The 72,089-nt window shown below is 39.3% G+C and overlaps 2 protein-coding genes and 1 long non-coding RNA gene across 3 annotated transcripts; all 3 read right to left on the reverse strand.

The window, feature by feature from the left end:
- Positions 1 to 1,043: 1,043 nt before the first annotated feature.
- Positions 1,044 to 2,923, reverse strand: LOC122029621 (putative HVA22-like protein g). The gene is made up of 7 exons (XM_042588690.1): positions 2,768 to 2,923; positions 2,631 to 2,683; positions 2,441 to 2,539; positions 2,037 to 2,093; positions 1,891 to 1,954; positions 1,606 to 1,806; positions 1,044 to 1,516 (listed from the first exon to the last, which is right to left on the reverse strand). The coding sequence occupies exons 2-7, from the start codon at positions 2,660 to 2,662 to the stop codon at positions 1,277 to 1,279; spliced, it is 693 nt and encodes a 230-aa protein (XP_042444624.1). The 5' UTR covers positions 2,663 to 2,683; positions 2,768 to 2,923; the 3' UTR covers positions 1,044 to 1,276.
- A 29,652-nt stretch (positions 2,924 to 32,575) lies between these two features.
- On the reverse strand, positions 32,576 to 48,087 carry LOC122029596 (ABC transporter B family member 29, chloroplastic-like). The gene is made up of 10 exons (XM_042588655.1): positions 47,335 to 48,087; positions 47,068 to 47,154; positions 46,876 to 46,983; positions 46,481 to 46,747; positions 45,587 to 45,670; positions 35,584 to 35,800; positions 35,358 to 35,443; positions 34,254 to 34,441; positions 33,782 to 33,911; positions 32,576 to 33,036 (listed from the first exon to the last, which is right to left on the reverse strand). Exons 1-10 carry the CDS (start codon positions 47,989 to 47,991, stop codon positions 32,899 to 32,901), a joined length of 1,962 nt encoding a protein of 653 aa, XP_042444589.1. The 5' UTR covers positions 47,992 to 48,087; the 3' UTR covers positions 32,576 to 32,898.
- A 3,623-nt stretch (positions 48,088 to 51,710) lies between these two features.
- Positions 51,711 to 53,537, reverse strand: LOC122029633. The gene is made up of 2 exons (XR_006125114.1): positions 53,351 to 53,537; positions 51,711 to 52,905 (listed from the first exon to the last, which is right to left on the reverse strand). It is a non-coding gene; the product is annotated as an uncharacterized LOC122029633 (long non-coding RNA).
- Positions 53,538 to 72,089: the final 18,552 nt, after the last annotated feature.

Genomic DNA, 72,089 nt, shown 5'->3' on the forward strand with positions numbered 1-72,089 from the left:
GCCTCCAATCGATTGGGTGATCGATTGGGAGGTTGGAAAATCGCGAGAAGCCTTGAATCGATTGGGAAACGATTCAGGCGATTTTCAGAGAGCACATAGACGCTCTAGATTGATCAACCGATCGATCCAAAGTCTCCCCAATCGATTGAGAGTCATTCAATTGATTAGGATCCGACCGTTGCGCAGGTTATAGCCGTTAACGAGCGATTCTCTCAGAAGCTCTTCGATTCCTCTTCACGCGATCACAGCGATTTCTCCACAGAGACTCACGCCAGTTCTTGAAGCATTCTTGGAGCAATGATTGTTGTCCTTCCAACATCAAGAGACGCTCAACACAAGAAGAAGAATTAGGGTTTATGCTATAAATCTTGTAAGATCTTGCTTGTATTTGCTTCCCTTTCTTTCTTCTTGTATTGAGAGTGTTGTAAGGCTTCTCCACCTTCGGTAGTTACCGTAAAGAAGTGTTTTCATAGTGGAGAGTGCTCGTGTGCGTGGATCCTTGGATTAGTCACCTCTTCTTGAGGTGGATACTAAGTAAATCCTTGTGTTAGCGTAACATTTTTTTTTCTTGTACATTCCGTTTCATATCCAAGAAGCAAGTTACGACGAGCGCGATGAGCTATTCACCCTCCCTCTAGCTACAAATCGACCCTAACACTAAGTACTCTGTACGACTTAAATTTAGCCCGTAAATTATCTGAAAAGATCAAGGGAGATTACACCGCAAATAAAAGTTCTAATCAAAATGTAAGCTTCATGTTCACCTTTGGAAAAAAAAAAGAATAGCTTCAAATAGTTTATTTTATGCTTTTGTAGACACATTTAGTTGATCTCGAAATTCACCAACAGAACTTCCAATGATGTCTTCGCAATAACAGCATAGCCAGTCAGAACACATGCACCCATGTAAGATTGTATTACATAACTTCCAAGATAAATATATTATTCTAAGAATTAATAGTCATGATTTATCTTTTTCATATTAGCATTGAAATGGATTAACAGGACGCTAAGCAAGCACAATCACCTTTTGCCAACTTGTATTACATAACTCAGTCGATCCATGAGATTGGATCCTTAGCTTTAGTTGCTTGGAAAGTGACATTGGAGACGTGTGTAGTCTCAACTCGATTGCTCAAATTTACAAGTAAACTCAAATTTTTTGGAAAGCAATTGGGAAACAATAATAATAAATAAATAAAAGGAATGCCTGATGCCGTAGTAGTGCAAGCCATCATCTATACAACACACATGATCTATATTTTTAATGTACATCTTATGTTCGCCGTTGCTTTTCATTGCTAGTGGCAAGTAGGATCTCAGCAATCTCCTCTAGTCTCTCCAATCCTTGTTTCTCCTGACTCTTCGGGATTGTCTCCTCTTTCTTCTTCATGGATATGTTCTCCTCTTTCTTCTTCATGATGGATATGTTCTCCTCTCTCTTCTTCTTGGTAGATGTTTCCTCTGTCTTGTTAGTGAATGACCAACGGCTCTTTGACGATACACTTTTATTTGCCTTCAAAAGTAAATCAATAAATTGTCTTAAATTGCAACATAAATTGGTATTTTAATTTTTACATGCTCAGACGTCGAACAATCAAGTACCTCAGTGCTGCTTGATGCCTTAGAAACGACATAGCGAAGAACTTCCATAAACAAAATCGGCCCTTTCTCGGTGAAGTTCTTGAGATAGTAGATGAGTAGCCGTCCAAATTTGAGCCTCAGGTTTCTGAACCTCTCTTCAATATCAGGCTCATACTGCATCAACAATGGCCGCATGAATGTATCATACACAGCATCAGCTCCCTGTAACCAATAGCCAATAGCCGTTTCAAGTTATGTCGTTACTTTAAGGTCAGTAGATCAATTCTCTCATCAAGTTGCATTTACCTCTGTTTTCGGATGCCATAAATAGACCAAGAATGCGAGTTTGGTTTGGTTGTACATTGGAAACCTGAACTGGTCGAGTTAGGGTATGTGCTAGGCAAAAGTGTTATAACGAAGGAAGAAAAAATTAAGGGATGTTTAGTATTTACATTGGAAGAAGAAAATCTCCAAGCATCTCGATCACAGTCAGTATCGCCACAATGATCCTGCAAAGTGTTTTAATGAGTTTATTTGGAGTAATTAATTCAAGAAATTCAATAGCTAATCATGTAGATGAAGATTAGGTTAAAGTTAGCAAACCTAATCCATAGTAGATAAGCTAAAAACTAACTAACTTCCTTTTACCAAACCAGTGTGCTTTTGTTGCTTTCTTCTTACTTTTTTCTTTCAATTTGAAGAAAAAAAATGACACGCTATCTCAAAACATGAACTGCTAGAACAAGCAACAATTGAACACAATTCTACAAGCTTTGTTCTCCAAATTGATCAATCCTTTCCTGATTATTTCCTAAAATGGAAACTAAAAACTTCCAAAATATACCGACATACTTACCAGTACTTGCACCAGAATTGAAGCTGCCTGGTGTGGCCTGGATGTTGCTCTAGCATATTGAAGCAATCAAAAGCAGGGTAAGCATATCCAAACAAGATCCTGCCATTGTTTGAGTTTCATTCAGATCAAAAACACAAAATTAAATGAAACAAGAATTGGCTTTTAAATTTAATAAAAAAAATCGACTTACACAAGGAGTCTGGTTAAGTTCTCGATCAACATCTTCAAACTCCAAAGAAACCTCTGAGATTGGAGGAAAAGCGTAAAAGTGAGATCAAACATGCAAGAATTGAAGAAGGGAATGAAAATCAAGTCTCTGATGCGAACCTTGCAATGCCTCGGGAACCGGTGGCAGCTTTGCTCTGGTCGAAGAATGGAAGAGAGAGGAAAGATGAACTCGAATGAAGAAGCCAAACGAATTCCAACAATTTATACTTGTGATCGCCTCCTATTTTGAAGTAAACTACGCGTCGGAGAAATACCTTGTTGTTCCATTTTTGGGTTGACTTCTCGGGGAAGAGAAGAAAGCGCAGCCAGTTGCTTTCACGGGACTCCTCGAGAACAAATTTTATTTGTCTAAAAGACCCTTTTATCCCTTAATTATTAACCTTTTACTAAAATGATAATGAAATTAAGAAATTTGTATTTAGTCCTTGGAATTTCATTGCTTTTTGGTATTCGGCCTTCCAAAGTTTTGCTGTAATATCTTTAATACGGATTATGCTAAACGATTGTTCCATCAGTAAGTGAAAAAAAAAAATTAATGACACTGTTCTGGTCGATTCTTCTATTTTACTTGGACTCATTTGTAACAGTTTGTTAGCTTTAGAAGAAATCTTGTAAATTAAAGGGCACTGCTGTACTTACACCTTTCTTCTGTCGTAACAAATAAGTTGGATGTGATCCAGCTCTAGATTTTGACCGAGATTTATGGCGTTCCAATCCCTTTATACCGAGTTGACCAGATCAAGTCAGATCAAGCGTTTGACCACCCTGTTTAGCTCAACTTGAGAACCAAGGAATCACGAAGCAAGAAAGAGAAGTGTTGTTGAGTTGGACAAGTAATTAAGACTTGAAGCTTCCAACTCGTTGCTCTTTATTTCCACGTATTGTTTTAGTAATGCAAACTAGCCTTCATAGAGTCGGATTTGTTTATATCAAGAACAAGGGTAGTAATATCTGACGACTGACATGCAAGATAAGGCTTTAGAGGTTGACGCAACATACTAAGTAAATTTGATTACTACTAGGGCTTAATGATCTTATCATGCTACCAAAGGGCCAATTAATTTGTCACAAGACAAAAAAAGACTATGAATAAAATTATATTTAATTCAATACGCAAGCCTCTGGAGCTTAACTGTTGTAGATCGCGACAATTTTTTCCTTTATAATTCTTCATTTTTTTTTTCTTTTTATGAAATGGCTGAAATTTAAACTCAGCCCAAGTGGCTCACGATACAAGTGAATGTCTGGTGGACTCGGTAGAGAATCGATTGGGTTCTATGTTTTGCCTAATCAAAGTCTGAGTTTTGTAACCTGAGTTTTGCCTTTAATTTTTAAAGCACGTGGCAAAAAGTGATTCACTCGCTCCTAGCATTCTTGTCAATCTATTCCTAAGTTAATATAGAGAAGATAAATCACGAATTACTATTAGCTATTAGTATAAGTGGTCAAGGCTTGAAGAAGGATATGCTGGAAAATGTCAAGTTTTGACGTCAAAATCTCATATGATAAAAAAACTCCATGCCTTAACTACCCACTACCCCTAGGGGACAAAACATACCACCTTTAATTTTCAAAGCATGCACCTTAAGATTGACTTCCTTAATCTTGTGGAAGTGTTTTGAGTCATTGACATCCAATATAAATGTCTAGGTATCAAAAGAGTTTTTCCTCAAGACATTTCCTTTTTTCTTTACACTCTTAGGCCTGTTAATTTGGCACTTGGTTATCCATAAATAGGAGTACAGGAGATATAAACCAAAAAAAAAATATTTATAAAATAACTAAAGTGAAAGAAAGTAAAATAAGATATCGTATCCAAATAAAATGTATTAAAAATGAATGTAATATTGTGGATACTAGTAATGATGGAGAATTAAAAGAACGATGAAAGAGATATTTTCATCAACTTTTTAATAAAGTTTAGATGACCAATTTAACTTAAGTAATTTATGAGTATAGAAATTTAAAGTTTTATCATATAATTCAAAATTCAGAAGTAAAACAAATTTTAAATGGGATACATAATTGAAAAAACCATTGGATTAGATGATATTCGGATAGAGGTATAAAAATATCTAGGAAAATAAGGTATAAAATAACTTATAAAATTATTTAATATGCTATTGAAAATGAAAAAAAATATTTGATTAATGGAGAATAACTACTATAATTATCTTAGATAAGAATAATGGAGACATACAAAATTGTGTAAATTATAGGAGTATTAAACTAATGAGTTATAATGTAAAATTTTGGAAAAGAGTAATAGAAAAAATATTAAGAAAACCATGATAATAGAAATTCAATTTGGATTCATGCTTAGAAGGTCGAAAATAGAAGGTATACATCTTCTTAGACAACTAATTAAAAAATATCGGGAGCAAAAACAAGATCTACACATGATATTCATTAATTTAGAAAAAACTTATGATAGAGTCCCAAGAGAAATTATATAGAGAATTCTAAAAAAAAAGGTATTAGTATAACATATATTGAACTAATTAAAAATATGTATAAGTATGTAATGACCAGAGTGAAAACTTCAGGGGAAGTAATTGAAACATTTCCAATAAATATAGAGCTACATCAAGGATTAGCTCTAAGTCCTTATCTTTTTACAGTAACTATGAATGAAGTCATTGCACATATTCAAGACACAGTACCATGATACATGTTGTTTACAGATAATATTCTTTTAGTAGATTAAACACATGAAAGAGTAAATATTAAACTAGAATCTTGGCAGAAAATACTAGAAGGGAATGATTTTAAGCTTAATAGAATAAAGACAGAATATATGAAATTTAGGTTTAGCAATATTAGACGTAATGAGATAATTATTAAAATAGGAGATGACAAGTTATCTTGAACTGTGAGCTTTAAATATTTAGAATCATTTTACAAAATGATGGAGGGATTGAAAGATATGTCTTACATAAAATCCAAGTAGAATGGTTGAAATGGAGGAGAACGTCGGGTGTTTTATGTGATCGTAAAGTACCTTTAAAACTTAAAGGAAAGTTCTACGAAACTGTAGTTAGATCTGCTATGTTATATGGAGTTGAATGTTGGACTATGACTCGAGCACATGAGTAGAAGATGAGTTGCAAAGATGAGGATGTTAAGATGGATGTGTGGACATACGAGAATGGATAGAATGCAAAATGAAAGATTAGAGAGAAAATTAGAGTTGTATCTATTAAGGAAAAACTCTAAGAGACACGTTTAACATGGTACGGATATGTACTTAGACAACCAATAAATGTTTCAGTTATGTGATGTGAAACTATGATAAACACGCACATCAAACGAGGAAAAGGAAGACAAAAAAAAACTTGGGTAGCAATAATAAAATAAGATACAATTATTTCAAGTATAGATGATAATATAGTAAGAGATAGAGCTCAATGGCGTAAAAGAATCCATATACTCAACCCCACCTAATGGAATAAGACTTGGTTATTGTTGTTTTATATATATTTGTTCAGTGGATATTGCAAGTGTTAGGACTAAAAGGAATTTATATATCTCCATAATGACATAATATTATCCACTTGGGTCTAAGCTCTCAAGTTTTTGTTTTTGGGATTTACCTAAAAGGTCTCATACCAATTGAGATATCTTTCCCTTATAAGAGTATCCACATCAATTTTCCTATTACTATATCTAAAATTTAGGATAAATGACCCACTTTATTAAATTTAGATAATCACTTTTCACTACACACTACATCAAATATCCTAAAATTTGTTGAACCCCGTGGTAGTTTTGATGTGATCAACCAAGTTGGTTAGGTCCTGCTTTGTGTTTAATCCCTATGTCTGAGTGTGCAGGAGCTTAGGAGCTAGCGCAGGAAGTCGAGCGGAAGACGTAGCTAGCGTGAAGGACGACACGGGAAGGAAGCCGACGGGCTCGGTGCGTCCGAAGGACGAGAGAGCTGCGGAAGAGTACTCCGGTGGGCGTGAAGAGCGTGCGCGGCGTTCGAAGGACGTTAAGCCGGGACGGAAGGCTGCTCGAGGAGAAGGCCGGAAATTGGGTTCGGGTGAGCCCTATTTCGGTTGGCCGAAATCACCCAAAAGAACGAAGTGTTGGAAGATGAAGAAAGCCAACGCAAAAGAAGCTGAGCTGGATAAAATAGCTCAAGGCGCCTTCAAGGCTGATGAAGGCGCCTTAAGCCTGGTCAAACAGACCGTTTGCGCAGTGGATAAAGTTTTATCCGCTGAACCCTTGGAGGCGCCTTGAACCCCTATTGGAGGCGCCTTGGACCTTCGAGATCATATTTCTAGAGGCTATTTAAAGGCCCCTGGAGCTAGGAATTCACAACAACTTCTATATTCAACTCTGTAAGCATTTCCTAACAATAGTTCTGAGCCATTAGAGTGTAAAAGGCTTCTCCGCCTTCAGCAAAGGAGAATTTTCTTAGTGTGCTTTCTTACTGTCCTGGATTAACAACCCTCTTGGTTGTAACCAAGTTAAATTCAGTTTTTGCTTTTTATTTCTGTCTTTATTTTATTTACTATTGCATTAATTGAGTTGAAAGAACGAGCAGGGTAGTTTTATTTTTGTTTACAGCAATTCACCCCCCCCTTTTGCCGGCCTCCGCTACACCTACAAAATTTTCATCATCCTTAATTTTTTTTATTATTTTCTTCTCTTTTTCCATTTTTTATTATTATATTTATGGAATGAGTAGAAGGAGAGAGATGGAAAAGATTGAGTGGAAGGAGAGAGATTAAAAAGAAATATTATTTTATTTTTAGGGTAGAGGTTTCATTCCCTAAATTTAGAAAATTACTATTCATCAAATCTAAATTTAGGGAATGGATAGAGTAACTGATGCAGAGGGATTTTAGTTACCTTATCCAAAATTTAGGGTAAAATCTTTGGATAGGGTAGCTGATGTGGATGCTCTAAATCTATGATCTTTCCCATGTATTTTTAATATGGGACTTTATTTGCAAGCTTGCAATCCAACAATCCTCCCCTCAAATGAAGGACCACAGGCTTCCCACGTCTGATTCTCGACCCACCAAGTCTTCTTGCCCCTCGGTCCACCCAACCTGTTGATACAGTCTGACCTGGCTGTTGTTTTGATGTTGACACTGATTTAAGTTTGTATCAGATGTTAATTAAACTCGGTTTGATTAATGATCAAGGTTGATCAAGTGGAAGGGAAAAGTCCAAGTTGGAAACTTGGCACGCGAAGTCGGAGAGAGCTCATTCTCCGGACTAGGTCAGAGAGGGCTCGATAGCTCGTTCTCTGGACCTGACGAAGTCGGAGAGGGCTCGGTAGCTCGTTCTCCGAACTAGGTCGGAGAGGGCTCGGTAGCTCGTTCTCCGAACCAGGTCAGAGAGGGCTCGGTAGCTCGTTCTCTGGACCGGACGAAGTCGGAGAGGGCTCGGTAGCTCGTTCTCCGGACTAGGTCAGAGAGGGCTCGGTAGCTCGTTCTCTGGACCAGACGAAGTCAGAGAGGGCTCGGCAGCTCGTTCTCCGGACTAGGTCAGAGAGGGCTCGGGAGCTCGTTCTCTGGACCGGATTAGGTCAGAGATGGCTCGGTAGCTCGTTCTCAGACCAATCCTAGTATCACATAGGCGTTGGATCGGTCAACAGACCGATCCAGTGATACTTTGGATGACTGATCGATTCACAGACCGATCTAGTGAAACTCAATTTTCTGATCGGTCTGGTGACCGATCAGGAAACACTCAGTAGCACACTGAGTGTAATATGATCGGTCTATAGACCGATCAGGAAACACTCAGTAGCACACTGAGTGCAATTTGATCGGTCTTAGAGACCGATCAGGAGATGCTATTGCGAAGAGAAGAAGGCAGGGATCGGTCGTGGAGACCGATCTAGCTGCGGCCTGATCGGTCTCCACGACCGATCAGACAAGCTATGGACCGATCAGGATATGTCCTGATCGGTCCATGGATCGGTCTGGTGACCGATCCACACCCAATCAAATTTGTTTCTGCGATTCCTCCACTGCATTTGATCTGGCTGATTCATATAACCCTCTGTGCTGTTAGCTTTTGAGTTTGTAGGATCACAGGTATCATTCCAAGCCTAATTTCAAATTAAGTCCATAAGAGGAATACGACAAATGGCCTTTCTGCTGTGATTCGCGGCGCATGGTGCATTTGAAGCATCAACGGCTACTGGTGTGATCTGGCTGCGATCCGATTGACTCCTGGTGATTGGTTCGAGCTCAGAAGACACCAGTGAAGACTGTGATTTCATTGGTGTGAGTTCAGAGAACCAGGTAAGGAGGAAGAGGGATTGGCTGCAGCGATGGTTCTGTGCAGTTTGACCACGATCCGTGACAGCAGAGAACAGGGGCTTAAGAAGCAGTAAAAAGCGAGAGGAAAGAACAAGAAAGCAAGAAAGAAAAAGAAAGTTCTGTTGATCGTTGAGGTGTGCTAAGTTCTTGAGCTCTCGGGTGTGATACTGCGATCTGGGAGTTCTCTGTTTTCACTTATCCTCGCGTGGTTGTAAGCGTTAGTTCATTATTCTTTGCCACCGAGCTCTGTAAGTCTTGTGCTTTAACATATATATTTCTTGAGACTTTGTGGAGAGGTTACTCCACCGAGAAGGAGGATCTTTAGCCGGAATTTATCCGGGGTGCGATCTACCGAAGATCAAGGGGTCGTCCACCTTACGGACACGCCGAGGAGTAGGGGCAAGTTATCCCCGAACCTCGTAAATCCGTGTGTTAGTGTGCTTGTTTCCTTTTGTTTTAGTTACTTAATTCCGCTGTGCTAACAAGTTTCTTTATAGAAAGTTGTGTTTAAGTTTTTAAGAGGCTATTCACCCCCCCTCTAGCCATCTAAGATCAAACAAGTGGTATCAGAGCCTGGTGCTCTTCATCTGGACTAACATCCAAAGGAGCAAGAAGATGGCCATGAAGGAAGGATTCAGCACCAACAGACCACCCTTCTTCAATGGAGCAGATTTTCAGTATTGGAAGAGCCGCATGGAGTATTACCTCAAGACTGATATCTCCATGTGGTTCTCGGTCAAGGAAGGATTCACACCACCGAAGGACGAAGAAGGTAAGCAACTCGATTCATCAAGGTGGTCTACTGAACAAACTCGTAAAGGGCAAGCCGATGCCAAGGCGGTAGTCACCTTACAATGTGGGATTGCCAAGGACCAACTCGTCAAGGTAGGTCCATTCTCGAGTGCAAAAGATTTATGGAACAAGCTTATCGAGCTCTAAGAAGGAACTCGAGATTCTCAGATAGCCAAGAGGGACCTATTCTTGAATCAACTACAAAATCTCATCATGAAGGAAAACGAAACGGTAAGTGAACTACATGGGAGGTTCAAGGAAATCATCAATGGTCTACATTCCGTGGATGAACGCGTGGAGAATCGCGATCTAGTAAGGTACGCTCTTAAAGCCTTTCCAAGGAATGTCTTGTGGTCATCTATGGTAGATGCCTACAAGGTTTCCAAGGATCTTTCCATTGTTAAATTAGACGAATTTTTTTGTGAAATGGAGCTTCATGAACTTGCTAACAAAGGTCAAAGAGAGAAAGGTATTGCCTTAGTTGCAGGACCAAAGAACAAGGATGGAAGAAGAAAGAGGGAAAAGAAGAAGGAGAAAGAGATTTCTTCATCTACATCCTCCTCCGAGTCTGATGATGAAGGCGGATCATCATCAAGCGAGATGGCCAACTTCATGAGGAGAATTATGAGGAGAATTATGAGAAGAAGCCGAAGATACAAAGGAAAAGGTAAACCTAATGATCAAAATATCGATAAGACTAATGTTACATGTTATGAGTGTAGCAAGAAAGGCCACTACCGGAGTGAGTGTCCAAAACTCAAGAAGGAGGAACGGGCCAAAAAGAAGGAGGAAAGAGCCAAGAAGAAGAAAGCTCTCAAGGCCACTTGGGATGAATCTTCCTCAAGCTCATCGGAGGAGGAAGAGAAGAAGGAGAAGAGTACTCGGCAATTGGTACTCATGGCAAGGGAAGAGTCCGAGTCCGAGAGTGATGACTCAAGCACTTCAACCGCGGCTTCATCATCTTCGGATGATGAAGAGGTAACCTCTTCTCACTTAGAAAAATGCTATAAGACTATTACACATTTGTCTACCTTGCTTAAAAAATCAAAAACAGAAAATAAATCATTAAAAGAATAAGTAGAGAACTTGAGAGCTCTTAGGGAAGATGAGGTTGATGACCTACATCTAGAGCTCCTTGAAGATGAAAACAAAGTCTTGAAGAGTGAAGTTGAGAAACTCAAGAAAATACTTGAGAAATTCTCAACTAGCTCTAAGACCCTAGACATGATTCTAAATGCCCAAAGGGCGGTCTACAACAAGGCTGGATTAGGATACCAACCTAAGGAGTCTAGCTTTATTTCTTTAGTGTCAAGAACCCAATTTCATAGATCGCATGTTTCTAGGGTTCATGAGACTAGGAAGAAGGTAACAAAGGCATGGGTGCCTAAGTCTTTCATTGTAGATGCATTAGGTCCCAAGATTTGGGTACCTAAAACATCTATCTTTCGTGTCTTGTAGGCATTGGTAAAGGGGGAGCGTCTATCAACTTGGTTTGTTGATAGTGGATGCTCCAAGCACATGACCGGGGACAAGTCACTATTTTCTACCATTCAAAACAAAAATAGAGGTAATGTGTCCTTTGGTAATAATGGTAGCCTTAAGGTTATAGGGGTTGGAGACATTCATATATCCGAATATCTCCAAATCAAGAATGTCCTTCTAGTCAAGGGGATGACTTTTAATCTCCTAAGTGTCAGTCAATTGTGTGATACGGGTTACACAATTGAGTTTCATTCAAGTCAATGTCTGGTCAAACACATTGACACACTTGACACGGTACTAGTAGGCACAAGGGTAGATAACATTTATCAAGTTTCTTTTAAAAGTGCTACTAATGCTCTTGCTAAGTGTTTCATGTCAAAAGAAGAAAAATCGTGGCTTTGGCATAGGAGGTTGGCTCATGTGAACATGAAGAATATCCGGAAGCTGGTCAACAAAGGGTTAGTGCGAGGCTTACCAAGCATCAAGTACCAAAAGACCAAATTGTGTGATGCATGTCAGAAGGGTAAGCAAACTAAAGCTCCTCATAAAGGTAAAAGCGCTGTAAGTACAACTACTACCTTAGACTTATTACATATGGATTTGTTTGATTGCAGTAGTGTTATCTCATTAAATAGAAGTAGATATTGTTTAGTGATTATTGATGACTTTACTAGGTATACATGGACCTTCTTTTTGAAAATTAAGGATCAAACCATAGATATTTTTATTTCCTTTTGTAGAAGAACTGAAAATGAAAAATCAACAACAATTAAAACCATTAGAAGTGATCATGGTGGGGAATTTCAAAATCATAGGTTTTTAGAATTCTGTCAAGAAAGGGGATATAGGCATGAGTTCTCTACTCCAAGGACCCCACAGCAAAATGGGGTTGTGGAGAGAAAGAACCGAGTCTTACAAGAGGCTGCACGAAGTATGCTCAATGAGTACTCACTACCGAGTTACTTATGGGCTGAAGCTGTAAATACAGCTTGCTATGTGCAAAACCGAATCCTGATACATAGGTTTTTAGGAAAGACTCCCCATGAACTTTGGTTTGGAAAATCCCCTACAATTAAATATCTTAGGGTGTTTGGTTGTAAGGTGTTTATTTTGAACACCAAGGACCATCTTGGAAAATTTTCGGCCAAGGCTGATGAAGGGATACTGGTCGGGTACTCGCTCACCAGCAAAGCCTATCGAGTCTACAACAATAGGACTAAATTGATTGAAGAGTCCTCTGATGTAGCTTTTGAAGAAATCCCTAACTTAAATGATCAATCAAGGGATGTAGGAGAAATTCAATTTGAACTTAGAAGGCTAAGTTTGAATGATCGAAACATGGAAAGAGTCGAAGTTGACTCTGATGATGATGAGCAAAGGCAACAAAGAACTCAATCTGATCATTTGCCTGATATTGAGTCCTTGCCTGTGCCTAGTGAGACCATTCATGAGGCACCACCAACACCAAGACAATCTAGGATAGCCACTAGTCATCCCCAAGACCAAATTGTGGGAGACATCCAACAAGGGGTTAGGACTAGGTCATTCTTTAGAAATGAGTCTAATGAAGTCGCATTGATTTCAGAGATTGAACCAAAATTAGTTGATGAGGCATTGCGCGATCCTGATTGGATCATAGCTATGCAAGATGAGTTAGGTCAATTTGTAAGGAGCCAAGTGTGGGACTTAGTTCCTAGACCTAAGAAGACCACCATTATTGGAACTAAATGGGCCTTCAAAAATAAGTTAAATCAAAAGGGAGAAGTTGTAAGAAACAAGGCAAGACTTGTAGCCAAGGGCTATAGTCAAGTCGAAGGTCTCGATTATAATGAGACTTATTCTCCCGTGGCCCGATTAGAGTCCATTCGTTTGATGCTAGCTTTTGCTGCACATAGAGGTTTCAAGCTCTATCAAATGGATGTTAAATCTGCCTTCTTAAATGACTTTATTAAAGAAGAAGTCTATGTTGAACAACCACCGGGGTTTGTGAATACCGAAGCTCCAAACCACGTGTACAAGCTCAAGAAAGCACTTTATGGGCTTAAACAAGCACCACGAGCTTGGTACGAAAGGTTATCGACATATTACTAGAAAAGGGTTTTGTAAGAGGTCAAATAGACCCAATACTATTTCTGCGTAGAGATGGTGAAAATATTTTTGTAGCCCAAGTGTATGTCGATAACATAATTTGTGGCTCAAATAACAAGGGCTATTTGAATGATTTTATTTCTCACATAGAAAGTGAGTTTGAGATGAGTCTAGTAGGAGAATTGACATTCTTCCTTGGACTTGAAATCAAACAGACTCGAGATGGAATTTATGTCCATCAGACGAAATACACTCAAGAGATGCTCAGAAAATTCAAAATGAGTGACTCTAAGGAAGTATCCACTCCAATGGCGACAAACACTCGTCTTGACAATGATGAGAGTGGGAAACCAGTTGATCTAACGCAATATAGAAGCATGATCGGTAGTCTTCTATATCTCACAGCTAGTCGACCGGACATACTTTTTGCTGTGGGCATGTGCGCTAGATATCAAGTTTGTGCCAAGGAATCTCATTTAACTGCAGTTAAGAGAATTCTAAGATATCTCAATGGCACAATTAGAGTAGGACTGTGGTACCCTCGTACGGAGTCTTTTGATTTGATAGGCTATACCGATTCCGATTATGCTGGATGCAAATTGGATCGGAAAAGCACTAGTGGGGGTTGCCAATTCTTAGGATCATCATTGGTTAGTTGGTCAAGTCGGAAGCAACATTGTGTTGCTCTCTCCACGACTGAGGCTGAATACATTGCCATGGGAGAGAGTGTATCACATTTGTTGTGGATGATTCACACTCTAGAAGATTATGGACTTTCATATAAAGGAGTGCAAGTGTTGTGTGACAACATTAGCACAATAAACCTAACGAAAAATCCAGTCCATCATTCAAGGACCAAACACATTGAAGTGCGTCATCACTTCATTAGAGATCACGTAGCTAGGGGAGACATTGCACTCACATATGTGAGTCAAAGTCAAACCTAGCCGATATTTTCACCAAACCCCTTCCGGAAAATGAATTTAGTCATTTATGGAGGGAATTGGGAATGTGTTTGGCTCAATAAGTCATTTTGACCACATCATGATCAATAAGGACCATTAAATTGACAAGAGAAATTGGGAAATTAATTTGGGCAACTTGGGAACATCTCACATAAACTATAAGGTTTAACAAAATATTTTTGTTTGCTAGAAATGGGGTGAGATGCCAGGATCAACCAAATTATTCAAAATGTATCATGCATCCCCTGAATAATTAGGTTGAAGAGACATAAATTGAGTATGGGAAAGGCCATTACATAATTCATGTGTATTTTGCTCCTAGATCTTACTCATATATTCTAACCAAGGAATCTTGGTTGGACCTGTGTCTAGAAATCATCTAACCTTATTGATGTGTTGATTGATACCCTTGATTGATACCTTCCTGATTTTGATTGGAAATAGGACAAGTTGGTGAAGAAACCTTGACATATTTTGACAAACTTGTAACTATTCATAGCAAGGATATATTTGAGCCGATAGCCTGAGTCAGATTTATTACCTTGGTTCACTATAGATCATAGTTTCAGCAAACAAACAAAACAAACTTCTCTGGTTTTGAAACTTTGAGATTCAACACATTTGTTATGAAGTGTCTGAAACTTTCGAGCCCTAAGTAATTCCAAATCATTAGAGCTCATCATTAGGAAATATTCATTGGTATCACTGAATATAATCTGTGGGCTCTTCAGATCCTAGGTTCTGAATTTGGAAGTTGTTGAACCAAGTTTCAGAGCTTTCGATATGCATTTCAGAGACAGAAATCACTGATTATCAGACACTGATCGGTCCAGGGACCGATCAGGATGGTATCTGATCGGTCTCTACGACCGATCAGGAGAGTTCCGGTCCTGGCACATATCAATCGACCTCTGATCGGTCCGGGGACCGATCAGGAGGTTCCCTGATCGGTCCCCACGACCGATCAGGAGGCTCTGGCACGGGACCTTACTGACCCACATCTGATCGAAGCTCCCTGATCGGTCTCCACGACCGATCGGGACACTCCCTGACCGATCAGGACGTTCCCTGATCGGTTAGGATTTCTCCTGATCGGACAGCCGTCCGATCTTTTGATCTGTTCACCCTCTTTAACTTCCCCCAATCCTTCGTCCTCTCATTTCACGCCGAAAACCCTAGCCGAACCACTCCTCAGTCCCGACTTTCTCTCCATCTTCTCCGAAAACCTCAAATGGAGCCCAGGTAATTTCCTTTCTCCCCGAAATCTATTCATTTTTGGCATTTTAATTTCTTTTCACAGTGTATCTCTGTGTGTTGTCTCAGTTCTCGACTCTGTGGCTCCCGTGGACTCCCATTTGCCCCGACCACGTCCCATTTTTGACCTATCTAGGAAGAAATTAGTCGGTGAGGGTACGTCTAAGTCCTCTGCTGAGAAATCCAAGTCCCAGGCACCCTCCCGACCTCAACCTTCTTCTTCTTCGAGATTCCCGAACCGACAGTTTGAACAAGCGTTTCAACAGAGGACATTCAAGCTACTCCCATGTCGATCTGTGGATCGAAAATACATGGATGAATTTTGTCCCTCTGTATCCGAAACCCTGGCATATTACAAACTTGACTCGTTAGTCTACCTAGAAAGGGACATCAACTATGACCTAGTATCTGAATTCTACAACAATCTTCATCAGTCCAGTGATGGTGCTTATAGAACCAGAGTCGCTAAGAGAACTATCGATTTCTCCATCGTAGAATTCTTTGGGTATCTAGGTTGCCGAAGGTGTTCAGGAGATCCTTTTCCCATTTATCCTGATTTACTAGAATCATTACCTCCTCCACTTGATGTCTCACCTGATTCCATCTATGAGTACTTCTTCGGTCATCCTAGACCGGATGGACTGGATGAGTTGGATGTCGAGTTTCCTACTTTTGCGGCTCTGAGACTATCTCCACCTGACTATATTCTTTTTAAGATAGTCACAAACTGTCTTCTTCCAATCACATCCAAACCTCTAGCAGAGATCCGACCATACCACTGCCTGATGCTTTATGGTTTGCGTCGGCGTCTCGATTTTGATATTATGTCCAGCATCTATTCTTCGATCATCTCCTATTCTCAGCCTAGCAGCTCCACTATTTATATGCCTTATGGGCATATAATTACAGATTGGCTCGAGACCCTTCAGATAGATGTGTCTAAGGGTAGGATAGTGAAGATGGTCAAACATGATTGCAGACTTGGGAAACGGGCATTTTCCAAGTCCGGTATCTTGGGACAGAATGGGACTGTTCGGTGGAAGGATGGGAGAGGTCTGGGAGAGTTACCACGGGCACTTCCTCGACAGGTTGCTGCTCCTCCTCCTGCTGCTGATGAGGCCGATCCTGATTTGCGCTTCGATCAGCACGATGAGCTGCTGGCTGCTGAGCTCCATGGTCTGCGTGTTCAGATCGACCAACGCTACGATGACTTACGCAGTCAGCAGTTGGTGACGCAGCAACTGCTTCTGGGCTGGATGGCCAACTACCCACCTCCGCAGCATTTCTTGGGTCATCCACCTTCGAGCTCCAGCATGCCGCCTCAGGGTTACGTGCCTCCCACAGATGATGATAATCCTCGTGTTGAGGATATTGATTGATACATTCTGTGTGTCACTTTGCCTGTCTGTATTTTGGATGCTATTTGTTGGATATCTTTGTCTGACCTGGATACTTATGCTACTCATATATTTTTGCTATTCATTTGTCTATTTCTTGCTTTTCCTTATGCTTCAGTTCATATTAATATGTTGTTCCTATGCCATGACTTGATTGTATTTTATCTCTTTCTTACTGTCATATAATACACTTAGAGGGAACTCTAGGTGCATTAAGAAAAAGACAGTATGGGTTAAGGGGGAGCCTTTTGAGTTTTGTCACCTCATTTGCACCTTTTCGGTGTTTGACAAAGGGGGAGAGGATACCTAAGTTTAGAGATGTATGAAGGCTTGATTTTAAGGGAAAAGATAACGGGAAGGATCTTGATTCCCGTTATTGACTTAGTGATGTATCCATCTTAGGGGGAGGATCTTGATTCCCCTAAAGATCTTGATTCCCCTAAAATTATGAAAATAAGAACATTTCTGATCTAAACTTAAATCGTGTTGTCAAACAACAAAAAGGGGGAGATTGTTGATACAGTCTGACCTGGCTGTTGTTTTGATGTTGACACTGATTTAAGTTTGTATCAGATGTTAATTAAACTCGGTTTGATTAATGATCAAGGTTGATCAAGTGGAAGGGAAAAGTCCAAGTTGGAAACTTGGCACGCGAAGTCGGAGAGAGCTCATTCTCCGGACTAGGTCAGAGAGGGCTCGGTAGCTCGTTCTCTGGACCTGACGAAGTCGGAGAGGGCTCGGTAGCTCGTTCTCCGGACTAGGTCGGAGAGGGCTCGGTAGCTCGTTCTCCGGATCAGGTCAGAGAGGGCTCGGTAGCTCGTTCTCCGGACCCGCGAAGTCGAGAGGGCTCGGTAGCTCGCCTCCTGACTAGGCCGAGAGGGCTCGGTAGCTCGCTCTCTGCACTGCACGGTTGGAGAGGGCTCGGCAGCTCCTTCTCCGGACTAGGTCAGAGGGGGCGTTGGAAACTTGGCACTCGAAGTCGGAGAGGGCTCGGTAGCTCGTTCTCGAACCAATCCTAGTATCACATAGGCGTTGGATCGGTCAACAGACCGATCCAGTGATACTTTGGATGACTGATCGGTCCGCAGACCGATCTAGTGAAACAATTCGATCGGTCCGGTGACCGATCAGGAAACACTCGGTAGCACACCGAGTAATCTAATGACACTCAGTAGCACACTGAGTGCAATCTGATCGGTCTTGGAGACCGATCAGGAGATGCTATTGCGAAGAGAAGAAGGCAGGGATCGGTCGTGGAGATCGATCCAGCTGCGGCTTGATCGGTCTCCACGACCGATCAGACAAGCTGTGGACCGATCAGGATATGTCCTGATCGGTCCATGGATCGGTCTGGTGACCGATCCACACCCAATCAAATTTGTTTCTGCGATTCCTCCACTGCATTTGATCTGGCTGATTCATATAACCCTCTGTGCTGTTAGCTTTTGATTTTGCAGGATCACAGGTATCATTCCAAGCCTAATTTCAAATTAAGTCCATAAGAGGAATACGACAAATGGCCTTTCTGCAGTGATTCGCGGCGCATGGTGCATTTGAAGCATCAACGGCTACTGGTGTGATCTGGCTGCGATCCGATTGACTCCTGGTGATTGGTTCGAGCTCAGAAGACACCAGTGAAGATTGTGATTTCATTGGTGTGAGTTCAGAGAACCAGGTAAGGAGGAAGAGGGATTGGCTGCAGCGATGGTTCTGTGCAGTTTGACCATGATCCGTGACAGCAGAGAACAGGGGCTTAAGAAGCAGTAAAAAGCGAGAGGAAAGAACAAGAAAGCAAGAAAGAAAAAGAAAGTTCTGTTGATCGTTGAGGTGTGCTAAGTTCTTGAGCTCTCGGGTGTGATACTGCGATCTGGGAGTTCTCTGTTTTCACTGATCCTCGCGTAGTTGTAAGCGTTAGTTCATTATTCTTTGCCACCGAGCTCTATAAGTCTTGTGCTTTAACATATATATTTCTTGAGACTTTGTGGAGAGATTACTCCACCGAGAAGGAGGATCTTTAGCCGGAATTTATCCGGGGTGCGATCTACCGAAGATCAAGGGGTCGTCCACCTTACGGACACGCCGAGGAGTAGGGGCAAGTTATCCCCGAACCTCGTAAATCCGTGTGTTAGTGTGTTAGTGTGCTTGTTTCCTTTTGTTTTAGTTACTTAATTCCGCTGTGCTAACAAGTTTCTTTGTAGAAAGTTGTGTTTAAGTTTTTAAGAGGCTATTCACCCCCCCCCCCCTCTAGCCATCTAAGATCAAACACAACCTACTAGGGCTTCCTTGCCTAGTCGCAACTAGGACTTCCTGCCTAGTGCATGGTCCTTTTGATTCGGACATGGGAGCTCCGCCTTCCTTTTTTGAGATCAATATTTGACTTACATTGCTCAATTAGACCATAGCTATTGTGCATAACTGACGATTAGATCTTCTGGCAGTCTGGACTCTTATACCAATTATTATGACCAAAAGAAATTTATATATCTCCACAATGTCATGATATTGTCCACTTTGGGCCTAAGCCCTCATAGTTTTGTTTTTTGATTTTACTCAAAAGACCTCATACCAATGGAAATATCTTTTCCTTATAAATCTATGACCTTTCCCATGTATTTTTAATATGGGACTTTGTTTGCAAGCTTGCAACCCAATAGTAAGTACCGAGTAGTTTTAATGTCGATCAACCGAGTTAAGTTAGGTCTTATGTGCATTTGATACATTGTGTCTAAGTATGCAAAAACTTAGGAATACAAGAAGTTGATGAGAAAATGCAATAAGCGAGAAGGATGACACGGGAAGGGAGTTGACAAGTTTGGTGAATCCGAGAGATGAGGAGTTGCGAAAGAATATATCGGTGAAGCGAGAAGGGCTCGCGTGACCCGTCCGAGGGACGAGAAGACAGGAAGGAAGTGTGCTCAAGGAAAAGGCCAGAGCTGGGTTCGGGTGAGCTCAATTCTGGATAGCTGGACCATCACATAAGCGAGCGGAGTCAAAAAATAGTCAACTCAAAAGTTGATCATTCGAGGCACCTTAGTTGATTGGAGATGCCTTGAATGAACAGTTGCAAGTGTTGGTCCCTTTGGAGGCCGACAAGAGGGGAGGGGTGAATTGCCCTACAAAAATAAATCTAACATTTCTCGGATATATCGACTAATTAACAAACACTTGTAATAATAAAGATACGAGACTAATTAAAAGAGATTAGACACAGAAGGTTTGCTTGGTTTGCAATCAGGGGATTGCTAATCCAAGGAAAAGAAGATGCAGTATCTGATGATCTCCTCTGGGCGGAATAGCCTCTTACAGCGTTGAGAGCACAGACAGAAAAGTAAAATACTAAAAAATTGATTACAAGTTGAATGAATAAGCTGTGCATATCAGTGTTATATTTATAGCACTGGTCAGGGTGCCTCGAAGGGGTTCCGGGCGCCCTTAGGGGATAAAACTTTATCCCCCAACGTTCAGATCGAGTTTGACTCGATGTCAACATCTTCGGTCCGGGAGCCCGGAAGGGGTTCCGGGCGCCCTGGGCTGTTCCGAGCGCCCTGGGCTGTTCCAGGCGCCCGGAGCCCTAAAGTCAACAGGAATTGACTTTTTTCCTTCTCCGGTTCAGCTCGTCTCGGTCCGTGTCTTTTCGCTCCGGCTTCGCTAGCTTGGGTGATCTTGGCCATCCGGAATAGGGCTCACCCGAACCCAAGTTTCGGCCTTTTCCTCGAGCAGCCTTCCTTCCCGGTTTCTTGTCCCTTGAACATCGCGTACATTCTTCTCGTCCACCGGTGTACTCTTCCGTGGTCACCTCGTCTCTCGGACGCACCGAGCCCATCGGCTCTCTCCCCGTGTCGTCCTTCTCCTTAGTCGTGTCTTCCACTCGACTTCTTGTGTTCCTAAGCTCCTGTACACTTAGACACAAGGGTTAAACAAAACAGGACCTAACTTAACTTGTTTGATCACATCAAAACACCTTGAGGTTCCAATAATCTCCCTCTTTTTGATGTGAGCAACCCAAGTTAAGCTAGGGTAAACATATGCAATAAAAATAGTTAATATGCAAATAAGTCCAAAGATTTTTCAATATTTAAAAGATATACCTCCCCCTAGACTTAACATTCTTCTCCCCCTTTGATCACATAGAAAATGGGGTTCATTTTAATAAGTCTAAGGTAAATTCTAACTTAAAAAAAATGAAGTTAGAAATTTTTTTTTTAAGTTTTGTAAAAATTCTAGGGAATCAAATTTTAAACACTTTCTTAACATAAATCGAAGTTTACAAACAAAATTTTAAGGGAAAAAAATTTCTAAGTAAGAAAATTTTGAACTTTAATTTTCTAAGTTAAAAATGTGCAACAAAATTAGTTTTCTAATAGAAATTGAAGTTTTATAAAAAAAAAATTTATGTTAGAGAAACTGTGATAATTTTTCAAAAATTTTAAGTGTTTGCAAATATTTCTAAGTAAAACAATAATTTTCTACAAAATTTTGTGCAACAGAATAGATACCTAAAAAAAATCTTTAAGTTAATTTTTTTTAATTTGCAACGTAAAAATTTTCTAACTTTTAAAAAAAATTCTAAGTTTTTGAAAATATGAATATTTTTTAATATATTTTCTAAAACAAATTGAATAACTTTTTAAAGCATTATTTGCAACAGAAACATTTTCTAAGTTAAACAAAATTTTCAAAACAAATGTTTAAAAACTTTAAAGCACTATTTAACTCTAACTTTAATACTTTTTCCAGAAAGTTAATTAAACATTTGATTTCAGTATTTTGGCTTCCAGGTCGTGGCGAGGCACTAGGCCTTCTTGGTTATTGGAGCAACAACTACTTCCTTAGACAAAGCCTCATAAAGAAACTATCTGTTTAACTTTCTCGCTGAAGATGCTAAGTTTAATTTTAAATTCAAGTTAAACATGTTTTCGGATCCCAATAGAGGTTCCTACCTACAGGATTAATTAAATATTTTCTGGGTATATAGGCTTTTGATATTTTTCTGATTTGACTTTGATGAAACCTATAGTACCAATTTAAACCTCTATAATTTCTAAAAGTAGAAATATTTGAGTAGATAGAGTTTTTCAATTTTTCAATTTCTTCTTTTAATTTATCATTTTCAAACTTTATTTTATCAAAATCCTCTATTAGGTATGATTTTGCCAAAATTCTTTTTGTTTCTAAAATTTTATTTTTTAATTTAGTATTTTTATTTTCTAATTTATACATGGATTTTGCCATAGATTTAATTCCAAAGTAAAGTTGATCAGGGGGTAAGAGGCATACCTCACTTACCATATCAGACTTGAAACATGAATCTCCCCCTGCTTTGCTGCTTTCATCTGAGGTCGCTTCCCCTTTATCGATGCTGGGTTCTGATGTACTTTGTCCTTCGTAGCTTGCCATCAGTACCAACCTGGCATATTCTTGAATCTCGGACTCAGATGATGAAGTGTCGTCCCAAGTAGCTTTTAGGTTCTTATGCTTCTTGGGAATCTTGCCTTTGTTCTTCTTTGGTTCTGGGCAATCCTCTTTTAGGTGTCCTTCCTTTTGACACTGGTAGCAACGCATCCTTCTTCTATTTCTTGGATTCTTTTTATTCTGCATTTCTTTAAACTTATTAGATCTAAATTTTTTTTAAAATTTTCTTACCATGTATGCTTCCTGGTCCTCTTCTGAGTCTGATTCGGGTTCATCCCTTTTGGTTGCTTTCAGAGCCATTATCTGGCTTGATTCCTTAGTTGTCCCTGCACACCTGGTTTCATGTAATTCAAGAGTAGAAAATAATTCTTCTAAGATACTTACCTCTAGGTCCTTTGAAATGCAATAGGCGTTGATGATTGGCGTCCATTCTGGAGTTCTGGGAAACGCGTTGAGAGCGTAGCGTATGGTGTCCCGATTTGTTACCGTTTCACCGAGGTTCTCGAGACCGGTAATCAATTATTTTACCTTCGCGTGTAGATCAGCTACCTTCTCACCTTTTTCCAGACGAATGTTCGTCAGTTTATTCCGGAGGATGTCTCTTCTAGTCAGTTTTGCTTCAAATGTCCCTTTGTGAAGTTTCAGGAACTTCTCCCAGAGTTCTTTAGCCGACGAGTAGCTTTCGATGCGGTTGACTTCTTGAGGCAGCAACACGCTCAGCAGGTGATATTCTGTACAGTTGTTCGCTACAGAATCACTCTGCTCCTTCTTTGTCCACTGGCTCTCTTCTTTTTCTTCTCCATTCTGTTTCGTCGGAGCTACAAAACCATATTTTATAATTAACTGAATTTCGAAATCAGTTCTTAGGAATACCTCTATACGACACTTCCAGTGTGTGAAGTCCCCCTCGAATTTTGGTGGAACGATGTTTGGTCCGGCCATCTCGTTGCTTCTATCGACGGTTAGTCCTCCTGAAGCGCTTTGTTCTGATACCACTTGTTGGTCCCTTTGGAGACCGGCAAGAGGGGAGGGGTGAATTGCCCTACAAAAATAAATCTAACCTTTCTCAGATATATCGACTAATTAACAGACACTTGTAATAATAAAGAGATGAGACTAATTAAAAGAGATTAGACACAGAGGGTTTACTTGGTTTGCAATCAGGGGATTGCTAATCCAAAAAAAAGAAGGCAGAGTATCTGATGATCTTCTCTGGGCGGAGTAGCCTCTTACAGCGTTGAGAGCACAGACAGAAAAGTAAAACACTAAGAAACTGATTACAAGTTGAATGAATAAGCTGTGCAGATCAGTGCTATATTTATAGTACTGGTCGGGGCGCCCCGAAGGGGTTCCGGGCGCCCTGGGGGGGGATAAAACTTTATCCCCCAATGTTCAGATCAAGTTTGACTCGATCTGGTCAACATCTTCGGTCCGAGCGCCCAGAAGGGTTCCGGGCGCCCCGGGCTGTTCCGAGCGCCTGGATCCCTAAAGTCAACAGGAATTGACTTTTTTCCTTCTCCGGTTCAGCTTGTCTCAGTCCGGGTCTTTTCGCTCCAGCTCCGCTAGCTTGGGTGATCTCGGCCATCCGGAATAGGGCTCACCCGAACCCAAGTTCCGGCCTTTTCCTCGAGCAGCCTTCCTTCCCGGTTTATCATCCCTCGAACGTCGCGTACGTTCTTCTCGTCCACCGATGTACTCTTCCGCGGTCACTTCGTCCCTCGGACGCACCGAGCACGTCGGCTCTCTCCCCGTGCCATCCTTCTCGTTAGCCGCGTCTTTCGCTCGACTTCCTATGTTCCTAAGCTCCTGTACACTTAGACACAAGGGTTAGACAAAACAGGACCTAACTTAACTTGTTTGATTACATCAAAACACCTTCGGGTTCCAACAACAAGTGCTTCATCTAAGGCCCCTCCGATCAGTTGAAGGCACCTTCGATGTCAAAGAAATGTTGCAGCATGGATGTAAAATACCGGAAAAATGATGATTTTTAATAAGGGGATTTTCCGGAATTTTTGGACATTTTTCGGAAATTTTTCGGAGCTCGTACGGACGAGTTGACGGGGATAAGAACGGGGTCCGGAAAAGCCTGTTTAGGCTACCCAGTTTTAATAAGGAAAAGTTTTATTTTTTCTTTTCCTTTTTCCTTTTTCTTTTTCTTTTTAATTTCTTTAAAACCTTCGTTTCTTTCCCCTCCTCACACCCGAGCCCGACGCCGTCTCCCTTCTTCCTCCTTGCCCTAACCGCCGGCGGCGGTTACTTCTCCCGAGCCTCTTCTCTTCTTCTCCGGCCCTGCCCAAGCGCCGGCGAGCGCAAGCCATTGCCGGCGATCCATCCTCTGCCCTAGCCTTGCCGTGGAGTTCCTAGCGCCGTCGCCGCAAATCACCGCCGCCCGACCGCTTGCCCTAGCCACCCGACGTCGACCACAGAAGCCGACGCCGACCCAATCGCCGGTGCCCTAGCCTCTGCCCCGACTCCTGATTTCCTCTTCAGTGTGCCCTAGTATCTTCGCCACATCGCCGAGTCTCACATCTGTTGTACACTGCCGACTTCACTGCCGGCGTCGCCCGATTTCTGACCGCTCGTGTCTCCTCACTTCTTCGGCCATCTCTGCACGGACGCACCTCGGCAGAGCACCTCCTTCACTGATCTCTCTGTCAGTTTGATCGAGCCAGCACTGTGTGTTCAATTCACGTGCCCTAATTGATCAAAGGAGGTAAGCTAGTTCGAATTTCTCTTTGCTACCAATTTAGGTCACGAAATTGGAGAGGAAGTGGGGCTGTGGTGTTTGTTGATCAGCAACAGTAGACTTAGTACACAGAAATGAGGGTTGTGAGTTGAAGGAAGTATTACCGTGAGTTTCTGTGTGCTGTGGATCAACAAACAATTGCTTGTTCAATGTTTTAGCAGCAAGCAACCTTCACCGTAATCTTTTGGATTGTGAATTAGGGTGAGGATTAGGTGTATTTGAGTTCTGTGGTAGATCTTGTTCTGAATTGGAGGGTTTAATTAGACGATCATGTGTATATTGATTATGTTTATGTGTTTTTGGTTTAGGGTTTTGCCCTAAATAGTTTTAGGAATTTTGTTTAGCTATTTATGTAAATTGTAGCTAAATAAAATATATTTATTTATATGTGACACAGGACTTTGACGCGAGACGAGTATCTCGGAGTCAGATCGGACCTTTCTATTTTCGGAGGCGGGTACTTTGACTTATGTCTTTTGATATGCATGATAATATGTTTAACATATAACAATAATTGTGTTATCTGTTTGTTTCGGTTGGTCGCTACATGATTAGTTACATGTTTGTTTGTTTATTTATGCTGCACTGCATGATATCTACCTGATCACATATGCTTTAGGTAGTGAACCAACCACATGCTATGATATGTTCTGGATCTAGGGTTTATTTGATACCCTATTTGATTGGTGTACCTTCTATTTGATACTTCTTCCAGTGGTACACACTTGTATCTAGTTATATGGACTATGCCATGTTTTTAGTGTCATGCATCATGATTGCATGCTGTGCGATTGTCGGCTCCACTTTGGTTGAGCCCATCGCCAGTTACATGTACTGCACACACCACCCATGGATTAGTTGTATATCTGGCTGGAGTGTGGCGGTTCTGCTGTTTGGCTCCGTTGGTCTGAGGACTCAGCGTGGTAGCCGGCAGTCAGTTCCGCTCTGTTTGGCTCCGCTGGCATTTAGTGTAGCAGCGTAGTAGCCGGCAGATGGTGGACTTTGTTTGGCTCCGTTGGTCAGATGACTCAGCGTGGTAGCCGGCAGAGATATCCTCCCCGTCATTGTGTACCGGGAGATGAGAGCATTGAGCTCCCCATTTATGATTTGGGGCCGAGGGTGAGTACTCCGACAGCATTCCGTCCACTCATCACTGTCAGGAGCGATGTCCGAGTGCACAGTCACCATATGCATTTATTGCATTTTATTGTTGTGATTGCACTTATATGTGCATTTGTATGGATGCATTTGATTGACATGCATACAGGATTATGATTTCTTGATCCGACGACCTGCTACCTTTGTACCTTGATTCCGGTTAGTACAGTTATCTCATTTCATTTCAATTGCATTTATTCCTTCTCGTATTCGTGAGACTGTACGATTAGTGTTGTCTGTTATTTGTTTTATTATGCATATCGGTTGTACTGCTGAGTGTTGGACTCACCCGCCTCCATTGTTGATATTTTCGGGTTCGGAGCAGTTCCAGTCGCTGGCCCCCCATATGCACGTAGAGCCAGTTCTCTACTAGTTCGTTATTTGTTTTATTTTGACCTTTTTCTATATCAGACTTTGTTTTAGTATTGTCTTTGGATTTTTCCTATGAATATTGTATGGGGTGACACCTTTTGATGGATTTTGATATGATATTGGATTTCATTTTTACTACGTGCCTGCCTGGACGGCAGAAGAGGTGAGTTCGTTGGATTTGAGCTTTACGAGTGTAGTGGAGTAGGGTGGATTTCGAGTCAGAGTCCTATTGTTATTGATTACTATTATTAACTGCGTGGTTGTGACAGCCAGAGGCTGAATATCTTTATAAACTGTGTGGTATTTGTTTTTATTTTATTGTTATCATTCCAGCCGCCTGTGGCTGATGTATATGTGATATGTAGAAAGTTTCATATTGTCCGCCGTACAGGGGAGATGCTGCCGAAATTTCTTCGGACAGAGACTCCTCTGGGGCGTGACAATGGATTAGAACAGGAATCGACATCAATAGAACTGAGGCGCCATCGATTAATTGAGGCATCTCCAAGCCACCAACTGAGGTGCCTTCGATGAATCGAGGCGCCTCCAAGCTGCCAGATCAGAAAACTGAAAGTTGCGATAAGGATAAGTCTTATCCAGTTGGAGACACCTTCAAGTGATCTGAGGTGCCTCCAAAGCCATGTCAGTTGGTCACTTGTGACCAAAATGCTATAAATAGCACCCTAAAACTAAGAGTTAAAAACACACATGTTCTTAATCTTTTGCATTCACGATTCTTGTATTCGTCCTGCCTCCTTATTTTATTTTTATGATATTTATTTTTAATTAATTGTGTGTCATTGCTAAGCTAGAAGAAAGAGAAATAGTAATTTTATTTGCAGGTTGTCTATTCACCCCCTCTTACTAGTTTACCTGATCCAACAAGTAGTATCAGAGCTCAACTACTTTAGAAGGACTAACCACCAACTAAAGCAATAAAAGATTGTCGGATCAAACATTAACCCATAGAAGTTCAAGAGTGAGTTCGTGCTTTGGAAGTACCAGATGTAGGTATTCTTCAAAACTGACTTTGATATTATCCTAACAATTAAATATGATTTTGAAGCACCTAGGAATGAGAACGAAAAAGAAAAAGAAGAGCACTAATGGAACAAGAAGTAGCATAACTTTGTGGCAAACGGTAAGACAGAGTTCCATTGTGGCAAATGTTAAGGCAAAGTTAATTATATCTATTAAGCATTCTATTACATCAAGAAGTCAACTAGATTAATGTCTATGACTTCACCAAAGAACTCTTGGAGAAGTTCCTGGAGTTTCATGAAGGAACTTCGGAGGCAAAACATGCAAGACGAGACATGCTCCGAAATCGACTAACCAATCTATGGATGAAAGAGAGAGAAAAGGTGGCTCAACTGCACACACAAATCAAGGAACTTATCACCAAACTCAATAACCTCGGAGAACAGTAACAAATCGAGATTTACTAATGTATACTCTAAATGCATTTCCTAGAATACCGGAATGAACGTCAATATTAGACTCATATTATATCTCCAAGGACCTCGAGATAAGTACTTTAGAAATTTTATTTTCAACTCTAGAACTTCACAAATCTCGGTGTACAAAACTTGAAAAAAAGAAAAAGAGGCTAAATAGAATCTAGTGTTCAAAGTCAAAAATCTTGAACCAAATTTAGAGTTATCCCTCAACAAAGATGAAAAAAACTTACATGGAACTAACTTAATGATACACAAGCTAAGAAGCTTCTATGAGGTAGAAGGAAAGTGAGGTGCTACAATTTCGATGAAGAAAGGTATATCAAGGACAACTGCCCAAATTAAAGGATACAGGCAAAGGCAAGAGCAAACAACCAAAGAAAATCAAAACAGAAGAACTTACAAGCAACATAGAGCGACTCATCTTCAGAAGAGTCCGAGATCAAGAAATACACTGGACTAGTACTAACGACCAACTATCTAAGAAAGCTCTTCAAAAGAAAGCAACGATAAAGAAAGAACATCCACCTACGAGTCTGACATGATAAGTGAGATACGTAACCTTCTCTCTGGTCAACTTTATGAAGTTATTAAAATGCTAAGTCTAGAAGAAAGTTTCTTGAAATAAGAAAAGAAAATTTAATTGTAGAAACAAAATTAGAAAATGCATGTTTAGAATTAGAAAAGATTGAAAATGAAGATAAAAAAAAATTAAAATGATCAAATAAAATTATTGAAAAAGAATTATACATGCTCAAATTTAATTTTTTTACGAATTCTAAATTTTAGAAATTATGGAGGACTAAAATGATATTTGAAAAATCACAAGGACCAAATTACAAAAATAATAAAAATTGATATTTCATGAAAATACTTGATAAATCTAGTAAATAGAAATTTATTTTGGATTCCTAAGCCTATTCTAACCTATTAGATTTTTATTTGCTAGAAATTTAGTATTTACTTAGAAATAATTTTTTACAAGTATTCTGTCCGATTTTAATTCATTTTAAAAAAATTTTGTAATAGATAAAAATGTTATCTTTTAGTATAAATAGTAATTTTTCGACCATTATATAATTTTTTATGAATTTTTTACCGGAAAATAAAATTTAAAAATTTTGGAAATTAATTTTTCAAAACTTTGATTTTTTTTAGAGAACCAATATTTTGACTATTTAGAAAAATTAGAAAGCTATTTTAATATTAAAATATTTATTTAAATATTTATTTTATAGAATACCTATTTCTATATAGAAAAATATTTTGTCACTAAAAAGAAAAATAGACTTCTCATGAATTTTTTTTTTAATCAAATTGTTTATGTTTTATATTGACAAAAAGTTTTAAAATTTTTTTTAAAGGATAAAAATAATTTTCAAATTTTTTTTAGAAAATCTAGTTTTTGATCCTAAAAATTAGTTTATTTGAAAATTAATTTTTAAAAAAATATTCAGACTTGTATGATATATGTACAACCCTTATCCTTTCCGTTTATTCACTTATTTTTTTGATATAATCAAAGGGGAAATTATGGGAGTTGAGTTAAGGGGGAGATTAATTGCAAAATTTTACTTGTACTTAATTGTAAAATTTAAGTATTTTTAAATTATTTTAAATTATTTACATGTTTGTTTACCCTAACTTTAACTCGAATTAAAGTGCATCAAAAAGAGGAAGATTATAAGTACCCCCAGTTGTTTTGATGTTGATCAACTAAGTTAAGTCATTTGTGTGTTTGATGTTTGAGTCTAAGTGTGCAAGAACTTAGAAAACAAGAACTTAAGCAGAAGACACAGCAAGTGAGAAGGATAACACGGGAAGAGAGTTGACTTACTATGTGCATCCGAGGGACGAGGAGTTGCGGAAGAGTAAACCGGTGGGGCTAGAAGGACGTGCGCTGCGTATCCGAGCGACGAGAAGCCGGGGAGGAAGTTTGCTTGAAGAGAAAGTCGGAATTGGGTTGGGATGAACTCAATTCTAGACAACTGGACCATCACCCAGGCGAGCGGAGTCAGAAAATGGTCAACTCAAAAGTTGATCATTAGAGGCATCTTAGTTAATTGAAGACGTCTTGGATAAACAATAGTCGAGACACCTCCTATCAGCTGAAGGTGCCTCCGATGTCCAAGAAACATTACGGTGCGAATAAGAGCAGGAATCCACGTCAATAGAACTGAGGCGCCTCTAAGCCGCAAATCAAGGCGCCTCCGATGAATCAAGATGTCTGATCAGAAAACTGAACGTTACAATAAGAATAAGTCTTATTAGCTGGAGGTGCCTCTAAGTGATCTGAGGCACCTCCAATGCCACGCCAGCCAACTATCACTTATGACCAGAACGTTATAAATAGCACCCTAAAGTTAGAAGTTAAAAACACACATATTCTTAATCTTCTACATTCACTGTTCTTGTACTCGACCGATGTAAGGGTCTGCTCTACCTTTTATCTTAATCGAAGGAGGTGTTCTTTGTTAGTAAGCTTTCTATTGCCTTGGATTAACAATCACCTACGTTATCAAGTAAATCTTACCTCCTTATTTTATTTTTATGATATTTATTTTTAATTTAATTGTGTGTCATTGCTAAGTTAGAAATAAGAGAAATAGTAATTTTATTTGCAGGTCATCTATATACCTCCTCTAATCGATCCATCCGTTCCAACATATATCTCTTACCAATAATCTTGTGATGTGCCTAGTTTATGACAGAGGAACATGCTCAAATTCAGTTTTTTTTTTATCTTATCAATATACAAATAATATTTATATATATTTTAATTAATGATAATCACAAACAGATTGTAATAATAGACTTAAACTTAAGAAATTTGACAATAATTAAAGTTTTTTATATAAGAAAATGATTGGCAACATTTATGCATATTGGCGTATACATGGTCTAAATTCATGTAAGATTCATGTTACAGATTTTTGACGCAAGCATATGACCAAGAAAAAAATTGTAAAAACTTTATCTTTCAAGTTTCAATGACTTAACATGAGATGACTCTCTTATAACAAAATTCAAATATCTGATTTCATCAAAATAAAAATGATAAAATTATCATCAGATAACACCTCATATTAAATCATCAAAAAAAAAAAAAAAATTCAAAAGACTACTTAATCATGAGAGAAAATTAGCGTGGACAACTTTCTACGTCTAAACCTACTTTAGAGACTTCAAATCACTCACCAACGGATCTGAATGAAAACGTCATTATGTTTCAAGACTAGGGACATCAATCTATTTATCTGTAGTGATTTATTCTATTTTAGCCAATTATAAAAATAAAATAAAACAATTTGGTCTCTACACATTAAGGCTCAAAGCATATGAGATGTTTTGAAAATCCAATAATTTAATTAGCCTTATTTGATCACTTTTTAATAGGCAACAAAATAGATAGCCAAAATGTATGATTAGATTGATATATGTACCCATTTTAATTATTTTTTCCGAAGTCTTTTCCTTCGTTACTATTTTATCTAGTTGATAAATTTGTTTTGATTTGTATATTTTGGCATTTTAGGTGGAATGAAAATTAAAGCTGTTAGGGATGAATCATCTCCATATGCAGCTATGCCTGCAGCACAAGATGTTGGCAGAATTATTTTGGCATTCCTGATATCCATACCTTCATTAACTGGTACAGTGGTGTAATTGTTTGTATTTTATTTATTTTTTTTTTAATAAGAGGTTGTTTTCAGAATTCGAATCTATGATCTTTTGATTACAAGGTAACAGTTTTACCGTTGCAAGCTTCCTTTTATATTCTGTTTTGTGTCTATTGTAATATTTATTAATTTTTTAAAATATTTTAATGTTAGATTATACATTAATATATTTATGCTTAGGATATTTGAAATTGGTTCTACCCTCGGTAGAATAAATGCTTTGGAGTGTTGTTAGTTGTTGTTGTGTAAACTTAGTTAATTTCTTGCTCCTGTAGTATGTTCTGCTAAGTTTCTCTTTGGTACTGCAGAGGACGTAACGCCCATCCCCACGGACAGCACCCGCAGAAAGAGTGGAAGAAGAGGAAGGGGACTTTAGTTCCTCACACACTTTCCCTAGTCTTATTAAGTTTAGCTGGTTGCGAATGACTCTAACGATTTCACCACATTTTTAAACGGGTTCGAAGAAAATTCGCTCCGCAATTCATGTCAAGTAAAGTTTGAAACATTTACGAATCTTAACAACTGATACTGCAGTTTTGATCTATGGCAATTACTGATCCATCAAAATCAATCGGGATCCTTTGGACCGCAACCCCTAATCTGCTCCTAGACCAGGGGTTGCTGATAGATGGGATCTCATGGACCCTATCTGTATAATAAATAGGATTCATAAATTTTCATCTATGAATGAAATAGTCCATTTTCTAGACCGCATTTTGTGGTTCAGAGGGTCCGGCCTCCATCAAAACACATGCGATCATAATCCTAGCTTCCTTCAAATTTTGGTGAACGTGATACTACAATGTTATTAACTGACTAAAAACATAATATTATCAAATTTAGATTCTTAAAGGAGTTTCATACAATGTTCCCAAAGATGAGATTGAAAATGGTAACCTAGTTGCAAAATTGCTACAAAAGTATATAATTATTTTCTCCTGTACAAAAATAACTTGGTTGTCGGCCAGGATTGAGAAAATAAATGAATGTTGTAGTTGCACCAGGATAGGATCAGCGGCTAAAAGGGTCGTTTTATTGAACTTTCATAGACGGGCTGAGCTTACGAGAATATCACCCTTAAGGGTTGTGTGGTCGAACAATTCCAGTCATGCTCCAGTCATCATGCAATAAGCTCATTGATTAAACTAAATGTGAATCGCATAGCCCACCGCTACTAAGGAAAGATGATTTTGCAATTTCTGTCAGTTTTCCTCTATCCAAAACCGCAACTCTATCTGCCATTTGGACCGTCTCGAGTCGATGGGCAATTACTAAGACCTATAAACAAAAATAAAATCATAGTTAATGATTCTAGATTGACTATCTTGTAAGAAAAAGAATGAAACAAAGTCCGATGTTTGTAAATACAAATAAACCAGATTCCGGAGCATATTGTCTAGTTTAGTGACTGATTGCAAAAGTAAGCATCTGATTATGAGAATGCTCAATGTGTCAGCACAAACTTCATCCAAAGGTACAAGCCTAATGGTCTATTATTTGCCCAAGAAACTATGAATTAACTAATAAATAATAACTGTAGAGTTGATTGTTGTTGTTGCCTGTCAACTTTTCATAGGTTCTAAACTACATTTAGGACTCGCATGTGGTGTCGAGCTTAAAGGAATTCTAAAACACTTTTTCAAGAGCTAATATTTAGTTATAGAGTATGGTTTAGTCTCACATGACATGTTTAACCATTGCATACATTATGTTACAACCTTATCCCTTCCAACTCAATTCAATTACTGTGACAAATGGTGTGCGGATGGAATCTATTAGGTCAGGATCTGCTGATATTTTACTAGATAGGATACATCCATAGATCTGCAGGTCCTCGTGAATGTGATGTCCAACTTGGAAAAAAAATGAATCCCGTGATAAGCTTAGCATATGAATCATATGCTAGGATACATTCAGGGAATTTGGAGTGTGTTTTCACTTTCCAGCAGCTTGAAGTACTACTCACCAAACTTACATCTAATATTGAAGAATCTTTACAACAAAAGCAAGATTAGATACTTACTGTATGATTTTCCATTAGACGCTTCAAGGCTTCTCTTACCAGCAGCTCAGATTTTCCATCCAATGCAGAAGTTGCTTCATCCAAAATAAGTAATGATGCATTTTGATAAAGTGCTCTTGCAATGGCTAACCTGAAAATAGGGAATGCATGAAACTCCCAAACATTGAACATGTTTTTTACATGCCATGTAAGCTTGTCTTGACATTTTCTACCATTACTTAAGGCTTATTCTCCTCAGGTTGGAAACATAGGTGGGGAAGGGAGACAAAAACAAAAAACAAAAAAATAAAACACAAAACACAAAACACACACACAAAAAAAGAACATATGGATCATTCAACACCAAGGTACATTTTTGTATTCCTCTCCCTTCCTTTCTCCCCCCATCCCACCAAAATAGATAAGCCTAAGAATAAATGGCAGTGGCATGACCAATGTAACTAGAGGACCAGAAAAGTTCTAAATCATTCACCTTTGTTTTTGTCCTCCACTAAGGAGAGAACCCCTTTGTCCAATATTAGTTTCATAGCCTTCTACAAATTTTGTAATGAATTCATCAGCATTGGCAATCCTAGCAGCGTATTCAACATCTGCCTGGTTGATTTGTCCAGTCAAATCTCTATAGCCAATATTTTCAGTAACAGTTCCTGAAAAGAGCATCTAAGAAAATACGTGGAGATCAATCATAGCGGTTTTAGTTGAGAGATGCACACTTGGTTTACATAAAAGAAAGTAGAAAGTTAACTATACTGAGAAACAAGAAATGTTCGCAACTCCCTTCAGAGCGCCAAAATCCTTACAAAAGATTGCTGCAACTGAAAGAGTTCCATCAAATAATATCGTCCCTTTGAAAAGAAGCAAGAAGCACTATATCAAGAAGAGGACATCTGTCTTTAGTGCCAAAGCCTTGTCCTTCTGCTGTATTCCCTCTTATAACACCTCAATGGCGTTTTCTTCCTCTGTCGACGCACATGTAGAACCACCTGGTCACTTCTTCACACCCCACAAAGTGTTTATTCCCAGCCTCCTCACACAACCATAGTAGCCTTTTTGATCCCCCATCCCCTCTCCCCAGCAAACAACACTAATCCTAATTTGCACCATTGCCATGTGTTCCATCCTTGCATTCCTAATATCGACGGCTGGTTTGCCTGTCCCATTTCTTTCAGAATCCTTCCCCACTCATCCAGCTTACTATTTTCTCCAATCAATCAGTTCTTCCCAACTCAAACATAGTATACCCTGTTCTTTTTCCATCCTGCACATACCTCCTGGTGTCATCACCACCTCCCCCCTCCAATGCAGGATCTCCACCACGTCCCCATTCATCTTCCACTGTACCTTCAACAATGTTGGAAGTGACCAAATATACCCTCATATGATTTTTTAGAGAATTAGTTAGTTTTCTCTTTTAAAAACTGATTGTCATTTTTAAACTCAACAAAATTAAAGTGATTTTTAGGCATGGTTTATCTCAATGAACAATATGTTCAAATGTGCAGAATGAGACCACACAACAACTAAAGCTGTTATTAACTATGTCTTAGAAATAAAGACAAAAAAGTGATGAACTTACCGATTCCTGTGACACCAGAACTATGTGCTTTCGTAAACTTTTTAGTTTGACGTCTTGAATGTCATGATTGTCCACAAGAATAGACCCTGACAAACAACAAAATCCTTCCTAAACATGCAGGTTTACAATTCAGGCAAAGATATATATAGTCCTAGAGATTCTAGAGAAAATGAGCTTGGAGTTGAGAAGGTTTAAGATTCAGGAACAAGCATCACAAATTACTGACCGCATTGAGGGTCATATAGCCGAAGAAGCAGTTTGCTGAGAGTTGTCTTTCCTCCTCCAGAAGGCCCAACAAGAGCAACCCTCTCCCCTGGTCTTATGTGGAGATCCGCTTGATCAAGAACATATGGCATGTCATCTCCATATCTAAATTTAACACCACAGAACCTTATGTCCCCAGTAACATAGTCCAAATCAATAGCATCTGATTTCTCTGTCACCTAAATTTGTGAAAGTGAAACATATTACAGAGATTAATCTTAACAATTTCTACAAGTCACACATAGTATGAATATTGCACATTAACAATTTGTACAAGTCACACACAAAAATTGTATGTAATTCCAAAAATTAATAATCAAATGCCATTATTGTTCAAAAGGCATGTGATTCTTGTGTAAAAATTGATAATTGAAATCAAACAATAATTACCTTGATATGGTTGATTTGTTCATATTTAATCTTTATCTTCTCTCTTGATGCAATAAGTCCTTTAAACTATGTTCTGCCCCCACGGGTTAATACAATTGGTTTTTGCATGGGTGTTTGCTCTAATAGGTCTTGGGGGCAATTCCCAACGGATGCTTGACCTCCCTCATGCAAAAGGGTAGTTGCGTTTGGGCAAAATGCCCCCGTGATTTACCTGTGTGTATCTTATTGTGGGGTCAGCAATATTGGGCTGCTTGTGGTGAGCGATGTCACCTTTTTGGCTCCAATTATAAACTATGTTCTAAGAAAAGGTAAATAAAATTGGATAATATCTAATATATGAAATGTAATTTTGGTAACATAAAAAGAATTGATGAATTAGTTAATGGATGGACATGAAATCTTTATAAGAGTTTTAGATATATCGGATCTATCATTCAATAAGAAGAGTATATTGCTACTAGGATACAAAATGAGTGGTCAAGATGAAGAGAAGCGTACGTGATTGCCATGCCCCCAAGGAAAATTTTTATAAAACTATGATACATCCTACCATTTTATGAATGGAAGTGTTGGGCTCATAGGAAATAGCATGTGCAAGGTCAATATTGTAGAAATAATATAAATGTTAAATTAGCGTATAAAGTTTCATAAAGAAGAAAAATACTATTGTTTTGGAGCAATTAGGTGTAGTAGCACCAATTGATACTAAAATGAGAGAAAATATATTGAAATGATATGTTCAAAGTTTTATAATTAAAAAAGTTGAATTTATTAGAATGGAAGGCGAATAGGATAGAGAAAATAGATAAAACATAATATAATGAAAAAATATTTAATTAGTTTGAATTTTACTCTTGCCTTGCATTGAGCTCCATGGTGAGACGAGATTCATGCAGGCAATTCCAACGAGGGCAACAACCTTTAGATATAAAAATTAAATAAATTTTCTTTTCTTAAATGTTATTGACGCATAACAATTGGACAACACAACTCAATGACCATGGCCTTTTCTTGAATGAATGTTATTTTCCCTAAAAAATATAATGTTAATGTTGGTGCGGGAAGCATCCGACGATCGAACCTTGGTTTTGATAATGGCAAAGGATTCAAAGTTAAGTTAGTGTGTGATCTAACATGTTTGAATGAGTGTTTCAGGAAAGTCCTAGCTGCGGTTAGGCAGGTGAAAAACCCTAAGGGGTGGTAACCTTAGGTCCAAGGGGGCGGTAACCCTAGGTGGAGGAAAACCCTAAGGGGCGGTAACCTTAGGTCCTAGGGGGTGGTAACCCTAGGTGGAGGAAAACCCTAAGGGGCGGTAACCTTAGGTCCTAGGGGGCGATAACCCTAGGTGGAGAAAAACCCTAGGGGGTGGTAACCCTAGGTCCTAGGGGTGGTAACCCTAGGCGGTAAGTCCAGTCGGTCTGGAGGATCGGACTGGCATCAGGTAATCTCTCCTGAGGGGAGTAGGTGAGGACGCGTTCCCCGTAGAGGGAACAGTAGGCGTCGGGTCGACCTAGGGTTTCGGTTGAAATCCAGTCGACTTCGGACGATCGAAGATCGATTATTCCTACTTTGTTTTATCGATTCTAACAATCTTGCGAGGTATTTTGCTCGGACTAACCTTTGTTTGCGGTGAGGAACCTCTTGGAAAAGGTAGTCAGGCGCGAATGGATCCGGCCGGGCGCCCGGATCACAATTTTATCCCTCAGCGACTTCGCCACGTGGAGCATCCGGTTGGTTGGCGTCACACTCCAGCGCCGAGAAAGATCCGGCGTCACAGATATCGTATAAAAGAGGTTGAGGTGCGGCAAACAACAATTGAACAAGCCTTCCTTCTGTTGTGTGCTGCTCAAGAGTCGATTCTAAAGTACCTAAAGCTTCGATTATTATTTTGTTGTCGGTATTATTTCAATTCAGTTGTACTATTTTCGTGTACTTATTCACGATATTATAGTTATTGCCCAGAAGCGATCGAGGATCGCGGGCCTTGAGTAGGAGTCGCCTTAGCCTAATGTTCTAATCTTGTCTTGTTGTCTTTTATTTTATTCCATGCTTATTACTCTATTAGTTTCACGTCGATTTACGATTTGAAACGAAATAGCCACGGCGCTATTCACCCCCTCTGCGCTTTCGATCCATCGATTGGTATCGAAGGTCGTTTGAATCGGTCGACCACCATTCAAAATATTTTTGTCGTGGTATTTTTCCGGAGTCGATTAGAATTTAGCATCATAGCTATATTCTAATTCTTTTTCGCTCGAATCGGTTTTTTCTCGGAATTGGTGCAACACCACCCGAGATCGTGATCCATTTTTTTCCTTCCGCACTACTAAGCCAGGACCAAGTCCTGGGACATTTTTTTGTGGTTGTTTTTTCGCTTTAGGTAAAACTGAAATGACCCTTCAAGAAGGCTACAGTACTGCCCGCTCTCCGCTATTCACCGGAGACGACTTCGGGTACTGGAAAGGCCGGATGAAGGCATATCTCCAGACTCACTTTGAAGTCTGGATGATTGTCAAAACTGGACTCGAACTACCATCTGACAACACCGGCAAACCACTACCGTACGAGGACTGGGATGCATCTTTAATCAAGAAAGTGGAAGCTAATGCCAAGGCAACCTGCACCCTCCAGTGTGGCCTATCAAAAGAAGAACTCAACCGCGTCGGCCCCTTCAACAGTGCCAAAGAATTGTGGGAGAAACTAATTGAACTTCACGAAGGGACATCCGACACCAAGGTAAGTAAAAGAGACCTAATTTTTAATAAATTAGTTAACATCAAATTGCAGGAAGGTGAAACAGCTGCCCAACTCCATGCCCGGATTCAAGACCTGCTCACCGGTCATCATGCGATTGGACAGAAGGTAGAGAACCGGGACACCATAAGGTATTCTCTAACGCCTTTCCAAGGAACACCTTGTGGGCATCCATGGTAGATGCCTGAGGTCTCCAAGGACTTGTCTACCATTAAATTTGATGAACAGACTAATGCACGCCCGACCGAGAAAGGGTTGGCTTTGGTTGCAGGAACAGGGAGATCGCGTGAGTCAAAGGTCAAGCGAAGAACCGAACCTGAGTCAGAAGAAGAACCAGACTCAGAAGACGACGATGAACTCACAATCAAAATAGTCAGCTTAGTAAAGAAGCTCTGCAAAAAGAAGTGCTTTAACAAAAAGGATCTCAGAAAGGCCATTCAGTCTAAAGAAGCCCAACCAAGCTCGAAGGTCAAATTCGAAGTGACATGCTACGGGTGCAATCAGAAGGGTCACATCAAGGCGAATTGCCCGAACCAGAAGGATCCAAAGAAACCCAAAAGAAAGAAGGCATTGAAGGCAACATGGGACGAGTCTTCTTCTGAGGAATCCGACGACGAAGAACAAGAACAGACGAACTTTCTTGCCTTGACAGCCCGGGACTTCACCAACGGATCCGGAAGTGAGGACGAATCGGAAGCCGAGTCCGAGAGAAGCCACGGGTCCGCATCCGTTTCCGAAGGGCCGAACCCCTCTGTAAGTAAAAGTCGGTTATATAGTTTAATTAATTATTTAATGCATAAAGTAGCTAAGTCTAAGATTCGAATTAAAGCGCTTCTAAAGGAGGTAACACTCCTTAAAGAAACGCCTAACAACAAATCCTTAACTGATCAAATTCAGACTGGAACCTCAACTCAAGTTCAAAAACTTGAGGAAGAGAATTTCAATCTGAAAAGTCAAGTCAAGGATTTGAAAACAACTCTAGAGCGATTTTCCTTGGGATCCAAGAATCTTGACTTAATTCTTGGAACTCAAAAGGCAATCTACAATCGAACTAGACTAGGATATAAAAAGAAGTATAAATCTTACCTATCCTTAATAAAACCAAATAGAAAAATGGTCCAAGCATGGGTTGCCAAGTCCAACCTGATCAATCAAGTTGGACTTAGATATTATTGGGCTCCTAAGGATCAAATACATTACCTCAATAAACCTTATCGAGGCTATGATCCAGGGAGAGCTAAAACAATAAAAATCCGAAATTAATCAAAAAACTCAAAATTAAAAATCCAAAATTAATTCAAAAACTCAAAATTAAAAAATTCGAAATTAAAACTTAAAATTCAAATTCAAAAATTCGAAAACCCAAAATCCGAAATTAATCTAAAAATTAAAAATTTGAAATTAATCTAAAAATTAAAAATTCGAAATTAATCTAAAAACTCAAAATTTAAAAATTCGAAATTAATTATTCATTCAAATTCGAAATTAATCTAAAAATTAAAAATTCGAAATTAATCTAAAAACTCAAAATTTAAAAATTCGAAATTAATTATTGAAATTCAAAATTCAAAATTCGAAATTAATTATTCATTCAAATTCGAAATTAATCTAAAAATTAAAGATTCGAAATTAATCTAAAAACTCAAAATTAAAAATTCGAAATTAATCTAAAAACTCAAAATTTAAAAATTCGAAATTAATTATTAAAATTTAAAATTCAAATTCGAAATTAATTATTCATTCAAATTCGAAATTAATTATTAAAATATAAAATTCAAAATTCGAAATTAATTATTGAAATTCAAAATTCAAATTCGAAATTAATTATTCATTCAAATTCGAAATTAATTATTAAAATTTAAAATTCAAATTCGAAATTAATTATTAAAATTTAAAATTCATATTCGAAATTAATTATTAAAATTTAAAATTCATATTCGAAATTAATTATTAAAATTCAAAATTCAAAATTCAAAATTAATCATTCAAAATTCAAAAATTCGAAATTAATTCAAAAATCCAAAAATCAAAATAGAAGGAGGGTCCAGAATAGCTGGCAACTCCGAAATCTATTTACCCGACTGGATAACCGAACTTAATCTACCCGAAATGGGTAAACAAGAGTAGATTACCCGACAGGGTAAATAAGGATAGATTAAAAGGGTTAGATTTAACTTGAAACACAGTACTGGTGAAGTTTTTGGATGATAGTACGTTGGGGAAACTTAGGCATCGCATGTCTAGGAAGATATGGCTTCGACCTGGTGCATTTGGCCAAGTGGAACTAACCGAAGCTACCCTTAAATGGATCCTAACTAGTTAGACCAAGGTTTAGTATTAAGCTCAATGGGTAGGACTATTTGGGAAACCTCGAAGGCATGGTTACTTTAATGAGCTCCTTGTGACTCACCATAGCCCAGAAGTTTATCCAAAGAATGCTTACTTGTTGAACCCAAAGCTAAACCCGAATCTAACATAAAGTTAAACAAAACCCTATAAATTGAACTAATTCATCTCACAGAATAATAGGAGCCCCTGATTGAAAACATAGATCGGGTGAGATGACTAAGCAAACTCAATTTTAAATCTTACTTAAGTTAAGTTAAACATTTTTCAAAATTAAATTAACTCAAAAATCTCCAAACTACTTAACTTAAAATCAAATTAGATCAGACGTTTTTTAAACATGTTTTTTTAATCAAATTAAATGTTATTAATAACTAGGGCATGGGCCCTCTACGCCTAGCATTGACCCTAAGTTTCCCACCGAAGAACTTAGGATTAAGTTTATGTCAACAAATTACATGGCCATTAGAACCAAATGTATAGATAGATCGTTCTTTCTACGCTCTTGTATTCCAGTCTCCGAGGCTATAAGCCACTATAGGTTGCGAAAGCTTGTTGAGTGCACCAGCCCAGTAAACATAAGTTTATGTGCCGAATTTTACAACAACCTAGTGAAAGTAGACGACTACTCCTATACCACTAGGGCAGCTGGCACGGATATCACATTATCTCCCACCACCATTCGTGAGTTTCTAGGGTTACGAGAGTCATCCTGCACCTTTTTATGCTATCCTCCTAGAGAGCTACCTTTTGGAGATCCCTACTCACACATTACCCTCGATACGATTTATTCGTATTTCTTTGAGGACCAGCGTGATCCCACTGAGACCCAGTTTAGGTCACTTAACCTTAGAATTCAGGACTACGCCCTTTATAGGGTTCTAGTGCTTTGTATTCTACCGCTGACCACTCACGACATTGCGGTGATGCGTCCATTTTACTCCTTTCTTCTCTATGCCCTGTGTCATAGGTTAGACATAGACATCAGCCTACACATCTTTTCCACTATTATTTACGCAGCCGGATACGTGACCAGCAGACGAGTAGATATGACAGCCTACATGTCCTCATTGCACATTGATGTCACCGGAGGTGACATCCGTCACATGACCGAGTTTGACATCATAGGAGCTAGGAACTTTTCCCTAGCAAATATCCATATAGGCGATGAGGGTACCATGTCTGGCGTGAGGGGGCACCGGCGGGGAGGCGAGCAAGATGAGTTCGTGTTGCACTATTTCTGAGGCGCTCCCGCCCCACCACCTCGAGCACCACACCCAGCTCCTCGCACTCTAGCTGATCGAGTTTCCGGACTAGAGAGGGCTATGTCGAGTCTCCAGCACGAGAGCTCCGAGTTTCATCAGTCCATGCGGCGAGAGGTCTCTGATCTTCGACGAGAGGTCCGACAGGAGGTCTCCGACTTACGACGAGACGTATGGCAGGAGCTCTCCGACCTGCGCCGAGATCTACGAGAGGACGATCGGGCTCGTCACACTGAGCTCCTGACACTACTCCGGTCGCTGGGTTCCGGACCACCTCCCTCATCATCTCAGTAGCTCTGACTGTAGCTCTATTATGACTCTAATACAGCATGTAGCAGCTCTATTATGACTCTGTTATCTATTTAATCTAATAGACTGGTTTACTTCAGACTTGATTGACTATACCTTAATCTAATAGATCAGTCTTTTAATAACATTTTCAAAATTCTAGGCAAAACTTGATTTTTCAAAATCCCTACTTTACTAGACTTTCAAAAGTTGGATTTAGCCTAGGATTTCCCCTAGAAATCATGTTCCCCCAGGACTCAGCCAGAGCATCTCACAAACACCTAGGTATACCTTGATTGTGTTTGTAAAACATAGAACGGTGTGAGATGCATAAGGTACAGCCTGGACTCGAGAATGCTTATTTCTGTGCATCAATATGAGTCTGGGCGTTAAATACGTCACTAAAAGTAATCAAATCAAGTCTTCCAGCCTTAGTCAAATCTAACTGGATCAATTGACTTGACTTGACTAACCAAGTGAACACTGTTGCCCTCTAGGCAATCAGCAAGTAGCTAAACGGTTAGACAGTTGGTGGAGGAGATAATAAGTTTAAGCATCTCTGTACTTAAGGGATCTGATACCTGATCAAAACAAATCTTGACTCATGCTTGGACTTTAGGGCTCTGATACCTTACTAAAACAAATGGCAAGCTATTAAAAAAAAAAAAAATATATATATATATATATATAAATAAATAAGGTTATCGCTTCTCCTTTGCCTTAAGTATTCTTGAAATTCATTTCAAAAACATGCCTTAAGCAGCTTTCTCAAAAACCTTCTCCAAATTTAAAACTTTCAAGTGTCCTCTACTTTGAAAATTTTTTGTTAGAAAGGCATTTAAGCTGAAACTTTTTCAAAAATTCGTTAAGTTAAAATTATTTAAAACTTTGAATTTTTTTTAAGTTAAATTTTTTTTCTGAAGTTGAGAATTTTGTTTGAAAATTTTTGAAGTTGAAAATCTTGTTTGAAAATTTCTGAAGTTGAAAATCTTGTTTGAAAATTTCTAAAGTTGAAAATTTTGTTAGAAAATCTCTGAAATTGAAAATCTTGTTTGAAAATTTCTAAAGTTGAAAAATTTTGTTTGACAATTTCTGAAGTTGAAAATTGTGCTTTGAAAATTTTTCAAAAACTAGCTCATTTTTTATATATGGCAAAGGGGGAGAGTAGAGAAATTCAATTCAAAGAAAGAGTAGAGAAATTCAAAGAAAATATTTTAAAAGGGAGCCTGTATTAAGGGGGAGCGATGTTTATCTTGCTATCACGCTTATCCTGTTTCTTGTGCTTATACATATCTTTTACTTAATATTGAATTTCGGTTGCCATTATCAAAAAGGGGGAGATTGTTGGTGCGGGAAGCATCCGACGATCGAACCTTGGTTTTGATAATGGCAAAGGATTCAAAGTTAAGTTAGTGTGTGATCTAACATGTTTGAATGAGTGTTTCAGGAAAGTCCTAGCTGCGGTTAGGCAGGTGAAAAACCCTAAGGGTTGGTAACCTTAGGTCCAAGGGGGCGGTAACCCTAGGTGGAGGAAAACCCTAAGGGGCGGTAACCTTAGGTCCTAGGGGGCAGTAACCCTAGGTGGAGGAAAACCCTAAGGGGCGGTAACCTTAAGTCCTAGGGGGCAGTAACCCTAGGTGGAGAAAAACCCAAGGGGGTGGTAACCCTAGGCGGTAAGTCCAGTCGGTCTGGAGGATCGGACTGGCATCAGGTAATCTCTCCTGAGGGGAGTAGGTGAGGACGCGTTCCCCGTAGAGGGAACAGTAGGCGTCGGGTCGACCTAGGGTTTCCGGTTGGAAATCCGAAGTCAGACTCGGACAGTCCGAAGACTGTTAGTTATTCCTTACTTTGTTTTATCAGATTCTAACACTGTCTTGCAGGGTATTTTGCTCGAACTAACCTTTGTTTGCAGGTGAGGAACCTGCTGGAAAAAGGTGATCCGGGCGCCCGGAGGTCCGGGCGCCTGGAACAGGTCCGGGCGCCCGGGATCAAATTTTATCCCTGCCGCGACTTCGCCACGTGGAGCATCCTGGTTGGTTGGCCACGTCACACTCCAGGCGCCCGGAAAGGATCCAGGCGCCCTGAATGTCATATAAAAAGAGGGTTGAGGTGCAGCTTCAAAACAACAATTGAACAAGCCTTCCTTCTGCTGTGTGTTGCTCAAGAAATGACTCTAAAGTGTTGTTACAGTCGCCGACGACCTAAAGCTTCAGTTATTATTTTGTTGTCGGTATTATTTCAATTCCAGTTGTACTTATTTCTGTGTACTTATTCACGATATTATAGTTGTTGCCCACCGGAAGCGATCAAGGATCGCGGGCCTTCGAGTAGGAGTCGCTTTAGGCTCCGAACGAAGTAATTCCCTGTGTCTCTGTGTTTGACTGTCTTTATTCCGCTGCTTATTACTCTATTAGTTTCACGTACGATTTACGATTTCGAAAAACGAAATAGCCACGAGCGCTATTCCCCCCCCCCCCCCCCCCCCCCCTCTAGCGCTTTCGATCCATCAGTTAACACTAACGTAGAAAAACTAATAAAGACGAGATAGAAGAGTGTGAGGTTAATAGAATTACATTAACTTCATATCATGTATCGATAATTTGATATTGAATTGGATAAGAGAGGATGAATGTTAACAGAATTACATCCATTTCCAATAATATATTATACATGATATTGCTTGGCATTGGCATATTGTACAGCATATAGTCTGACTCTTATCTTATTCTCTCTTCTAACATGTATCCGGATCTGACCATGATCCTAGGAATTTGATAATACAAAATTTTCAATCCTTGATTCCAATGAAGTAGATGTTGCAACCAAACACAAGCAGAACATGTGCCTAAAGCTTCTAAACAATCGACATGCAAGGTTGCTTATTACTATATAACTACTGATAATAAGCAATGAAATGACAAGTACCTTAGGGATGAACCTTGTTGGATCCAACAAGCGTTCTATTGCTGGCTCCCCTTGCTTCAGCTCATTGTATGCTTTTCCTGCACCCTATAAATCGATATTACAGATAGGTGGAAAACTACCAAAACATTGGATACTAACATCACCTAAAGTGCAGAATATTGCTTTTAGTACTTGCTTAAGAATCATGAAAACAACCAACAACAACAACAACCAAGCCTTATCCCACTAGGAGGGGTCGGCAATCATGAAAACAACCATATGCCTAAATTTCTATATTCACATCAAGGCATATAATAACACATTTGCAAGCAAGAAAAAATGTTCTACAAATTGATGCCATGAAAGCAAACAAGAGACAGTATCTGTAGCAAGCAACAAAGGAAAATATTCTACTTGTGTGAACAATTTTGTTAAGTATATCTAAAACATTTCAAGTATTCCAGTAGATTGCAAAGTATATGTATATTGTATCACTTAATCAAATATATCAGCGTTTTAATAAGAAGATAGAGTAGGCACCTTAGCCTTTGCTGCCTATTGTACTTTCACAGTCACACATTGAACAGAGGCACTGGCATTATTTACATCTTTAGGTTTTTTGATATAAAATTAGTGCACTATTGTGAAATATTCTCATCATGCATACTTGAGCTTAGACTAGAGAATTAACAATGATCTATTCATAAAAGGTAATTGATCGATTGAATGGAAAGTCACTGCACATGAATCAAGTCCTCCTTATGAGAACTTGCACCTAAAGAGCATTGACCAACACAAATGACCAAAAAAATCACCTCAAAATTCACGGTGCGATTGTATGACCTGGTAAAGAATGTTGAGCACATAATTATCCCTCGGAAAAATTAGTAATACACTACCAGGTAATAAAGTTACCTTAATTGGCTCAATGAGAAGCATCAATGCAGTTATGAATGAGAAAAGGTTTGAACAGTCAAAGGAATTTCTGGAGACAACCACTGAACAAACACAGAGAACCAGTAGCCCTCCTAGGCACAAGCCTTGCACAAGTTGAGGAATGAGAGCCTTCATTTTCTTTTTTTTCAGTTGTTGCAGCAGATTATCAAGAGCAAGTGTCTGAAATCGGAAGCTTTCTTTCGATTCTCCAACATTAGCCTTTACAACAAGCATTGAAGGAAGTACCTAGAAAACTCCAGGCAACACTCCAATCACTTGTCAAAATACAACAATTGCATGAACATATCCCTTTTGTTAAGAACAAAGATATAGCCGATGCACTTGATCTTGTCCAGTGATAAAATTGGATGTACCTCGTTTAGGTAGGCCGAGAGTCTAGCAGAACTCATGCTTGCTTTCCTTGAGATTTTTCGAAGTGTTTCACCAAGATAGGCAATGAAAAACAAGATGCATGGAACAGCCTACAGTAGTATCCACACGAATGGTAACTATGATCAACTACAAACATCAGATAGCAATACATAATTTTAACAAAGTTAACTCACAAATGCTGCTAAAAGCGAAAGCATCGGGCTAACAGATATCATCTGAGTAGCCATAGCCACAAACTGTAGAGTATTTGGCACAGTCATCTACATCCAATTAAGAAAAAAAAACATCGTCATGTATAGGATACCAAATGCAGGGAAAACCAAATGTTACGACTTCCACAAAAAAGGGAGTTCTACTTTAGGTCATAAAACAATTTCTAGCGTTGACGACAATTAGATTTACTATGTAATGTAGATTGAACTTTCTTATTGAAAACTTACATTCAAGATAGCATACAGAGCATCAGAAACATCCGCTGCCTCCGCAGTCATCCGATATGCTACATCTCCCGCCAGAAGTCCATTATTGCCTTCGAAGAACTCTAGGTCCCTCTGGAGGATCCGATCGAAGACGTGAATTCTGAGCCTGTACACGGACCGGGAAGCAGCCTCCCACAGGAACGCTTGCTGCAGGTAAGCGGCGGCGGAGGATAAACAGCCCAGCGCGACCAGCACGGCGCCCTCCTGGGGTACCCTCGGCGAGTGGACTTGGGATAGAATGGAGGAAAGGCGTCCGAGCTGGGGCACGGCGCGCGAGAGGCAATAGATAGCAACGAAGCTGCAGAGCCATCCCTTGAGTATGGTCGTCCATTCGTCGCGGAGGAAAGGTGCGATCTGAAAGAGAGGCGACGAGAAGCGGAAGGCGGCGACACGGGGCCGGGATTCGCAGGCTGCGACAATCGAGGGCGGGGATTCGCGAGCGGCGGCGAAGAAGGGCGAGGAGGAGGAAGAAAGCGAAGGGTTGGAAAGGATGATGAGCGAGGAGAAGCGAAGATGGGCGAGGGAGAGACGATTTCTAAGCAAGCTTACGTTTTGCAAGGACGAGGAGGAGAGGGAAAGGACGGAAGAGGGCGACGCGAGTGTGGCACGGAGAAGCATGTCGGGGGGCGGCGAAGCGGCGCTGATCGGGGCCGCTCCATGACCATGGCGGTGCCGTTCTAATGTTTGGACCAAAAAAACGGATTGATTCCTTGTTTGACTAAGATCCACGATCCAAGGCTTTACTAAATAAAAGAGTGCTCTTTATTTTTTTTATCATAAAAAGAAAGTGTATATTAATTTTAAAACGTATTAAAATAGCATTATATCTTATTTTTCCCATTCTAAATATATCTTTGTTTTGTCGAGAATTATATAACAAAAACTATATTTTTATTTTATTATTATACCATACTGTTATGTTTCTATGCGGGCATTTTTGTAATTTAATAGAGATATACAGAAAAATGAAAAAAATACTTATTCCTAACCTACGAGTAAGCTGATCTTGTCTGAAAACAGAGTAGTTGAAAATATCAATAATACTAGTAGTTGGAATGTAGATTAAGTCATCGTGACCTGAAAGGAAAAGAGGAAGAGTTGTCTTCTAGGTTGATTGAGTCGTTGGATCTTCAAAAAAGATAGAAAATGAAACTAAAAGTGTTAGAAATTCTCTCATCAATGGCACATGCAAAGTTGCTAGAAGATAGGAAAAGATAGATAGACCATTAGACGGAGTTCGGGTTGTCCCGATCTTCCACTCGAATGCTCAAGTCAAATCTCTGATGAAATTTATGAAGCAGATAAATAGTAATATAATGAAATGACTGAATGTAAAAGTATACTAGGCCCGTGAGAGTGGGCCAGAGGCACTAGCACAGAGCCAGAGGCAGCACAGAGCCGGAGAAGGCGACCCAGAGTCGGAGGTGACGCGGAGCTAGAGATAGTGGCATGGAGCCAGAGGCGGCACGGAGCTAGAAGCGATGCGGAACTAGGAAACCAAAAGGATCTAGCAACCGAAACATAACAACGATGCGAAGGCTGGAACACAGCCGCGGCTCATAGGCCGGAATATAGTAGCGGCGCGAAGGCAAGAACATGACAAGTAGGTCAGAACGTGACACACAGGCTGAAACACAACTATGGCTCACAGGTGTATAACAACTATGCGACGGTCGGAACATGACACGTAGGCAGGAACACAACCACGGCTTGCAGGTCAAAATATAGCAGTGGCGCAAAGGTTAGAACACAGTACGTAGGTCGGAACATAACCATGTCTTGCAGGCTGGAATATAGCAATGGCATGAAGGCCGAAACACAGCAAAGGCGGAACACAATCAGATCAGCGACAACGGTGTATGCAACCACAGTGGCCCGATATGTGTTGGGAGCAACGGTAGTGGCGAGATCAACTCCGTAAGCAATGGCGAGATCGACCCTATAAGCGGTTTCTAGAAGGTGAGAGGTTGGCGATCTAACCAGTGATGAAGGCAGCGACGACGGGAGATCGAAGACTATTAGCGGAGGCGCTGTGAGGCGTAGGTCTGGTGGCAGAGGTGAGGAGGAGACTGGCGACGGGAGGCCGGGAGGCGTGGTCTGGCAGTCGGAGAAGCGAGTGAGGGGGAGATGGTGCAGTGGAGCACAACTAGCAAAAGCAGTGGCGCCTGAGCGTGAGAGAGGGGTGGCGGCAACGGAGTCGGACAAAGCTAACTTGAGGGAGATAATGGTGTGATGCTCCTCAGCATGTATGGCTTCTGTTGTTGCCTCAGAGGACAACCGAAGGAGGGGGAGAAGAGGAGTGGAGGCTAGGGTTGGCCACGTCTACTCACAACCAGCGATGAGAAGGGTGTCAGCAAGGAAGCCAGTGTGAGAGGAGGCGGCAGAAAAAATGAAGAGCAGGCCCTGTTGGAGGGTGCCCGTCGGAGTGCTGGCGAGCTCAGGGCGTGGCAGCTGCTGGAGAAATGAGTGAGGTAGGGTGCACCCGTGTGGTGGAAAAAACGAAGCCAACCCCCCCTTTTCTCCCTAGCGTCCTCCAACCCTAAAGGAAAAAAATAATCACCAAAATGCCCTTGCCATCCTCCACATGGCTTTCCACTTTTTATCCACCACATCATAAGTCTCCCCTTCAAATCTAGTTGAAGGAGGCGTGAGTCCGACTGTCCTGTTGTAAAGGTTGAATCATCTCGACTAGCTCGTCGTATAACATTGAGCGAGTGGTTGTGGCAATACCGAGCAAGTGGTGATAATAGTATTGTGCGAGCGACGATAGCGATGCAAGCTAATCATGAAAACATAACTATTGCTTGGTTTCTCTCACCGTGACTCGTCCAGATATTGTGTATGTTATTCATGTGGTTAGTCAATTTGTCGCTGCACCAACTATAGTTCATTGGGCTACTGTTCTTTGTATTCTCAGGTATCTTCGGGGCACTCAATTTCAGAGTCTTTTATTTCCTTCTACTTCATCTCTGGAACTGCATGCATACTTTGATGTTGATTGGGCTGGTGATCCTACAGATCATAAATCTACCATTGGCTTCTGCGTTTTTTTTTATGATTCCCTCATTTCTTAGAAGAGTAAGAAATAAGATGTTATTTTTAGATCTTCCACAGAAGTTGAGTATCGCGCCATGACCTCAACTACTTGTGAGATAATTTGGTTGCGTTGGTTGCTTGCAGATATGAGTATATCATTTTATCAACCTATTCCGTTATATTGTGATAATCAGAGTGCTATTCAAATTACTTGTAATTCAATTTTTCATGAATGGACGAAACATATTGAAATTGATTATCACATTACTTGTCATCATCTTCAGATTAGCACCATCATATTACGTTTTGTTCCTTCAAATCTATAGATTACTGATATGTTTATCAAGCCACATTTTGTTTCATGCTTTTGTTTTTTGCTTAACAAACTCTCAATGCTTCTAATTGTAGTATCATGAGTTTGAGGGGATGTTAGATTATATTTATTTATTTATTTATAATTTTTAAGATAATTTAATTTTTTTTCTTTTTCTATTTAGTATTTAAAATTTCTTTAAGTTAACTATATAAGAATTTATATTCTATATTTCTAACCATTAATTTTAAATTTAATATTATAACTAGCTTTTTTTTTTTCTTAATTTCTATCAATTATTTATTTATCAATGACGATGTGTTCCTTGCACATGGATATGGGCCTCGTACATACTGTTATATATTCTTAGGTGGGTACTATATGTTGAATAGGCATCATGACGTGATGGTTGCAGTAGGAGACAGAGACATCCATTGGGAACTTGATATCATTTAACACATGTACTACATTTGCAATTTCGTGGATCACGAATGTCAACATCATCACAACCTTCCTTTGAAGCTCTCGTGTTTAAAAAAAAAAAAAAAAAAAAAAAAAAAAACCCTTCGAAGGTCTCGTGTAGCCCTTATCCACTAGTTGCTGTCTATATTATTAGTTTATAGATAAATTCGCCACTTTTATACATGCGACGTCAATGGCCAGTTCATGATCGATTTCAAACAAAAGTAGCTTTATATTAACCCTCTCATTCAGGGGTGTATCTAATTTTTTTCTCAACATCTCACGACGATAAAGAACATTTAAAGTGCGTGATCGCATTTTTGCATCAATTGAGCCTCAATGACAAAACTAACTTAACGGAATTGGCAGGATAAGCTAGCATGCTCTGGAATGACCAGGGTAAATATGAATGAGCTACGTGAACAATAAGTTGGGATGACTTATTCCAAATTTGAAGTTGTATTCTAGACTTGAGTTGAATTTGATAAAGAAAACCAAATGGCAAATGGAGATCACTGAATAAATACTCAGTACGGTACAGATTCCTTGTTAAAAATATCCAGCGCAAGTAGTTGTAAACATAGTCCTATAATGTATATGATAAACCAGACTTGATCAATTTAGATCAAAGTATTTACATGCAGAATATTGAGTAGATTTACAACTAAACTCATCAATACCTTTCCTCTCTGCTCTTACATTGATGCTAACCTCATGCCCACTTATTTATTACTTGCAACTACCTAAAACCCGTACCTCAAGAAGGAAACTTCTTTTTCCAGCATTCATGATAAACAATTATTCTCACCAAACTTGTTCTGCTGTAACTCTGTATATCAGGGTTCTTATATGATGCTGAAGGATAAAGTCTGTCTCTCTTCTGTTTACAAAACACCAAAATCCTTCCTGGGGATTTACAAAACATCAAAACTGCATATTTGCACTCTGTTTTTCTTTTTTTCTTTTTTTTTTTCAGGAGCATCTGGATTCTTAGCTGGAGCTATTTATCTGCTTGTTGCAAACCCTACGACTACACTCATCCATATATCATCCTCCAAAGGCACTATGCCAAAGCCCTCTTAGTCATGTTGATCACTAACAGAGTAGAAACAGCTCCTCTTCTTAATTTGATGGCACCTACCAAGAATATGTTCACAGCTAGCATATGCTTTGTATTCTGGGAGGACTATTTTGATATAATTCAAACCAATGAAGGAACGTGTATCAAACTCTTACAACATGTCTATAGGCAAGAGGGTGCAATGTTACGTACGTCTGTAGGCATAAAAGCTAGAATCATAAGCACAATGAGAAGGCCAATGGGAAGTAGAAGCAACAAGGAAGGCGGAGGAGGCAAGGGAGGTAGTATGAGAGGAAGTATCAACAGTGATGCAGTGAAGAAGAGGAGTAGCAGAAAAGATTCCAAGCTGAAATAGGTGTTTGGATAAGATTTGTGGTCTTGCTCTTGTGATTGAGCTTTTGAATGCCTCATGCTTGAACTGGTTGCCATTCTGCTTCCTCTATTTCTGCTTTCCATTTTATCTTCCCAGCCGCGAGCTTCAACTGTCGCTAAAAGATTGATCGGTACTCTTGATTGAGTACAATTCAAAACACCAATACATTTACTTTGATTGCAGGCTTTGTTTAATAATCTCGTGCCAAGATCAGGAGTTTGAAGGTATGCATGCTTCTCAATCTGAGATCTGAGATCCGAAAGTTGCCTGTTAACGACGACCAGCAGAGTGAGGTTAGCTCTCTCTCAATATGATTATAGATTCACAATTTGATTTGTCTGCACTACAAAAAATTTTCTAAAATGGCACTGAATCCCTGAAAAGGACTTTCTATCCAATCTCACATAATAGAAAAAATCAGGAAAAACAAAATTAAGATGGTTAGAGCAATTTCTTACTTTTAGAAAATTAATGAAAAACATCATTGAAAATCGGTAATATCTTGGTCTTTAATTTGTACCAAGTTCATTAAAAATAAAGCTTCTTTTGGGGACCTACATCTATATACATATATAAAAAAAATCAAATAACTTCATAGAGAAAAATATTCAAGCAATGAGATAACGTAAAGATGGAGTTATTGGATCCTCGAGCAATAAACTATGAAAAAGAAGGTACGCTTATAGAACTATGGTGGTAATTAAATACGTACCTTGTTATCTTTTCCCACACCCAGAAACAGGCCCGCTTATGGTTCTCTATCTAGCAGTGGAAAAGAGCACAAAGAGGGGGAAAAATTAACTAAAGACGAGGATTTCTGAAAGGTTGGGAGAAGAGAGACTTGAGAGGTGATACAAGGAATTATCTTGCCTCCTGGTGGCTGCCTTTATTAGCTGCGTTGGGTGAGAAGCCATGTGTCTCAGTGCAGATACTCAATATATAGGTGCAGATACACTGCATCCCATATTTTTTTCAAGACTCAGGAGTGATTCCCATGCAACTTGGGCGGTGGTGGGTCATGCTAATACTTAAGTTTTAATGGAAACAATGTACGAGTGACGCTTAAGGTTCGTCTCCCCTGGCCACATGCGCTTGTGCCATCCCCCTGTCCGTTTCCAGTCTCCAAGAACCAGAACGCACCACCAGTCAAAATAGCTGAATTCGTCATCAGGCATGTCCTTCGCCTTCTTATGGCTTTGTGGTGAGGATTACAGTCGCTGAGAGACATTGATGCATCGTCCGAATCTCAAGTGCATGCAACTGCGACTGTCCCTGATGTATTCGTTCGTCACAGTTTGACGCCTGACATTTGGATGTTATCAACATGCGTGCTATTAGAATATATCAATTCGTGTTTAAATGAATTAAATTGAGTTGGATTTTATGTTATTTATTTTTTTAAATAAGGCAATCGAGTTAAACAGAATCTAAATTTTTTTTTAAAAGAAATATTAAAATGGTGGTTCAATTTTAATTTAATTTTTAAAATTTAGTTTGAGTTTAATTTTTTTATATAAATTTTAAATTTATTTAATTGATTAGTAAAGTAAGTTCTACAAAATGACAATTAAATATATTATGATATATGACGATGAATATTGGGTTATAACTCGAATACATGGACAGAATATAAAATTATAAATATGAGAATGTTACGGTGGATGTATATACATACGATGATAAATAAAATAATAAATGAGCAATAATAGGAGTTGCATCTATTGATGAAAAATTTTGAGAGATACATTTAAGATGGTATACATATATATTTAGATGACCAATAAATATACTAGTTAGACATTTAAACTATGACAAATAAGCACAGAAGAATAAATTTATTTAAGTATAGATTATGATATAGTAGGGTGTAGATGATGATTAATGAGTTTAATTATAAGTTTGTTTATTTTGAAAGTTTATTTATTTATAATTTTGATAAGTTTTATTAGTGACTATTTTATCTAATATATTTATTTAATTATTATATATATATTGAACAAATTTATCAAAATGAAAAATCAAACTTCTATGAATATTTAATTCGGAGAAACAATCTGTTTTCAATACAGAATATCTGCTTGAACTATTCTATAATTGTGTTCACTGATCCAACCTCTTTGTACTTATGTCCATCAAGAAAAAGGTTGGAAAAAACAATGCAAAATTTACTGATTTTGATCGGATCGTTAAAATAGAAAGCTTTGAGAATTTGATCTATTTCATGTCATTTTTTTTTTGTCAAATGTATTAGTAAAATAAGTTCTTGCATAATGCACATGCATGCAAGAAACTGCCACCTTCTTGCATTCCTCTGATCTTGACATTTTCTATTTAGAAATTCAGCCCCCCTTTCCCTTTCATCCAAACTTATGAACAAGGCTTCAACTTGAGCATAAAAAGTTGAAAAGTCATAATTGTGTGAGGAGAATACAAAGAACATGGAAAGTTCACGGCAGAGAACGTGGCTAAACAAAGGATCTATTCAACCGAATTAAATGAGGAAGCTAAGGGGTCAACATGCTAAAAACAAATTGAAAAGTCTTAGGTGGTCTGCAGAGAGAAGGGGAGAAAGTTCAAGGTTTGGAAGGTACGGTGGCTAAGCAAAGAAGACCCGGACCCTTTTGATTCTGACCAGTAGCTATAGCACACTATTTGCAGACATGCAGTTGATTTCCTAAAAACATGTGGGAAAAACTATCTCGACGACTCATTGATGAGAACAATCTAAACATGCAGAGCAGCCCATTGTTAACGGTCTGAAAAATGCTCCTCCCAAAAATTACAGATAAAATTATGAGATCTGTTGGTGCAGCATGTCGATAAATGAAGGATGAATTATCCATTATAAAAATAAATCTTTTTCTCAATCCTTTAATTAGTAGCGTAATAACATAATAAAAAACATAACAACTTAAGAAAAGTAGGTAAAATATTGAAATTTTACTTGGTTAGAACTTAGATAGTCCTTAATCTAAGGAATTAAAAAATACTAGAAGATCTCCTTTGTTGAAGGCAAAGAAACCTTTTACACACGTTAATAGCTCAAGAATGATTAGGAAAGTTTGTTGGATATTGGGGCCTTAAATGGACCAAAACGATTTTGAGGAAGGAAGTCATCAATTGTTGAAAGTCGTAATTGACTTCAAAATTGAAATCTACGATTCGCGTAGATAGATTTAGACTATTAATTTGCTCAAAACCGATTAAGGGTGAATGAGAAATTAATGTTTAAAATCGGCCCAAAATAACATTTATTATTCATTAATAAAGTGCATGGGAGAATAGTCTCACATCGGAAATTCTTGAGGTGTATTCTCTACTTATTAATGAAGATGTGTTAATGGAGTTAACACAAAAATAAAAGGACAGGTGCTCCCTTAGCCCAGGGCGAGCAGGTGCTCGCACCTGTGAGCCCGTCACCCGCCACGTGCGCACGTGTGCAATGGGCGGTTTGTAGGCCCAGGTGACATTGCAGTGCCTACGTGGCACTCGGATGACGTGTCAGGCTCGTACTTGACGTGACAGTACCTATGCGGCATCCTCGTGGGCAAAGGGAGATGACTGGACAGTTGACTTAGGGAATGGATGGCTACCGTTGATCAACGTTGATCAAATAGGTATGATGGATCGCTTGTGATGCGATCTAGAGCGTTGGATCGCAAAGAGTAACGATCTGACGGCTTGGGATGAGACTTGATCTGAAGCATCGAATCAATGGATCCAGATCCGATGGCCGATGACAATAGGCGGGATCTGAGGGTCACAACTCCTCAGATCTGATGGATGAGATTGAAGTGGGCTTGGTGAAAGGTTACAACCCTTCAGAATGGATGATCTAGATCGATCCAGCTCAAGGAACACATCCACTCACCCAAAGGACACTCAACCTCTTCTTTCAGTATAAATAGAACCCTACAGATGATGGAATATTCACTCAATCCTCTCTTCTCTTCCTCAAGCATTCATCTCATCTTGTGCATTCAAGAGTCCAAGAATTCTACTAGAAGGTTCGCTGGTCTCGGAAGTCGGAGTGCTACGATTCCGAGACGTTCATCGTCATTGTATCTTGGGAACAAATTGCAACAATCTGTTAAGCACCGTAGCGGAGCAATATCGTTTACGGAGATAGTGTCGAACACTAGCCTCGACGATCAGTTTGCATACTCCAGAAGCTACTCGGGATTAACAGTCGTAAACGATATTACGTGCAAACTGATATGGCTACCAATGACATTCCGACGGCCGTACCGACCGTCGTTCCGACCGCCATTCCGCACGGAGAAAAGCCGGAGAAATTCACCGGAACCGACTTCAAAAGATGGCAGCAGAAGATGTTGTTTTATCTAACAACGCTAAACCTTGTATGGTTTTTACACGAAGACACGCCAGCCGCTACGGAAGGTAGTAAGGCTGCTAGCGATGCGTGGTCTCACGGAGATTTTCTGTGCCGCAATTATATACTCAACGCCTTGGACAACACGTTATATAACGTATTGTTCTCTGGAGATGGCGAAATCTTTGTGGGAATCCCTTGAGAAGAAATACAAGACCGAAAATGCTGGATTGAAGAAATTCATCGTCGGTCGGTTTCTGGATTTCAAGATGGTGGACTCAAAAAGCGTCTCATCTCAAGTCCAAGATATGCAATTAATACTGCATGATCTGGACGCCGAAGGCATGAAGCTGAACGAGACATTCGCAGTTGCTGCGGTAATTGAGAAGCTCCCTCCGTCATGGAAGGATTTCAAGAATTACCTAAAGCATAAGCAAAAGGAGATAGGGCTGCAAGACCTGATCCTGAGGCTACGAATAGAGGAGGATAATCGAAAGTTATCCGACTCCAGAGGAACCAAGCGGACTATAGACGAAATGTCCAACCTGGTCGAGCCGAACGCTAAATAGCTGAAGCAGTTCAAAAAGAAGGCTCAAGCAAAGAAGTTCAAAGGCTCCTGCTACAACTGTGGAAAGGCAGGACACCTGTCCAAGGACTGCAGACGCCCAAAGAAGCCAACCAAGGGGCCAAAGGATGCTGCGAATCATGTCGCAACCTCTCTTGAGGACTTGAATCTCACTGCGGTTGTATTTGAAGCCAACTTGGTAGATACCAACCCGAAGCAGTGGTTCATTGATACTGGAGCAACTCGTCATATCTGTTCCGATAAGGCGATGTTCTCTAAGTATACTCCGATAAATGGCAGGAAGCTCTATATGGGTAATTCCACGACGTCGCCAATTGTTGGACTCGGAAAGGTTGTTCTGAAGATGACGTCCGGAAAGGAGCTAACACTCATTGATGTACTCCATGTTCCCGACATCAGTAAGAACCTAGTTTCTGGAGCGGCATTGGTCAAGGCCAGATTTAGGCTAGTGTTCCAGTCAGACAACTTTGTACTTACGAAGAATGGTGTCTTCGTAGGAAAGGGGTACCTAGAAAAGGGTCTATTCAAAATGGTTGTAATGCCTGTACTCCGAAATTTTGATGGTAATAAAATAAATGTTTCCAGCTATGTTGTTGAGTGTTTTAATTTATGGTATGATCGACTCGGACATGTGCATAATAATACTCTCAAACGTCTCGTCAAATTAAATTTATTACCAAACGTCAATGTTGACGGAACACACAAATGTGAAGTCTGCGTGGAAGCGAAAATGACGAAACTACCTTTTCATTCGGTGGAAAGGACAACAACTCCTCTAGAGTTAATACATAGTGATCTATGTGACTTGAAATTTGTGCAAACTAGAGGAGGTAAAAAAATATATTATTACTTTTATCGATGACTGCACAAAGTTCTGTTATGTCTTTCTTTTAAGAAGTAAAGACGAAGCCCTAGAGGCATTCAGAACCTATAAAACAGAAGTTGAAAACCAACTTGACAAACGAATTAAAATAATTCGAAGCGATAGAGGTGGAGAATATGGTGTATCGTTTGATGAATTTTATACAGAATCTGGCATTATCCATCAAACAACGACGCCTTACTCACCTCAATGAAATGGTGTTGCCGAACGTAAAAATCGGACACTAAAAGAAATGATGAATGCCTTGTTGATAAATTCAGGCTTACCTTAAAACTTGTGGGGGGAAGCAATATTATCGGCAAATCACATTTTCAACAGAATCCCTCATAAGAAAAATGATAAAACTTCATATGAACTATGGAAAGGCCGCGAGCCATCGTACAAATACCTGAAAGTGTGGGGTGCTTGGCAAAGGTCGAAGTACCTAAACCAAAGCAAGTAAAGATCGGACCTAAAACGTTCGATGCGGTATTTATCGAATATGCCCATAATAGTAGTGCATATCGTTTCCTAGTTCACAAATCAGACATTCCTGATATACATGTGGGAACAACCATAGAATCTCGGAATGCGATATTCTTTGAAAACATATTCCCAAATAAAAAGGGAAACATTGAAAGTGATATCAACGGAAGTTCAAACAAAAATGACGTAACCGAACTTAGCTGTTATAAAAGGACTATTGACGATCAAAGTGAAGAGCCACGTCGTAGCAAACGGGCTAGAGTTGAGAAATCGTTCGGGCGAGATTTCATGACTTTCATGTCAGAAATGGAACCAAGAACATTAAGTGAAGCTCTCTTTAGACCCGATGCTCCAATGTGGAAAGAAGCTGTCAATAGTGAAATTGAGTCTATCATGAATAATCATACTTGGGAATTAGTAGACTTTCCTTCTGGTAATAAACCATTAGGTTGTAAGTGGATACTAAAACGTAAGTATAAAGCTGATGGATCAATTGACAAGTATAAGGCCAGACTTGTAGCCAAGGGGTACAAGCAAGAGGAAGGCCTTAATTACTTCGATACATACTCACCGGTGACAAGGATTACGTCCATACGAGTGCTAATAGCCATTGCAGCACTGTATGACCTTGAAATACATCAAATGGATGTTAAGACTGCGTTCTTAAATGGTGAGTTGGAAGAAGAAATTTATATGGAGCAACCCGAAGGGTTCATGGCTCCTGGAAATGAGAAAAAGGTGTGTCGACTTGTTAAGTCGTTGTACGGACTTAAGCAAGCGCCTAAACAATGGCACGAAAAATTTGACAAAGTAATGCTGTCAAACGAATTCAGAATAAATGAATGTGACAAATGCATTTATGTCAAAAACACACCTGAAGGCTATGTAATTGTCTGTCTATACGTAGACGACATGCTAATAATGGGCAGTAATCATGATGTAATCATGACTACAAAGAAAATGTTGATCAGAAATTTTGATATGAAAGATATGGGTCAAGCAGATGTTATATTGGGAATTAAAATTCTCAGGACATCAGAAGGGATAGTTTTAACACAATCCCATTATGTAGAATCTGTATTGAAAAAATTCAATGCGTACGATCTCTCTACAGTGAAAACACCTATGGATCTAAGTCAACACTTAGCGAAAAACCATGGTGAGACCATATCGCAGTTGGAATATTCTCGGATGATAGGCAGTTTGATGTATCTCATAAAGCTGCACACGTCGAATATTGCTGTCACGGTCAACAAACTCGGTCATTTTACGAGTAATCAACGACACCCATTGGAAAGCATTGATGCAAGTTCTCGGATATTTGAAATATACTATGAACTATGGATTACATTATGAAAAATATCCGTTGTGTTGGAAGGATATTGTGATGCTAATTGGATATCGGATACAAAGACTCCAAATCCACTAGTGGATATGTATTCACGATCGGTGGGGAGCGATATCTTGGAAATCCACTAAGCAGACTTGCATTGCTCGGTCAACTATGGAATCCGAGTTTATAGCACTAGACAAAGCAGCTGAGGAAGCTGAATGGCTACGGAATTTCTTGGAAGATATTCCGAGCTGGATGAAACTTGTGCCTGTCGTACTAATCCACTGTGATAGTCAATCGGCGATTGGAAGGGCACAGAGTAATATGTATAATGGGAAGTCACAACATATACGTCGTAGACATAATACCATTAGGCAGTTGATCTCGAATGGAGTGATTGCAATCGACTATGTTAAGTCCAAAGATAATTTGGTAGATCCTCTAACGAAGGGGTTGAGTCGAGATCAAGTATACTGCTCATCAAGAGGAATGGGATTAAAAATCTACAACTGAAAACGACTGTAGCGGTAACCCAACCTTGTTGACTGGAGATCCCAAGATCTTGGTTCAATGGGACAACGAAGTTACAGAAGTTATGGTCCAGCACATTAGATAGTTTATCTCTATCCCAATCCTAGGATGAATTTGTGTTGTCCTACCTCATGTAGTGAGGTTAAGCTTATGCTTTTAGTGACTTCTATACCTGATAAGGTGGAGTATGGTAGGATACTCTTGATAGAAGTGTCACCTATGTGAGTGTGAAGACAGGCCGCTTCAATGAAACACTCATGAATCCAAGATGGTATCCATGGCCGAAACGGAACCAACCATGAGAACCTAAAGTAGGTGAGATAGATCTCTGTGTGGGTGTTATTGTCTAAGTATACACCAACAGCTGAGCAGTTCAAGACATCACGTTCACTGCGCAGCCTAGTATACTCGATAGCATTTCACTACGGAAGGTTCAAAGCCACAAGCTACCTCTCCCGATGCAGTGACTTATCGATTGGACTCTTGTAAAGTGTCAGCATGCATACACGCATTGCATTAATTTCCATTCATGTGGGGGATTGTTGGATATTGGGGCCTTAAATGGACCAAAACGATTTTGAGAAAGGAAGCCATCAATTATTGAAAGTCGTAATTGACTTCAAAATTGAAATCTGCGATTCGCGTCGATAGATTTAGACTATTAATTTGCTCAAAACCGATTAAGGGTGAATGAGAAATTAATGTTTAAAATCGGCCCAAAATAACATTTATTATTCATTAATAAAGTGCATGGGAGAATAGTCCCACATCGGAAATTCTCGATGTGTGTTCTCTACTTATTAATGAAGATGTGTTAATGGAGTTAACACAAAAATAAAAGGACAGGTGCTCCCTTAGCCCAGGGCGAGCAGGTGCTCGCACCTGTGAGCCCGCCACCTGCCACATGCGCACGTGCGCAATAGACGATTTGTAGGCGCACTTTGCACTTCACACGTACGCATCATCGCGAGGAGCATTGAGGAGCTTAAATTTATGCTCCAGTGACATTGCAGTGCCTACGTGGCACTCGGGTGACGTGTCAGGCTCGTACCTGACGTGGCAGTACCTATGCGGCATCCTCGTGGGCAAAGGGAGATGACTGGATAGTTGACTTAGGGAATGGATGACTACCGTTGATCAACGTTGATCAAATAGGTATGATGGATCGCTTGTGATGCGATCTAGAGCGTTGGATCGCAAAGAGTAATGATCTGACGGCTTGGGATGAGACTTGATCTGAAGCATCGAATCAATGGATCCAGATACGATGGCCGATGACAATAGGCGGGATCTGAGGGTCACAACTCCTCAGATATGATGAATGAGATTGAAGTGGACTTGGTGAAAGGTTACAACCCTTCAGAATGGATGATCTAGATCGATCCAGCCCAAGGAATACATCCACTCACCCAAAGGACACTCAACCTCTTCTTTCAGTATAAATAAAACCCTCCAGATGATGGAATATTTACTCAATCCTCTCTTCTCTTCCTCAAGCATTCATCTCATCTTGTGCATTCAAGAGTCCAAGAAGTCTACTAGAAGGTTCGCTGGTCTCGGAAATCGGAGTGCTACGATTCCGAGACGTTCGTCGTCGTTGTATCTTGGGAACGAATTGCAACAATCCGTTAAGCACCGTAGCGGAGCAATATCATTTACGGAGATAGTGTCGAACACTAGCCTCGACGATCAGTTTGCATACTCCATAAGCTACCCGGGATTAACAAAGTTAATACAGAAGTTGTTAAATATTTTCTAACTCCAGGGGTCTTTTTATAGCTCCTGAAAAATCCCATCCGTGGGTAGAAGATGCCTTCAAAAGGGTTCAAGATGTCTTCAAGTGGATAAAGTTTTATCCACAACTCAAACGGCAACAAACAGTTACTTTAAGCTAGTATTGTTCACTGAAGGCACCTTCATACTGTTCATAGAAGGTGTTTTCCAAACCTTTGAAGCCGCCTTCGTACTGTTCATAGAAGACATATTCCAAGACTTTGAAAGCGCATTTGTATTGTTCATCCGAAAATGATTAACTTCCCTTGTTAATCATTTTTTGCTCCGCTCGCTTGGGTGATGATCAAATCGTCCGGAATTGAGCTCAACTGAATCCAACTCTGACCTTCTCCTTGAGAATCCTTCCTCCCCGGCTTCTCATCCCTCGGACCGCCGCACACGTCCTTCTCATCCGCCGGTGTACTCTTCCGCAACATCTCGTCCTTCGGATGCACCGAGCTCGTTGACTCTCTTCCCGTGTCATCCTTCTCGGTAGCTACATCTTCTGCTCGACTTCTTGTGTTTCTAAGCTCCTGCACACATAGACACAAGGATCAAATACAACAAGACATAATTGAACTTGGTTGACCATATTAAAACTACCTTGGGGTACTTACAATCTCTCCCTTTTTGATGTGCCACCAAAGTTCAAGTTAGGGTTAAAAATGCAATAACATAACAAATTTCTTGCAAAATAAGTAAAAATTCTAAATATAAAAACAAAATCTAACTCTGCCTGAACTTGTACTTAATTTCTCCCCCTTTGATCATATCAAAATAAAATTTAGGAAAAAATAAAATAAAATAAATTGTTAGAATATTTTTCTAGAGATACTTAATAAGAATTATCAGTAAGCTGACATGTTTTAGATATAATTTTCAAACATTTAATAACTTTATAGAAAATAACTTAACGGTAAAAGAAATTTCAAATATTTTACTAATTGAAACAAATAAATAAAAAATGAAGTTTAATCTAACAAAGATTTTGGAACCCAATATAGGTTCCTGCCTACTAGATTTATTAAAAATTTTAGAGGTACATATTAAAAATTTTGGAGGTTCCTACCTACTAGGGGTTTTCCTAATTTATCCTTGGTAATTTCTTATGTACCAATTAATTCTATCATTATTTTTTAATGCTGATTTTTGAAAGATGTTCGAACTTAAATATCCATAGTCATTTTCTAGTTTTTCTATTTGTGCTTTCAATTTTTCATTTTCTAACTTTAGATTATCAAAAATATCTAAGGGGCATGACTTTGCTAAGTTTAATTTTAACCTAGCATTATTTTTTTCTAATTGTACTATGTTCTTTGAAAGTATTTTAATGAATTGGAAAGATTGTTTGGGAGAAAGTGCATTTACCTCACTTACCTCGTGTTCTGATGCTCCCCCTTCATCGTAGCTTTCTTCTGAAGATCCTCCCCCTTCATCAATGCTCATCTTTGAGCTGCTTTCATCTTATCCTTGGTGGTCTACCATTAGAGCAAGTCCGACGTAGGCTTCGATCTCAGACTTGAAGGATGATGATTCATCCCATGCGCCCTTCAGATTCTTGCGCTTTGATTTTGTTGGTCTTTTACCCTTGTCCTTCTCCTTCTTCTTTAGTTCGGAGCAATCGTCCTTGATGTGTCTTCTCCTTGGCAGTTGTAGCATCAAATCTTCCTTTTGCTCTAAAAGTTCTTTCTCACCTGCGACTTATTAAATTTATTAGATTTAATAAATTTACTAAATTTTCTTACCATTAGGGCTACTTCGTCTTTATCAATTGACAATTCGGAGTCTGGATCGTCAATTCTTGCCTTCAGGGCGATGTTCTATCTGGGCTCTTTTGATTCTGCACATCTAGATTCGTGAAGTTTCAAAGTGAAAAATAAACTTTCTAATGTGCTTACCTCTAGATCTTTAGAAATATAATAGGAGTCAACAATTGAGGACCATTCGGGTGTCCTTAGAAAAGTATTTAATGCGTACCCTAGGGAATCTCACTTTATTACATTTTCTCTGAGATTCGTGAGTCTGGTGATCAACCCCTTAAATTTAGCGCGCAATTGTGCTATTGATTCTCCTTCTTTCAGCTGGAGGTTGATCAGTTGGCTCTGGAGCATATCCCGTTTCATGAGTTTGGCTTTGAACATACCTTCGTGTAGCTCCAAGAACTTCTCCCAAAGTTCCTTTACTGATTTGTAGGCGCCGATTCTGTTGACTTCTTGCAGAGCTAGCACGCTCAGCAGATGGAATTTGGCTTGTCCATTTGCTATGAAGTCCGCTTGCTCATTCTTGGTCCATATATACTCTTCTTTTGTATACTCCTTGTTGGTCTTTGGGGGCTACAAAATCATATTTACTTATCAAAAGAATTTCAAAATCAATTTTAAAAAATACCTCCATGCGTTTCTCCCATAACGTGAATTCTCACTCAAATTTCGATGGATAGATGCTTGGTCCAGCCATCGTCTCGGTGCTTTAGTCAATGGTTATAGTTCTTCTGAGGCGTTCTAGGTCTGATACCAATTGTTGGTACAGCAGGGCCGACAAGAGGGGGTGAATTGCCTATAACAAAAAATAAACCTCTTTCTCAATCCTTTGATTAGTAGCACAATAACAATAATAAAAGAAATAACAATTTAAAAAGAGTAGATAAAAGATAAGAGTTTTACTTGGTTATAACTTAGGTGATTGTTAATCCAAAGAGTTAAAAATCACTAAAAGATCTCTTTCGTTGAAGGCGGAGAAGCCTTTTACACACGTTGATAGGTCAAGAATGACTAGGAAAGTTAATACAAAAGTTATTGAATATTTCCTACCTCTAGGGGTCTTTTTATAGCTCTTGAAAAATCCTATCCATAGGTGGAAGACGCCTTCAAAAGGGTTCAAGGCACCTTCAAGTGGATAAAGTTTATCCACAACTCAATGGCACAAACGATTACTTTAGGCTAGTACTATGCACTGAAGGCACCTTCAAGCCTTTGAAGGCGCCTTCATACTGTTCATAGAAGGTGCCTTCTAAGCCTTTGAAGACGCCTTCATATTACTCATGGAAGGTGCCTTCCAAGCCTTTGAAGGCGCCTTCGTATTGTTTATCTGAAAAAGGTTAACTTCCCTTGTTAATCATTTTTTGCTCTGCTCGCTTGGTTGATGCTCCGGTTGTCTGTAATTGAGCTCACCCGAACCCAACTCAGGCCTTCTCCCGTACCATCCTTTTCTCTAGCTGCGTCTTTTACTCAACTTCTTGTAGTCCTAAGCTCTTGCATACTTAGACACAAGGATCAAACACAACAAAACTTAACTAAACTTGGTTGACCATATCAAAACTATCCCGGGATACTTACAAGATCTTCCTAATGATTAGCCATCATTAGATAGCATTTTGTGTTGGAAATATGAATGGAATAAAGAGGTGGAGATGAGGAGACTGGATTATGCATGAATTGTTAGTCCCACATTAAAAATCTTTAGCTTTATTGTTGGTTTAAATTATGCCACATGCATTGATGTTGTAAATATATAGATGGGGAGATACTCTCTCACGCATGGGTGCGTAGGGGTGGGTGTAAATTCAGGGTCTGGATTGTACTGAACCAAGGTTGACTCGTGTGCGAGCATGACCTGTGCACGTCGAATGTCGGACCAGTCGAGGCAAGATTTGCCCCAGTAAATAAACCAATGTTTTGCCACCAAATCTCTTTTTGCTACCTGCTCAAGAGGGTAACGAAAGCATTAATATGAAATTAATGATAATTCCATAACATCTCGACATTAATGACAACATTAAATTCATTAATGGTGACTTCTTAAGATTTCAACATTAATAGCGATATTAAACCCATTAATAATGATTCCGTAACATCTTGAAATTAATTAAGACATTAAACCCATTAATGACAAAATTAAATCCATCATTAAATGACCATAATTTGTTCATTCATTGTAGACAAGGTGAGGATTAATATATAAGGAAGCTAGATCTTGAGCAAAGGATAGAGGGGTAGCGGAACATAAGCGAAAGAGAGAGCAAGATGTTAGTGCAGTTAGCACTAACGGTCTAACTCAAGTTTTGATGAATGACAAAATAGGTTAAGTTAATTTTGTTGTTTTCTAACACTCTAACCGAGGGTGTAGGAGAAGTCCAGACAGGTCGACGGGCTGACCTGATATCTGACACGAAGCCTAGCTAGGTCGACGGGCTGACCGGATAGCTGGCACGAAGCCCAGACGGGTCGAAGGACTAACCGAACGTCTGGCAGGTAAGTAAAGGTAAGCCATTGGAGGGGAGTGACTGTGAGAACGCATTCCTGGGAAGGAAACTTAGGCGTCGATCCGACTTAAAACCATTTTGGAACTCTAAGTCGAGATCTTGACTAGATTCCGATCTCAGAAAGACAGAATCTAAGTCATACTCTACTTGTTGAACTTAAACTGTGCTAACATTCTATTTTGTAGGATATATATTTGCCTCGGACTAACATTTCCTTGTAGGTAGGAAACCGCTGGAAAACAGGGTCCGGGCGCCTGGGAGGGATCCGGGCGCCTGGAGGTCCGGGCGCCCGGGAGGTACTTGGGCGCTAGAAGGCAAAAATTATCCACTTCGCGGTGTCAAAATGTGGAGCTTCATAGTTGGCTCGACTACATCACATCCAGGGCGCCTTGAAGGTTCCGGGCGCCTCGAACCTCCTTTATAAGGAGGGTCAAGGCTGGAGTCAGAAAAAACAACACAGAACTCACAATCTGCTCTCTTGTGCTCCTGTAACGCTGCGAAGCTACTCCGACCACGCGCTCTTCTTTTCTTTATTTTGTCGGTATTGTTGTTATTTTCATTAGCATTCTTGTAATTAATTTGTAATCAAGTTTTTTGAATTGCTAGTGAATTGCCCATCGAAAGCACCCTTGCGTGCGGGCCTTGGAGTAGGAATCGACACAAGCTCCGAAACAAGTAAAAATAACTTGTGTTAGCCTTGCTCTTCTCTGGCTTATTCTTTTTCTGCTGCTTAACTCTTTATGAAAGTTTTTATCGCTATTCATCCCCCTCTAGCGAAACTCACGATCCATCAAGTGGTATCAGAGCGGGTACCACTCTGATTTGGTGCAACCACCAGTCATACAAGGGGGTGAAATTTTTTTCTCCATTTTTTTCGGCTTTTCAGTTTTTCACATAATTCCAAACTGATACTATTACCTTTTTGGAAATATTTTCTCATTGCAGTTAATCTAAATTAGTGCAACACCAATTTAGTTCTTTCTATTACTTCTATTTCTTTCCGCACTACTAATCCAAGACCAAGTCTTGGGACCTTGCTTGTCTAGTTGCTTTCTTGTGTGCAGGATGTCTCAGATTGAAGGCTTCAGCACGATACGTCCTCCCTTATTCAACGGGGATGATTTTAAATACTAGAAGAAAATAATGAAAGTCTACCTGAAGATGGACTTCGACCAATGATTCAACGTCACAAAAGCCTACAGAGCACCAGTTGACAACTCCGGAAATCCACGTGATCCGGAACAGTGGACTCCAGACATGAAGAAGAAAGATGTAATGCCCGCCCTTACTCATACCCTTAAGCTATAGGACAAACGTTACGCTTTCCTCGTACTGTCTTAAATTTTCAGCATTCTTATCTGTTACAGGATGCTTAGTCCATAGACATATTCTAACCTGTTATGACTGGTAGGACTTAACTTGCAGCCACGTAAGGCCAAAGGGAGTCGGAAGCTTCTAGTGAGCCTGGGCCGTGTGGCCCTGACAGGTGTTGTGCTCTCAACTGACACAGGGCACGACCGTGTAAGGGGTCACACGGTCGTGTCACCTAGAAGCCCCCATGCATTTGTTCATATCCTCAATGCATGTGAATCAATATAAACCAACTAACATGTCATGAAACTCCCAATGTGAGACTAAAGTCCCATTCAAAATGGAGCCACTTTCCTCTTCCACTTCTTCTCCATTTACATCACTTATATCCAACAACTAGATGTGTAGGTATGAAATAAATAAGAACAATGAACCCTGACATAACTCTACAAGCCAAGAAGAGAGACTCATATATTTGGACACATCCTTGGATAGAGATGAAGAAGCTTACTTAGTAAGAAAATGGGAAAAAAATCTTTAAATCTAACAATTTTGACAGGAGGTTAACATTAAAGCTACTAAGAGGAAAGAAGAAAAAAAGAGTGAGATGCTTCAACTATGATGAAGAAGGTCACATTAAGGATAACTGCCCCAAGCTCAAGAAAAAGAACAAAGAATATGGCAACAAGAAGAAGACTACACAAGACAAGTACAAGAATTTAAAAGAAACTTGGGATGACTCTTCAAAAGATTTGGAGTTAGAACAAATAGCAGGATTTGCAATGATGACAATTGATCAGGAAGAAGATGTCTACTTATTCAAAAAAAGTAATGATGAAGGAAGAGACTCAACCTGCGAATCTCATACGGTAAGTAAGGTACATAACCTTCTCTTAGATCAACTTTACAATAAAATTAATATTCACTCTAATTCATTATGTAAACTAAGAACCAAGTATATTGAATTGAAAAAGGTCAAAATTGACTTAGAAAATATATTAGAAAATTTATATCCAAAAGAAGAACTTGAAAATTTATCAAATAAGAATCTAAAGTTAAGGGACCTGGTAGATTCCTTAAAATTAAAACTCAAAAAATTCTCTATTGGTTCAAATATGAATGTATTACCAATAAGTTCTTTTCCACAAAGTTTAGAATACGGGAGACCACAATGATATTTGAGAAATAATAAGGACCAAATTAAAAAAAATCAAAAAAATCTAGTAGGTAAAAATTTATTTTAATACCAAAATTAATTTTAAAATCTTATATTTTTTTAAATTTTTAAATACATTTTATATGAAAAATCACATTTAGAATAATAGAAAATCTCTGGAAATCATTTTTTTCATAAAATTTATTTTTTAAAACATGTACATATAGAAAATTTTCTATAAAATTTTAAATCCGATTGGGTTTAGTGCAAATAGATAATTAACTTAAACTAATTTTCAGTGGAAATTAATTTTATGTGATAAATAAATTTGTATTCTACATCTGGTAAATATTTTATATTTTTTATGATTCAAATAGTTTGTACTAAATTGTTTAAAATATCCCTAGATTTTTGTTGTGTTTAAAGGGGAGAAAATATTAAGTGAGAGGAAAAAAATATAATACTTATTATTATTATTATTATTATTTACATTTTATTTATTTTGTCTTTAACTTAATTTATGTTCATTCACATCAAATAGGGGGAGATTATAAGTACTCCAAATGATTAAGCCATAATTATGATGTAAGTTTAGCACAGATTAAGTTAGACATGTATATCTAATCTATATGTCTAAGTAAGCAGGGACTGAGGAGAACACAGAGACCAAATGGTTAAGGAGCATCGGAGATGGCAGAAAATGTAAGCGAGTGAGAAAGATGATAGGGAAGGGAGCCGACGAGCTTGGTGCATCCAAGTTACGTAGAGCTGCGGAAGCGTACTCCAATGAACTGAGAAGGACGCAATCCGAGGGATGAGGAGTCGAAGGAAGTCTGCTCGAGGAAGAAGGTAGGAGTTGGGTTCGGGTGAACTCAATTCCGGATGGCCAAACTATCATCTAGCGTACAAGAGAAGAGAATGGTCAACTCTGCAAGTTGATTGTGTCATGCGCTTGATCGTTTCCAAGTGCTCAAAACCCAATCGCCTGGATCCATTCCATGCATCCGGATATGGTGTCCACGTCAAAAGTTCATTGTCGAAATGGATTAAGTCAATATCCATGTCAATAGAATGCAGACGTCCGAGATGTCCAGAGTCGTTGCACAGACTGTTGCCAAGTGGATCGACATCAACCCAATCTAGGCGCCCGGATTGCTTCTAGGCTCCCACAAGGTACCACATCAGTAAACGATCAAATCGAATATAAAGGCTATAAAAGGAGGACTGATGCTCGAAGTTTAATACAACACACTCGTTCAATACTTTAATTCAGTTCTATTTTTGCTTTTGTGCTCAATTGTCGTAATGGGCTTTTCCGCCTCAGAATCTTATTCAAAGAAGGAGAATTTAGTAGTACACTTCATAGTCTTAGACTAACAACTTGAGGGTTGTAACCAAGTAAATTATCACCTCTTTTCTTTTTTATATTAAGTTATTTTTCATATTAATGTGTGTGTCATTGCTAGTTCATTAGTAAAAAAAATAGAAGTATTTTGTATTACAGGTATGTTATTCACCCCTCCCCTCTAGCTATCTAAGTTGCTTCTACCGCTTTAAATATTGAATTCAATTTATATATTCTAAATAAATATTAATGATAATTTTTAATGTCTTTATAAATTATTATATGATATTTAATATCATTATAAATTAGTTAAGGTGATATTTATAAATATCCTTAAAATATGATTTTTCTTGATATTTTAAACGATCATTATCTCTCTATATTGACATTTTTAAAGTTATCATTGATATTGTATAACAACATCATAATATATTAGAAATGCAAAGTACGCAGCGTGGTCTTGATGTCTATGCTAATATTTTTCTTAATATATTTTTAAAGCTATCATTGATTTTCATGTTTAACACATAACAATGATATTTTTGTTTGGGAGCCCAAAGAGATCGCATGTGTCTCGCCCACAGTCATGGAGCACGTACTCCATGCCTTTCCTGAAGCCCGACCGATCAAGTAGAGAAAGAGAGATTTTGGAGCGGATCGGAATAAGATTATCCATGTAGAAGTGGACAAGCTATTGGAGGCTGGTTACATCCGAGAGGTGCAATTCCTAAGCTGGTTAGCCAACGTGGTCTTGATGTCTATGCTAGGAAACAAATGGAGGGTCTACATCAACCTCAAGAACCTAAACAAAGCGTGCCCCAACGATTACTATCCCTTGCCGAGAATTGACTAGGTAGTAGATTCAACTTATGGCTACGAGTTAATTTGCATGCTGGACGCTTATCAAGGGTACCATCAAGTACCGCTCATCAAAGATGACCAAGAGAAGGTTAGCTTTATAACTGCTGAAGGCACTTACTACTAAAATATTATGCTATTTAGACTAAAGAATGTAGGTGCTACTTACCAACGGCTTATGAACAGTGTTCCAAAAGTAGATTTGGTGAAATATGGAAGTTTATGTGGATGACATCTTTATTAAGTCCCTAAAGACAGCTTATCTATACACTGGCGTGGAGGAAACCTACCAGTTTCTAAGGCAGTACGGACGAAAGCTCAACCCTAGTAAATGTTTGATTTGGAGCAAAGAGCGGGTGGTTCCTAAGATACATTGTAACCAAGCGAGTGATAGAAGTCAACCCAAGTAAAGTGCAAGCCCTCCAAGACATGTCTCCCTGCACAACCTGAAGGACACACAAAGATTGATTGACTGATCATAGCCTTGTCTTGTTTCATCTCTCAATCGATCGATCGAAGTTTGCCTTTTTTCAAGATCATCCGCCGAGCGACCAAATTCCAGTGGGATGCTGACTATGACTCCACCAACTCAAGCAAAGTGCAAGCCCTCCAAGAC

The sequence above is a fragment of the Zingiber officinale genome, chromosome 10B, assembly GCF_018446385.1.
Source record: "Zingiber officinale cultivar Zhangliang chromosome 10B, Zo_v1.1, whole genome shotgun sequence".
NCBI lineage: Eukaryota > Viridiplantae > Streptophyta > Magnoliopsida > Zingiberales > Zingiberaceae > Zingiber > Zingiber officinale.

Excerpts from the sequence above, each read along its gene's own strand:
- LOC122029621 (XM_042588690.1), bottom strand. The coding sequence starts at position 2,662 with ATGTTGATCGAGAACTTAACCAGACTCCTTGT. Across the intron at positions 2,540-2,630 it reads AACTTAACCAGACTCCTTGT|GATCTTGTTTGGATATGCTT; the intron begins GTAAGTCGATTT and ends AAACAATGGCAG. Across the intron at positions 2,094-2,440 it reads CAATTCTGGTGCAAGTACTG|GATCATTGTGGCGATACTGA; the intron begins GTAAGTATGTCG and ends AACACTTTGCAG.
- LOC122029596 (XM_042588655.1), bottom strand. The coding sequence starts at position 47,991 with ATGCTTCTCCGTGCCACACTCGCGTCGCCCTCTTCCGTCCTTTCCCTC. Across the intron at positions 46,984-47,067 it reads TTTCGCTTTTAGCAGCATTT|GCTGTTCCATGCATCTTGTT; the intron begins GTGAGTTAACTT and ends ATACTACTGTAG. Across the intron at positions 33,037-33,781 it reads GTCTAATGGAAAATCATACA|GTCTTAGTAATTGCCCATCG; the intron begins GTAAGTATCTAA and ends TTTTGTTTATAG.